General features: G+C 35.0%; 1 protein-coding gene across 4 annotated transcripts; it reads left to right on the top strand.

Annotated features, from left to right (window-relative positions):
- Window positions 1–11540: 11540 nt before the first annotated feature.
- Window positions 11541–53854, top strand: LOC126831747 (carbohydrate sulfotransferase 11). 4 transcript variants are annotated; one of them, XM_050562400.2, is made up of 6 exons: window positions 46226–46278; window positions 47274–47373; window positions 47843–47927; window positions 48231–48261; window positions 48426–48523; window positions 49617–53854. In XM_050562400.2, coding segments are annotated over exons 4-6 (1329 nt in total). In that variant the 5' UTR covers window positions 46226–46278; window positions 47274–47373; window positions 47843–47927; window positions 48231–48259; the 3' UTR covers window positions 50846–53854. The 4 variants fall into 4 exon arrangements, with proteins under 4 accessions (XP_050418355.2, XP_050418357.2, XP_050418356.2 ...); XM_050562398.2 differs by lacking the exons at window positions 46226–46278; window positions 47274–47373 and adding an exon at window positions 11541–11595; XM_050562399.2 differs by lacking the exon at window positions 47274–47373 and having other exon boundaries at window positions 46234–46278.
- Window positions 53855–71594: the final 17740 nt, after the last annotated feature.

Genomic DNA, 71594 nt, shown 5'->3' with positions numbered 1-71594 from the left:
TAAGATGTTTCATAGTATAGGCATAATTTATAGGGGAAGATTCCCGGTATTGTTTTTATATGCCCACATTTTCCCGTGGACGTATACTGTACGAAAAATAGTTTCGAATCCCCGGTTGTACGTGACAAGGAGTAGGGTCGCCTGTCCAACCTCGTGGGTTTTCTCCGGGTCCCCCGGTTTCCCCCCAATGCTAAAGGTTCCTACGCGCAAGCGAATTATTGAAATAAAATTAAACCATATGTACGAAAAATCACGTTTTTATCCGATTTGATGAAATTTAAAATGTATGTTAACAACCCAAAGATCTCGGTTCCTCTCGATATTCGCACATATCGGATTATAACTTCATGGATTATGGCCCCTGATTGTACAAGAAAATCACGTTTTTGGCTTGTGGACACTCTAGAGGTCACAATTTTTATCCGATTTTACAATCAGTTCAAATATACCACCGTTATACCATAATAATGGTTGAGTTTAAACTTCTTGAAAATCTGACCGAAATTGCCTGATACAATGGCCTCTCCTCGAGTACGCTAATAGTGTAAAGGCATGTTATACCAAGATTGTTGACCCTCTAAAGGAGACAATAAATTTTGATTCAATTATCGACATTCGCGTTAGTTACCCCTTACCCCACTGTAGTGTTCGGATAATCGAACAAAACACTATAATATTCGACGAGTCTTGAAATTTGTATTCGAATAGTATTCGAATATTTTCAACTTCTAACCACTGAAAGGAATGAGTAGCTGAGACCTGATATTTCAAAGGTAGTCGACCACATCGTATTCACACACATAAACTAAACGCATGAAATAAATAAGAAGAGCAACAACTAAGGCTACAACACATATGAACTTAAACTAGATAAGAAGCAAATATGAAACGAACATATGTTAAACCGTAATGAAACTATATGCATGTAGGTAAATATATGCAAGTCATTCTACTGATTCTTTGCCAAAAAACGTAGTATGAGCACGGTACAAGGTTTGATCCGATTTCTCTTGTCAATCAAGATTAATTGAGCAGTTAGTTATTATTGTAACTAAAGTGATACGGTGAGCAAACGTGATCCAGCGAATTAGGGGCCTGAGCGCAATATTAGTGAAAATAATCCAGGCAATTATCCTGGGCAGCTGCTGCAATAGAAATGCCGAACACGGTTTATGGTCGGTGTAGACGTATAATATTATCATCATAAAAGCCCCAGTTCAAAATCCGTGTCTCAATTGGTCGAAATGCCAAAACCAAAAATGGCTGCCAGTTTGGGCTGGAAAATGTCAATTTTACAAATTATCATAATATTACCGAGTTTGGATAGATTAAACCGTTTGGTGATTAGTTATACCGCATGGTCAATATTGGTGAATAATTCAAGATGGCAGTCAGTTTTACCGGGAAAATTCTAATTTTACAAAATCATCAAATTTGGTGTCCAAATATACGTTTTGAGGTAGCTGATTTTGGTGGTTAATTGGTTCCCCTGGGTCAATCTAGGAGGACACCCACTTAGAGAATGGGGGATTAAAGATACTGGCCTCTGCGTCAGAACTAATAAATTTGATTTGGACTTTCTGGCCTACCACTGAACGCAATAATAGCTCAATGCGGAGGCAGTGAAAAGGGCTACTCGCAGCTCACGGCGAACGTGGGCCCTTTCTATGTTAGTCACCAACCTCGAAAATTTAGTCAAGATGGTCAAACCCATTGAAGCACGCGGGAATATATCGAAACAAATAAATCAGATTGGAGTGGAATTGTTCTAAAGATGATTATATACACCCGCTTTAAAGGACAATATTGGCGTCAGTCATTATCACATGTGACAGAACTGGTTAAACACGTTCCAAATATACTTTTAACTCACATATCATTGCTACGATAGATGTTTTATGAAAATTTCAAGAAAGGGAAGTGACGAACGCAAAAGGAAAACACGAGTTATATTTCTATATAAGTGACGAGTGATATCAGATACAGATACTATCACACTCGTGCAATACTTAATGTCTCGCCCCCAACAATTAAACCACACATAGTTTTCCTTGGTCTTTATTTGTGCTATATAATTTTTATTTCACTGCATGACAAATTAATCCTTATATTGAGAATATGTTTCTTATCATGTTAATCAATTTTCATATCACAGCATTTCAAATTAATCTTTATATTGAAAATATTGTTCTTATCATTTTCATTAATTTTTATATCTCTGCATATAAAATTAATCTTTATATTGTAACATAATGTTCTTATCTATTTAAATAAATGTTATTACCTTTTTAATGAATTTTCTCATCGCGTAGTGAATTAATTTCACAAAATGATTCAAACGATGAGACAACGATGGATTCCGATGTGCACTGAAAAGTCAGATACTGAACTGTCAGATACTGAACTGCCCACCGTCATCCAGAAAATAACGGGTATTGAAGGCCTTTTAAGTTTCTCAGCTTAGCTGCGTTATTAAAATAACGCAGCTAAGCTGAGAAATAACGTTCGTGTTTTCCAGCTCGGTGATGTGGAATGTCGCAAAAACTGCTGCCATCGAACTAATATTTTTAAAAGTTGTAAAGCTATAGGGATGGAGCCTGTACAGACTTCTAGAAGGTCACTTAATAACCAAAATATGTACGAAACTGGATTCAGCTACATTGAAAACGTATATTGTAAACACCAGATTTCCCGCTCAAACAGTCCGTCATCTTGAATTAACTCCCAATATTGACTCAATGGTATCACTATCTCAAAAATTTGTAAGAGCATGGATTCAGCTACCCAGAAAAACGTATATTTTGATATGAAAATCGATTATATTACGATAATTGGGTGACAATTGGAATGTTTGAACCCAGTTTGACCCATTTGAGACTTGTTTTGGTGATAATATACATATAGAATTTTTGAGGCAAATTTGACCTATTTGGACACGCATTAGGACTGGGACATGTTTTGGTGATAATATACATACAGACCGACCATACACCGTGGTCCGCATTTTTATTACATCAACTGCCCGCACTAATATTATCTTGACTGGCCCACTTACTGGTTATAAAATAGGTAACAAGTCACTACCGAATAACTGTCTCTGAAGACGATCCATCTCTGAAGACGGTAGGCCTATATAGGGGTAGCACTCTCTCAAGCTAATAAGTAAGCTTCGAAAGTAAATGTGGCAAGAAAAGTCGTCTTTACTGTCCGTGTGACAGACCTCGGATTTTGGAGCATCATTACCAGTTTGATGAATAAATTCAACCATGGTGCTTGAAGTGTTCAAATTTGGTTGATGGACTTCCGAGTCACTTTGGTAAATTCCATTTTGGCGATTATCTTTAAAAATGGTCGCCGTTATTTCATTGAAATTGCGCGCGTCAGGGAAACCTTCATAACTTCTGAACAGATTGACCTATGGATATGTTCGCAAGAAAATTCTACATCTGCTGCTATATGATACTTGTTGTTAAATGAATCATATATTTTCCAAATCAATAGATTATTCTGGAAAAAAAACCAACGTTTTGGCATTTTTTTTCAGAATTTATTTATAAATTTACTAACGAATCATGTTCAGAGTAATTTTAGCCTAATTATGTACGAGGTCTTCTTAAATTATGCATTTGGCATAAATAAATACTCTCAGTGGTCCCCTCTGTACAGCTACGGTGAGGAATTTTAATATATCTTTGCATATTTACCTATTCTGTTTGTTAAGAAGTAGGCCAAAACAGTGACTTAGTGAGTAAGGCTCGAGGTCCGGAGTTCGATCCCTGTGTTTGCCGATAAAGTACCTCAGGATTTTCCAGCGTGGTTTCCCTTTGTCAGGGTGCAGTACGGAGGGTCTCGAATGAAATTGTCTAGTTCTTCGGATGGTAGTTGGAATTTGAAATAACAGTAGGTCGTAGAGCCACTGCATGGCGAATAGCCATCTTCATGGTAATGTGACCTCTTTTTACTTTGGATACTATATATTCCGTCTTCATTAGCCTAGTCGGAGCAAAACAGTAGGGCGCTAAACCCCATTTCTTTTCATTTTATTTGAACACTTTGTCTGGCAACCTTTTAACAATTATGAGAGTTCAAAGTGTAATATGTATTTCACAACAAGTTCTAAGTTTAATGATAATAATTACAGAGATAATTTTTAATACATTTTCGACTAGGTATCCCAAAAGTCATGTCTCACGATTACCTCTTTGCTAATGCAATGTCACAACCATCCACCTCATTGGAATTACTGTGACAATCTCAAATACTGCTTTTCATCAGCAATTGACACTAGCCAAAGTACAAGAAGAAACAGACCTCAACAGCGACAATGACGATGCCATTAAATCCCAGGACTGCCTAAAGCGAAAAAGGAAATTGGTCGACATGACTTTTAGGCGGGGCAAGTTAGCCTTAGAAGTGGAGGGACCCCAAACAAATTGCAAAAGAAACCAGTGCAGTTTGGTTCAATTATATTTATATTAGACAACATCATACACAAATTCGACCAAAGTCTACCAAGGCGAAATGACGCAACTAACATAATTCAATATGGCGGTCTCAAGGAAGTTTCTGAGAGTGATATCTTTAACTAGTGCGTTTCAGTAGTGGGACAATAAATAGATTTTCTTTTATTAACATCTTACAATACAAAGTCGTAATAGAGGCGTAATGTTCCGAAGATAACCAATCTGACCAAATCAATTTTTAAAAAATTATCCCCATATATAACCAGCCACTATCTCTTAAGATATGACTGTTATTATGTCTTTTAAATGGTTTTTGATTTAAAAATCAAACATGGTAGAAATTCAAAATGGCTGCCAAAATGGCGAATTTTAATTGAATCGTCATTTTTCCCTTTGGGATACGACTTGTAACATGTCTTTCACATGGTTTTAGATGTCATTTGGTTAAATTCGGATCTCAAAAAATTAATTTCAAAATCCAAATTGGCCACTAAAATGATTCTTTTTTACCATATCTATATATATGACAAAAGTGGCCGGGCATAGAGGGTTTGATGTAAAAACGGATAACATTACCATTTGATAACGAAAAGGAGAACTCAAATTCTTAACAACTGGATATATCATAAATAATTCTCAATGCCGCTAAAATTGGTGCAAAGGCATAGGACATGAAATTAAAATGCCTCACTAATTAGGTGGAATGTTTTGTGATCTGTGAGATACAGTATAATCAATTCCAGATACCCCATTGTATTGTTTATGTGGTGGGGTTGGAGGGTCGGATAAGCCATGCTTCATTTTTAGCATTATCATTAGCATCATTTGCAGTATTCATTTTTGAGTTTTCTTTCAAGTTTGGTGTCTCTGAAAACCTTACAAAAGAGATATTACAAGTTATATGAAACAGAAAATTGACGATTATCGCCATCTTGGATTTTTCGAACTCTTTATTTAGGTTAATTAATTGTAAGTTCAGCAACACTGAGAACCCTTTCAATTGGATTTACTTGTCCTATCAAACAGTGGAATGACTATTATCTGACAAATTGGCCATTTTAACAAATTTGGTCGCCATTTTGAATTTTCGCCATCTTGGATTTGGGAATTTCATATAAGAGATTATTTTTTGTGATCAATGTTTCTGATATCTAGTAAATCACTTTAGTTGACTAAATAGATAGTTTGGCTTATATGGGTCTGAACAAGAATTGTTAGTAAACTTATGAACAGATATCATAAAAAAAACAACATTGAAAATGTTGCTTTTTACAGATTAATCTTTTATTTTGAAACTGATTGTATTGATTAAATAACATGTTTTATATACCAGTAGATGCAGAAACTATAAATTTGTCTCTTTGATGACGTCAACTGATCAAAAACTTATTATATCTACAGCTTAATTTATATATTTCGCTTTTGCTCAACGTACATTGTTACCTTTCTAAACTTGAAAGTTAATTTTATTGTATATATAGTATTTAATGTTTGTGAATAACTATTATTATCTTTGTTTTTTTCTTTTTTCATTTTCTTTTTAATTATTTTTTATTATTATTATTATTATTATTGATATTATAATAGGATTTTATCAACCTTAGAAAAGTGACTAGCTGGGGGGGCGGGGAGTCTGGGTGAGGGTTCAATATCCTGGCTTTCGAGGTCATTGCAATTTTTTTTGATCGAGAGGATCAGAAATTGGAGCCACTGTGACATAATCTTGAGATCTACTTGTCAATTCCGCCTGTTTTGTGAGAGTTAACAGAAAACATGTAGTCTGTCGCCGCACGCACTAGTGGTACTGGACGAAACGTGTATTTGGATTCGAATTATTTTCTTTTTGGGGGGGGGGGGGCGGACGGGCAGAGAACTGGGAAAAACGATAATATAATTATATGAATCAAATTATATCCATGAATCAAATGTCCATATGATAAATGCATGCAGCATAAAAAAAAAGCCGTCGCGCCATAGTAGCTCATTTAGCTATGGCATTTTCTTCTGATATTTGATGCTGTTTTTAAAAGAAATCCTAAACTTACCAGCGCTGGACACACTGAGTATGTTCAACTATTAGAAAAGACCATATCCCATAATGTTTTGCGGCTAAACGTCAAAATCTATTTTTTAGCATCTCTAGAAAGCGATATTATAGCAAGAAGAGTGTATCTAAATCTTACATAATACATGTTACCCTGCTTAGTTGGTCATTTCTCGACAGTGCAATAAGTTAAAAAAAACAAAAAACTATTTATTAATGTCTATAGTATTGATTCAGTCTATTATGTTTAATTGGGTTGATATGCCAATTAGTGACATTGGGCATCAAAAAGTAATTTTCTTTTACGTCAATTGGATAATAATCAAACCAGTTAAAGACAAAAGGATCGAAACCTTGCCGTTGGCTATTTCTCAGCTACGGAACAATTTAGAAACTAATTTTTGATAACTATATATATGACGGTATATATACTATTCAAAAAAAGTAGGGGATATTTGATTTTTAAGTGTTATTAAAGTCACCTAATGAAACTGACGAAGAAACAAATGACAAAATGAAATGAAGTTCACATTCATCGATTTATTCCAAATGATCGTTAGACTAAGTAAGGCACAGACTGACCATTATAAGGGTAAAATGATACCCGGGGTCAAACAGCAAAGTTACCACAGCATCACAACCAAGTCAGTAACGGGTAAATCCTCCTCTGTTTGCCAAACAAGCATTGATCCGACGTGGCATACTCCTAATGAGACGTCTAAGGTCATTTTGGTCCAGATTGTCCCATTCCTGTTGCAACGCAGCAGCAAGTTCTTGGACATTGGCAGGACGTTGTTGACGTTGACGTAACCTCTGTCCAAGCATGTCCCAGACATGCTCGATGGGGGAGAGGTCGGGACTCAGAGCTGGCCAAGGTAATGTGGTGATGTTCTGTTGTTGGAGGTAACCTGTAACGATCCTGGCCCTGTGACATCTTGCGTTGTCATCCTGGAAGATGAAACGGCGGCCATGACGTCGTGCGAACGGCACAACATGGACTGCCAAGATGTTGTCCCGGTAGTACTGGCCTGTAACACGCCCTGCAACAACATGTAAAGCCGTTCTTCCAGCAACAGTGATGCCTCCCCACACCATAACAGAACCACCCCCAAATCGATCATGTCTGATGACGTTAACGTCTTGGAAGCGCTCGTTTCGACGACGCCACACCCTCCTACGTCTGTCCAAAAAATCAACAGTGAACCTTGACTCATCTGAAAACATCACATTGCTTCAGCGTCGATTATCCCAGTGTTGACGATCCCTACACCAACGACGTCTTGCCTGAATGTGATGATCTCTCAAACAAGGGATCACGCGAGGACGTCGGGCGCGAAGGTGGCCCCTATGCAGTCGATTCCGAATCGTCTGGCCACTCACTCTCACACCAGTGTCTGTTTGAAGACGAACGCTGATCTGATTTGCTGTGATGACACGATTTCTCAAGGCCAAGGTACGGATAAATCGATCCTGGGCTTGAGTTGTCGCCCTTGGTCGACCTGAGCGTGGTCTGTCCTGTACAGATTGTGTATCACGGTATCTGGACCATAGCCTGCTTATGACAGACTGAGAAACATTCATCGTCCGCGCCACAACCGCCTGTGTTGTGCCGATCTGTAGCATGTCAAGGGCACGTAACCTTTCATTTTGGGTAAGCCGACGCATGGTCACTAAAACAATTAAACTGATGTTTCCACCCTGGAATTCAATGCCACAATGACTGTAACATTCAAAGTCAGAGTCGTGCAAATCTTGGGTTGGACCCCCATGATGATCCCAAGCATCACCTGCATTCCATGCGGTAGCTATTGGTGCGTTTGGGCGTCACATGTAACTGGAAATGTTTCTTCTGTTAGGTTCTATAGTGACTTTTTTCGTAGTCATTTGCATATTTTAGTATTATGCCCCCAAAATCAAATATCCCCTACTTTTTTTGAATAGTATATGTATAATATCCGTAGATATCCAATAACTTCAATTTCCTCGCATCGAATACAATAAATAAAAATAACTAAAATCTTTTACTGGAAAGGCCAAATCCAGATTCAGACCGACAGATATCGCACATTCGCTCGAAGTTCCTACCATACGAAATAATAAGACCGACAGTGCTTACAATTACAATCTTTGTAATCGAAATAAAAAATAAATAGTCGGTAACATACCTTTTACACATTATAATTTAATAGTAAACTATCTCGGTTTTAATTTCCCACGTGTCTGTGGGATAGAAATATCACCCATTGAGGATATTCTATCATATCAATCCCGATGCAGTTTCCTTTACGCTGATAATTCTGATATTCATTTCCCAGTTTCGTCAATTATAATGTATGCGAAACGGTAGTCTAACGCACACAGGAAAATTGAATTGAAACATTACACCATTACACTATTTAGTCAGGCTTTGGTGTTGCGTTAAGAGAAATTTCTAACAAAATGGCAAAAGGCGCGTGAGGGGATGAGTCCAACGTGTGGTCGGGTGGGAAGATATACTGGTATGTCATGCATAAATTTGCGGGACTGCGTTTTCTATCGCTCATGAATAAATATGATTTCTGCATATACTGGACCGATTACTTGCATCACACCGAAGAGCTCAAAATCCAGCCATTTGTAGTAAGATTTTATAACCCCCTAATTTCTTTACCATTATAGACTGGTCTTGGTGTTAATTTCCTTCTCACATGTGGAATAAACATCCCCCATACCCCGATGATCGGGAGGAGAACATTACTTTATTTGGTCTACCAATGACATTTCATAGTATTTCATGAACATGAACTCAAGATGGCGATCTGTTCGGGCGGGAAATTTGAATTTTACATTAGAATCAAGTTTAGTGTCAAAATATACGTTTTCAAGGTAGCTGAATCCATTTTCGTACATATTTTGGTGATTAAGTGGTTGCCCTTTGTCAATATAGGAGAAAATCCAAACTCAAACACGACCCACTACGCTGCGTCCGAAGTGAGCTGCCTGCCACACTGCGTCCGCAGTGAGCAGTTAATGAGGCCAGTGGTAGGCCAGAGAGTCCAAATAAAATTTAGTAGATACTTGATGAATGCCATATCGTACTATTAGAACTGATGCAGACTCGAGTATCTTTTTTTTCCCAATCTCTAATTGGATTTCCTCATAGATGAACCCTGGTGAACCAATTAATCACTATCATGAGAAAATGGAATCAGCTACAGCAAAAACATACATTTTGACACCAAATTTGATCATTTTGTAAAATTCGAATTTTCCTGCCCAAACTAGCCACGATCTTGAATTATTCCCAATATTAACTAATCACCAACATTTGTATGAAGCGGATTCACCTACCCTGAAGACTTTTATTTTGACACCAAACTCGGTCATATTATGATAATTCGGTAAAAATTGGCATTTTGCCGCCAAAACTGGTGGCCACTTTTGGACAATGATTTCGCACTGGCACATATTTAAATGCCCATGTTTTCACGTGGGCGTATATTGTCGTCGCCGCTGTCCGTCCGTCCTTCCACAATTTTTTGTGGACACTACACAGATCACAATTTTTATCCAATATTGACGGAACTTGACATATAGGGGTATATCCGAAAGATCTCGTTTCCTTTCGATATTGGCATGTACATGTATAAGACCGTAACTTTATGGATTATAGCCTCTAATAGTACGGAAAATCATGTTTTAGCTTGTGGACACACTAAAGGTAACAATTTTTATCCGGTTCCTAATGACAAGATGACATCCTAGCGGGGGTCGCGGTGTCTCTTATTCCGAGTTGAGGGGGTCCCCCCAAAAGAAGTTTTTAGAAATTTCGACCTGAACAGATGGTCTATGGTGTATATCCCGGGTGGGAAGTTGTATATGTATAGTTCTAAGCAGTTAGTGTCGATCTAGAATAGTAATATGAATGAAGTTGTTGCACATCATATTTCCGAATAGTGCAGAACTTGTTTCGTCAGGAATATACTCGGAGAAATTATCCAAGATTTTTCTAACGGTTCGCGGTTCGCGATTATAGGGGACCCAACGGAAATATTGGACAATTAACGAGACTGCTACCTGTCAGCCAGAAATAATATTTCGGGTTTCGGGTTATGGAAATATTCCTCATATCAACTTTCCGCTGCCAGCCCACCCAACATGAAATCGTTGATATCAGTTTTTTTTTCTGACTATTCCCCCTGGGGTCCCCCCTACCTAATAATTTCAAAACTCTTCGAAAAAAGGCCACTTTGTTTCGCGATTTTTTCGAAATGGATCTTCATTATTTTTTTTTTACAAGATATAAACAAAATGTCACAAAATCGCTGGACCCTGGTCAGAGGCATTTGCGTCTGTTGCCCTCGCTATGATTCGTCAATGATTCTGAATAGAATTCCAAGATGTCGTCTTTTGAGCCAAAAATAGGAGTCATAATAAGTATGGTGGTTCAGAGTTAGAGATGCAATTCAGCATCGTGATTGACGATAAAAACTGTCCATTTTGAGTCCATGTGGCATTGATGGATTTAATCATCAATTGTGCGTGTCTATCATGCATACTTTAATGTACATAGGGTGTGAGCTGTAGTTCATAACTGCATAATTGAATGCATCATAATGGCATATCCATGCACTTAATCCTTCCTTTAACTACCCCACCTAGATGACTAATATTTGGGATAACTTAGTCAAAGACTAATTACAAGTCAACGCTCAAGAATATCACATTTTATGGTATTCTAGAACAAGGATTAACTCAATGATTAGGCTAATCAAAGTTTATAAAAATCTTAATTTAAAATTTAGTCGGCTTTTTAGAATATAACTGGTCAGAAAATCGGAGATTTAATCTATGATTAGCACTAATCTACCTTCGAAAATATAGGCCTTAGTTTACATAGAATTTTACCATTTGTTATATTCTGACTGGACGATTGTCTAACTGGTCAATCAGAATATAACAAATAGTTAAGTTCTATGTAAACTTTAAATGATTGCACGAAAACATATGTTCACAAATCGATAAAATGCACAGGTTGTTCATCGCATATAACCCGACAATCCATAATCCAGGTATTCATTACAGAAGGAGAACAAGATAATTTAAATGGTAAGTTTACTACTGTAAATTTTGAACGCGTGGAAAAAAAATATTTTGCAGATGTTTAATTTATATTTATAGCTCTGTGCATGTTGTGTGACCATTGAGTATATTCGTAAGTATTCAGAAAGTAAAAGATATTAAAGGAGCTAAATCGCTAACATTTGGGACCTAGAAATTCACAAAAGTGAGTCGCAACGCATATAATACTGTAATATGAATGTATATAAACTGATTTAATGGTTTCCGTTTTTACTCCAATTTCAAATCAGTTATGTTCGGCGAAATAAGTCAGCAATCTCAATCGAGTGCAAATTTCTAGCGTCTAGTTATTCTAGTCTACATAACTCCATTTGATTTGGTGCAATGTGTCTAGCCTCGTCCCTCGAGTCTCTCAATACAACTGGGCTGAAGCGCATTATGGTACACGATTCGTGTACCAATGTTAAAAAAAATATTTTATCTTAAATATCGGATATCAGAAGCTCATCTTTTCCCGGTAAGTTTACATCATCAATGTTGATTTAAATTGACCAATAATTCGTGTTTTCGATGTCGAAGATTTTGGAGGATTTTGAGTTACGGACTTAGGTCCTTTAAAACAAAACAAGCTGAAATAAATTTAAATATTTAAGAATGTTGGACTATCATTAGTTGTGCTATGTTGTGTGCATTTTAATACTAATATTTTGTAATTCACTTAAATATGGCTTAACCATTTAATCCCTATGTAGCTCACTACTCCTCTGATGTTTTCGTTACATGTATGGCTTCACTTTTGTTTGGTTTAATGGTATGTTTACCCCTATTATCAGTCCTTTATTATTCCCTTGATGTACCCTCACCTAGCCAATCACATAATGTATGGTTTCTCATTTGTCATGATTGGTTGTCCAATTAAAATTATTTACCCCTATAATCCGTCATATGTATATTGCCTTTGATCATGTTGTTTTTTAATCCTTTGATCTTGTTGTTGTCATGCATGGTTTCTGAATTGTTGTTATTGCTTGTCTATATATAATTTCTCTACACACTTGTTACTGTACTTGCTTGAAAACGTTGAGAGAATACTCTTCGAAACGTCGCCCAAATAAATCAGTAATTGTTCTTCCATAAGTATGTGTTATAGTTTATTTAAGAATTACTGGAAAAATTTACAGCCACGCGCACGTTCTACGGCTTCCATCACTGAAACAGTACATCCATATATACTCTTCAAAAAAAGTAGGGGATATTCAGAAACAATACAAGACTGCGGAAATGAACTGCTGTTTTCATTAGAGGTAACCAGTGCATGTTAATAACGGGAAAATTGTCTACACATGAACATAAACAGTTCATATGGGCGGCTTATCTGACGGCACCATTTCACTCGCAAAGAGATACACCGTCAAAAGTGAAAATTGACGTTTTTGATTTTTGTCTTAATAATGAGTAATTGCTCCACCAATCCTCAGACATTCAGCAATTCGTCGTGGCATGCTCCTAATCAACCGTCCAATCACGATTTGGTTCAATCTGACCCACTCCTCTTGCAGTGCCACGGCCAATTCTTGCAGTGATGTTGGTTGACGTTGACGTGGACGAACACGTCTTCCGATCAAATTAAACGTAACACACTAAAGCAAAGATACGCTTAACAGTAAATATTATGCAAGAACCGATAGGAAAGCAAACATGGGTAGATAAACCATCACGCGACGGTTTTCATCAACCCTTCCTTGAAGTGTCAAATTTGACAAAAAAAAACTCCCACGTGTATGGCGCTATTGCGTGTCGCATGTGCAGCTCAGTGGTTCTGTTGGGTCGATAAGTTCTTCATCTGTGAACATGACTATTTATCATATCACAAACCGCATAGGTATTTGCATTGCAATATCCCCTACATTCTTTTTATTTAAATACCTTATATATTTTAACATTTAAATATTTTATATTTTTTTATCCTTTAAATTTTTTTAAAAAACGGATTTTTTTTATTATTATTTTCTGAAAAAGATTTTTATTTTTATTTTTTCTAAAAAAATTTTTTTTTTTATGTCCCGAGCTTTGACAGTGCCCCGGTTATCCAGCTCTGAATGGTAACTGATTGCGAGACGTGTCCCTTAATTTTGTGCTGCAGTCAATGTAAACAATATGGAGGACTCTACCTGCTGCTAAGACTGGTATTCGTGGACCACATAGTTTCGCTTTCGGACTTTTTTTTTTTAAATAAAAAGGCCATAGACCATATTTATTTTGAAGTAGTTTTAATTGGTCGCTTGTGATCAGTCCACTTGTTTTTGCTTGATTTCGCCTTATTCGTCCATTGTAGTTGTAACTTTGATGCATCCCCACCCCCCCACCCCCCAAAAAAAAGAAAAAAAAGGGAAGCCGGAAATAAAACACAGATGCGGTGAATCCAAATCGACTAGACACGTTGTGTTCGGCATTCAACTTTCGGCGCTTTACCGTAAATGAAAGAAAGGTTTGATCGCATTGACCATAATCTTCAACTAAGCGGTTAGTAGTGGCGGACTGGGTCTAAAAAAATATTGGTTGTCAGGAGACAAAAGGGCCCACCCATCAATACAATTCTATCATTTAATTTTTAAAATGAATAAATTAAATTTTCAAAAAATTTGTAAATGGAAACAAAAAGATGTAATTAGAATTTTCCCGAATTTTTTTTTCTTTAGTAATTACAGTTTACATGTACTTTTAAAATTAGCTGGCAGTACACAGTAGAATACATTTTAAGATTTATATTCTAGACAATATTAATTATCATAATCATGTAATGGAATTGTAGATATAATAGAACTTTTATAATATTTTCATATTAATAAAAAAAAATTCTAATATTTATATATTTTTTGATAATTTATATTTTGAATATATTGTCTAATATCTAAGGGGGCCCACTTCCTCCGGGGCCTACGTACCATTGGGCAAGCTGACAACCTGGCCAGTCCGCCACTGGCGGTTAAAAACTGTACAAATCTGATAAAAATGCTTTGTATGATATAAATCGATAAAATGTGAACAAGAAGATTTTAAGGAATTTAAAGTAGCTAAGTCTCTAACTCTGTAACGCCCAAAGCCTTGGACTTTGAAAACATGAATTATTTGTCAGTTTAAATCAACATTGATGTCGTGATCGTACCGGGAAAAGATGGGCTTCTGACATCCAATATTTAATACAAAATAAACACTTTACCATTGGTACACGAATCGTGTACCATAATGCGTTTCAGTGCTATTTGTAATAAGGGACTCGAAGAACGAGGCTAGATATATTCGACAAGTCATATCAAACAATCGCGCCATGTTCTTATCTGGAGAGCATGCGCAATAAATACTATCGGTGTAGACTGGAATAACCAGACGCTAGAGAGCGCCATTCGATTGAGACTTCTGGCGTCGCCGAACATTAGAAATTACAGTAAAAACAGAAACGATTGAATGTAAATCAGTTTATATACATTCATTTTACATTATTAGATGCGTTGTGACCCATTTGTGTCAATTTCTAGGTCCCAAATATTAGCGATTTAGCTCCATTAAAGTTCTGTGGGATATGGGGACCGGGGATCCCCCCTCCCCTCGACATATGTTGGGGAACTTTTATGATGTGAACGCCCTGTGCTTAATAATGTATTACAAGTGTGATTTTTATGCTAAACAGGTTTTCCATCTCTCAAACAGATGTTAGCGGTACTGGCATACCGCTTGTTTATAATTATTACTTTTTTTTACAAGGAAGTGAATCACCCCAGCCAATCCCAATTACTGATTGTACTACTGACAGAATACGGTTGCCATAGATAATAGCTTAGATTACGTGTAAAAATCCATTGAAACATATGAAGTGACAGAGAGATACGAACACCGCGTTGATAATATATAATAATAATTCATTGTATGCTATATTGGTCTATCTGCTCTAAGTACATTAAATTAATTTATGATGATAATTTAGAATCAATACAAATATTTTGCTATAATATACATGGATATTTGTACTTATTGCATACTGCGTAGTAGATATATGTCGACAAATTATTGTTTTATTTCATCAATGTTCTACAATGATCAATTGAATTGAGCATATAAGCATGAATGGTTTTATATGATATCAAATTATATCAGATCATGTTCGAGGTGGTCAGATTAATCTGGGCAGATTAATTTGATTGTGTGTGAGACTATCCTGAGATCTCGTCTTCTTATTTCTTGAACATCAACATGGACTTCAATATTTTGACTTCAATACGGACTTCGCATTGTGTTTTCAAATAGTTGAATCTCGCTTTAACCGTATTGTGTAAATCCTTGTTTATATATCAGTATTTAAAAAACTATAATCTATAGTTTGAGTTCTACGAGCCCTGAGCTCAGACATAGCATCTAAAACGTTACCCCTTATGATGTTGCTAATGATGGGTACCAAAGGCTGGCCAAATTCGTACTACCAGATATTTATCGATGACACCTGTTTGCAACCCAGACCGACCTCCAAATGCATAAAGGCAACGTTATGGTATTTATAATATTATTATATTTATTCTATTTGACGACACTTCCCACGACAAAGTTAGTGTTAGAGTTTGTGTTAGTAAAAGAGTTAACCTGAGCCTCTTAATTTGATGTTCAGGTTAGAAAAAAGGTTACACTTTGGAAAATATATTAAATTTTAAAATTGAAACCTATTCTCATTTTCCATAATCAGCTTGTTCTATTTACCTCTAAGTACATTATTAATGGATAATTATATAATGCATCTGAGACAAGCAGATATAAATTTATTTAATACAAAATCGAATAGATTTTTGGCTCATATCGGAAAACCTCCAAGACTATATAAAATCATGTACAATAAAACCAACTTCCTTTACCGACCATTCATCAATTCACCTACATATCAAAATAACTAATTACCCTCGCGGTCCAATGTTTAACGCCTTGTTAATTAAAGACAACACATATACCAGTCTAATAAAATCATCTATACCAATATGGAAAAGTAAAAATCTTGACAAACATTTTATGGGACTTCAGTGAATTTAAGATAAAATAATTCTCAATAGAATATTCCAAAAAGAAACAAAAAATTTAAAAGATCTGTTAAAACCAGACTTGTTGCTGAACTGATCCAACTTGAAATCCTTATAAATAAACAAGTACCTAGAGACATTGAAATTATCGAAAAACTTTATGATCAATATACTGAGGTTAAACAATCAATAGACAAAATTTATACCGAGGAGTCACAGGGAGCAAACTTTTTTGAACTTGGAAAAAGAAAGAATGAGTGCCACTGCAATAAAGAAGCTTAAAAATAAGACGGCTCTTTGATATTTAACCTCATTGAAATATAGGATGAGATATTTCTTTTTTATAAAAATTTATATCCTTTGTGAGATTCGTGTATTAAAAATGAAAAATAATTGTATAACAAACTTGATACCCGTAGAAAAGCTAAATGAATATCAGAAAGATTTATTTGAATTCAAAATTGACTACTTCGAACAATAGAAGGTCTTGATGTCGTTAAACATAAATAAATCTCCAGGAAATGATAACATCACAATTGAATTTTATAGACATTTTTGACCTGATATTTATGTATTATTATGAAACTCATACAACTGTAGCTTTGAAGAAGAATGAATCTTTATCCGTAACACAGCGCCAATCAATTATCAAACTTATCCGTGAGGGTGATAAATATAAAACATGTACAACTACAACTAACACCGGAGACCCATCACGCTATGTTAAGATGATGAGCAAAGTTTTGTCTAACAGATTCAAACTTTATTTGGACCAATTAAGACACCCTAATCAAACCGCATTTATACCAGGTCGCTATATTCACGAGAATACCCGTATTATCACAGACTGCTTTGAACTTGCAAATCAAAATAGATTAACAGGTTTTCGTTTGGCTATAGATTTCCAAAAAGTCTTTGATAGCATAAATCATAACTTTTTAATACAAGATTTATCGCCGTACGGTTTCGGGCGTAATTTTATTAGATGGATAAAAGCCCTTTACAAGAATATCACCTGTTGTAGATTAAAAAAAACCAATGGCCTTACTACACCTTATTTTCATGTAAATAGAGGCGTTCGACAAGGCGACCCAATGTCCTCCAATATTTTTAATGTTATGATAATTGAATTCATGTTATACGCTATTAGAGATAATTTAAATATGAATGGAATAAAATTTAGTGGTAAATCTATAAAAAGTGATAGTATTTTCTGACGAAATAACTGTATTATTAAATGATTTTAACTCCGAGCGACATTTATTTGAAATATTGAGACTCTTTGGTTTATTTTCGGGAATTATAATTAATGTTAATAAGATTGGGGCGATAGATCTGAATAGCAATGAAACTAATGTAATACATCATTTAACATCAAATGGAATAACTTTATTAAAAAAATTCATAAAAATTCTTGAGATATATTTTTCCAAAGACACTCTTATTACCGATGAATTAAATTTTAGAAATAAAATAATTGAAATAGAAAAGATATTAAAAGTATGGGATAAGCATAAATTAACTTTAATTGGAAAAATACAAAAGAAATTAAAACATTTTGTATCTCAAAATTATTTACCCGTCAGCTATAAACCCAGTGTCTGATTCTACTATTCAAAAACTAAATACAATATTTTACAAATTTATATGGAACCATTTTGAATTAAGACCATGTTGGATTTTTGAAATTATCTTTGAATACAGAGACATCGAAAACCATATAAAAGACACAGTAAAAGTCACATCTTACGAGATTCTTGCTGGTTATATGGAAAAAAGGCCATCAAATTTGGCTGCCATTAGCCGTCCATGTGAAAAAATACATCTTTTGTTGTTTTGTTTTTTTCAAATTTGTTTTTTCGGCACATTTCGCCTCTATAACTACTTTTGGTTTGAAGAATTTAAAAACAAAATAGTTATTCTCCCACCACTAAAACATACTGGTTACGAGATATCATTCTCCGAAACTTCCTAAAGACCGCCATATTGAGTTACGTTAATTACGTTATTTGTCCCTGGCCGAAGTCGGTCGAATTCGGCCGAATTTGAGTGTGATGTTGTCTAATGTATTATTTAACCGAACTGCATTGGTTTCTTTTGCAATTTGTTTTGCGTTAAACATTATCCTTCTCCCCGGCTATATATATCGACTTCCAACTGTCAATAGTTCTTTTACGTCCATGTCAATGTATACAAGGGACCTCAGTTTTTCGTCACACCCACACGTTGTTCCTTGTCAGGTCATTTGTCCTGCATCACTGACGAGGGGGGGGGGGCAGTAGCGGATTATCAGTGAGGCTGATGAGGCTGCAGCCTCAGGCCCAAAGATTTTGTAAAAAAATTTTTTTTAGACTTGTTTGATACGATTAAAAACGCATAGACAATGAATGTTAGTGGGTGGGGTTTAGGCCCAACGGGAATCAACAAAGGCCCTCACCCGAAATTAATTAGGCCCACGCCATTTTAAATAGGCCCTATTGTTTGGAGATCTGATCTTATTTTTTTAAACGTTAAATCCTTGTAAGTTTTCGGTTATGTCTTGCTTAATATGTTATATCCACGTGACGTCATTTATGGGCATATAAAGTTACATTACCAATATCAAACGACTTTGGCTTAAGAAAAAATATCTAGCAAAAGATCTTGCGCTAGTTTCGATGTAAACACCCCATCATGAGGAAATATTATCCTTGAAAATAGGTGTATGTACAGTTGGTTTCCGGTGACGTTTCTGCTGTCAAAGCATTTTGTACGACAAATTTCAATAGTTATAACTAATATTTTAATAATATTATAACCTCAGTAACGAATCCCGTTTTCAATGTTAGCAACTGCCTTGGCTCTAACTTTAAAAACTAAATAGGCCCTCCAGCAACTGCCGCCTCAGGCCTTGGTGGAGCTTAATCCGCCACTGGGGGGGGGGGGCACACCGGCAAACCCAGATGAACTTTCGCGGTGAACATATGGATCTAACACATAACATAAAGGATGGCGAACCAATGTCTTACTCGCTGAACCACCGCCCCAACCCCCACCCCCGTCTCTCTCTCTAGAAAGAGGGTGTTAAGATACATAATATAGAGTCCCGATTCAGATAAAATACTCACTCTGAGTTCTACAGTGGCATTGATATGACAATGCGACAAAACGCTTCTAGACAAATTTTGAAAATGGGTTGAAGTTAATTCAAATGAAAAACAGATAATGTGTTCAAATGTTTGATATAACAACAAAGAATCAAGCCCCTTACATTTACCATTACTTATTGGCCTTACTGTAACAAAACCAGATTGCCCATAAATTGTATATAATGGAATAATAACTGTATAATTGTTGATGTAGGATACTTAACATAGTGTGATTTGTTACTGTAGTAATTATCAACAATCTTAATCATTAAGGAAAGCCAGTTTAAGAACATATCACATGTCAATCATGTAACAAAATGTGTCCATCCAGTAACAAAATTAGCCGTTACAAAATGGACTGTTACAGGACTGACATTATTTTACAGACAATAAATCCTTGATTAAATAAGTAATTATTCCACTATGCTGTTAATGTCTTTCATCTAGGCAAGGTCACTCAAATTTATATTTGCTAAGAACAAAAAAACTTATACCCTGAATATATAAAGATGTCAAAAGGTTGTTACTGGAAAGATGCTTTTAAAAAATACTCATTGATTTTAGTTACCAAATGCTGTTTAGGGTTTGGTTTTGGGGGGGGGGGGGTTGTTATAAAATATTTAATCTAGGCAGATCAACCGTTTGTTGTCATTTAACCCAGAAGGCGGGGGAAATTTAGACAAGAAATTACATCAATCGTCAACAAAAAGGTCCTTTATTATTTTATGATTTACTACTCTGTTACAGGGTGGACATAATTTCCAGGGACAGAAACTCTTTTAAAAACAACGTTGAATAAAACGTATTTGTAGCCATTACAAAAATACGTAATTGTTTTTAAACAAGAGTTTACTTTTATATTATTAAATCATTCAAGTTGTTTTTGGTAAAAAGGGACAACAAATTTTGTCATTTTTGAGCTCTAAATCTAATATTTTTGAAATATTGATTATGTATCTAATATTTTTTCTGTTTTAATATAAGCAAATACATTATAATATATTTAGTGGATACTCAAAGCTGTGTGTTTTTTCAGTTAGGTTTTAAAAAAGGGCAGAGAGACAGGAATTTACATCAATATTGATAATGACCCATATATCGCTTAAAAAAAGAAAATCTAAACCAGCAATTACATCATCAGAAACATCATTTGTCTGTCTGGAATTATCTTGGAAAAGAAAGACCGATGGTCATTACCACTGAAAGGATGTAGGCCGAGATATTCTCGACACTTTCCATACTAATCTTGATTGGATCAAAAAATATTTCAAGATTAGTATTGAAAGTGTCGAGAATATCCTAGAACTGAAAACAAACCACGGGGACACCAAAATAGCTTACCTACTCCATTTAGCGTTGCAAAATAATGGAGGCGCTGAAATAAACTGTATTTTGCGTTCTTGCTCGGGCGAAATAGACATCCCAAGCATTATGGAGTCGAATCGTTATCATATTAATTTCAAATATAATTGTTAAAATTGCAAAATTATCATAGTCAAAATGGTAAAATTGTCCACTTTCGAGATTTTTCTCTTGTAAATATCACATAACACAAATTCACTATAGTAGTATCCAAACAAAACAAAAAATAACAATCTAGTTTCTCTTTTTCACTTTCTATTTTTCGCCTTTGCAAATTCACTTTAAACTTTTCCAATCGGCCGAAGTTGACGTCATAAGACGTCAGTATCTAACATCTCGGTTAATATTACTGCCTCATTGGGTTATTCATAACTGTTAAGAATTGTTCTATTTTATTTATGACGTCGTGTCCCAGGGAGCATTAATTTTAGTCAACTTCGGCCGAACTCGGAAACACGCCCATTTCCTTGTATGATCAGTTAGATTGGAGAAATTGTGATAGTCGAAAATGCAATGGAGAAAATCTGATAGTTGAAAATGCAAAGATGAAAATTTTACAGTGAATTTGCAAAGGCAAAAAGTAGAGAGGGAAAAAACATAACTATATTTATACATTTTTAATTTTTGTCTATCAATTTTTGTTTTGATACTAATAGTGATTTTCATGATGTTAAATATCCAATAAATGTATTAAGTGTTATGTGATATTTACAAGTGAAAAATCGCGAAAATGGCCATTTATTTTTACCATTTTGACTATGATAAATTTGCATTTTTAACGATGATATTTTTTCTTAATATGACAACGATTCGGCTCCATAAAGCATATCCATAGGATATAGACGAGCTGTTGAACAGCAACTAAGAAGATATTTATCCCGCTCATAATTTTGAACATTGATTTTGAATCTTCTGATGAACTCTAAGAATACACTGATATCTAAACCTGTCTCTGATTTACGGTGTTTTTGATTTACATTTCCAGACCTCTTGCAAAGTACCATTATAATTTAATATTTTGATTGACGAAATTAGTGCTAAACGAAAAAGCTAACGAGAAGCTACTTTTAAGGTCAATTTTGAACCACATGATTTCTGTCCCCAAAATTACATGCTCCCCCACCATCCCGGCACCCAACCCCACACAATGGCAATCTTATACACATATTTAGAGATGTTTCATCAAGTTCTAAGAAAATCACCATTTAAATCAACGTGATTTCATTTCCGACCAATTCCCTGCAACCCCTACCCACAAATCAAAACAGTTGTCCAGTGGCATCATAAACATTTATTTACAGATCGGCAGTCCTGGAAATATATGTTTTATTAAAGATACATTATGGAAGATTATATAAAGAGATAGAGAGAGAAATGGGGTTTAACGTCCACTCGACACAAACTAGGTCATTTCGGGACTAACACATGGTTCAGTTTTATTTCAATAATTCGCTTGCGCGTAGGTGTCTTAGCAGTGGTAGGAAACCGGAGGACCCTGAGAAATCCCACGAGGTTGGACAGGCGATCCTATTTATTGTCACGTACAACCGGGGAATCGAAACCACGCCAGTTGACTCAATGACAGACTTTATGATACAGCGTGCACGTGTTAACCATTCGGCCACCAGCCCCCCTAACTATAACAGTTAAAAACTAGATACTGTAAAGAGAATATGCTGAAAATGTCAGTCAAATTGCTCCATTCTGAACCAAGTTAGCAGCGATTGAATATTAGGCCTAGCCTCGATCATCATTATTAAAGTCGGTACGATAAAAAAACATAGTCTCGATTATCAATTTTTGAATTTAATCATCAATGAGCGTTGAGCAGCAGATCGGATTCAAATCCAGTAAAAATCCGACACATAAGATGTTATCGAATGTTGATTAAGGTCTCTTCATGTTAATAAATGTCCAATTAATAGTTTATATAACATTTTAGGCCTAAAAAAAGACCTGCAATAGGCAGATTTAGCTCTTGCATAATGTATGTTTAACGTGTAACATGATCATCATTTATGTCGACATAGTCATACACATTTAATAATACATACTACACATTGCCTGATTGTAGACATTGACTGTCACATATATACATGTAAAAGAACTCTTGACAGTTGGAATAATAGTAAATCGTAGCCATGCAAAATTCCTACATAGCACACGGTATATATTATGTCCGTCTTCATTATACCGGTTGATGCAGAAAAGTACGACGTTAAACTTAAACCCTATTTCATTTGTTTTATTCGCATCCCCGACAAAGGGCAACACATTGATTTTACGTAAATCACCTGATATTTTTGCTCTGGATAAAATATATACAAAGGTAAAACACGTGATAATATGAATATGGGAAGCTTATTCAAATCACATAGTTTCTTTGACAAGACTTTACTGAACTCATCACGTTTACTGAGCAACATGCATTTTTGCGCAAAAAGAGTATTTTCGATATAGATGGAGGATTATACCCCGAAAACATATTTTCATACCAATCGATCATATTATGATAATTGGGTGGCATTTGGAATATTCAAGCATTTTAGACAATTTGACCTATTTCGACACGGATTTTGGACCGGCACTTTTTGGGGTAATCACACATCTAGACAGATCATAAACCGTGGTCCACATTTATTAAATAACATTAAATAGCTTACACATATAAAAATATATTGATTTTAACAAATTTAATATTTATTAAATAACATTAAATGATTTACACATATAAAAATGCATTACAATTTACACATTTAACTTTTATTAAATAGCATTATATAATTTATAAATAAATGCCTTACAACATAACAATCAAACATAACAATTTTGGACCGGCACTTTTTTGGGTAATCACACATCTAGACAGATCATAAACCGTGGTCCATATTTCGATTGTAGCAGCTGTCCGCACTAAACGCTTTCGATAAATAAGGTACCTTGTAGGGGTGTTCCCACTTACCCGGCAGGCTTTGATGTCAAATTTTGCCGCTAATCCAGAGTTAATCCTAGAACAATGGTGTTATAAACTATAGTCCATATCTTTTTTAAGACTAAAACTGTATTGATATTAACAAATTTAACTTTTATTAAATAACATTAAATAGCTTACACATATAAAAATATATTGATTTTAACAAATTTAATATTTATTAAATAACATTAAATGATTTACACATATAAAAATGCATTACAATTTACATATTTAACTTTTATTAAATAGCATTATATAATTTATAAATAAATGCCTTACAACATAACAATCATTTTACAGCCCCACTAAATAGGAAATATTTGTTCCATACCTATTTATATTAATATAGTGAATTGAATTCCAGTTTGAAATCATAACGCCGGCATGAACAGTGTTCAAAATGTCATTAATTAGTTGGTTAATAAATTATATTAAGAGGGATTAAGAGCTCATTAACGCTAAACACTAGTGAACGGTTCGTTCGTTCGTTTCTGGAGTTTTACGTCCACTTCCACCTAAGGTGATATCGTAGACAAGTGAACGGTTCTTGAGTGACTACCTTTAAACAGACTATAGTTTTAAGATCAGTCAAAGGATTAACAGTCTGCCGGCTAAGTGGGAACACACCAATTTGTAGGTGATAGTGATTAATGTTAAACGGTCTTAACTACATGATTGCTTGCTTGCTAGATTGATTGACTGATCAATGTAAATATGTAAAATATACTTTTGGAATTTGTAAATATTAGTAATTGTATTGAAATGTATAATTTACATGGAGATGAATCTATATTAGCTTCAGCTTGTTCTCAAATCCATTATATCAATATTGTAAATACTCATGTCGTACTCGAAATAAAATATTGTTTAAACCAGGATTTTCATTTAAAAAATAACATATACTTCATTCAACCTACGCTCATCCGAACTAGGCCAACATATGGGACGTACCTAAGATATTGTTACTGATACATATATATAAAGTAGACAGAGTAAACAAAATATCGATTGTCGTTATGCCTTTCTTAATACGAATACGAAATATTACACATGTGGGGCCGATTCTTATCCTGAAAGCTGGTTCTAAGTACATCCAGTAGTCACATGGTTGATGTCAATGTTCTTTTTATTCACGATTATTATATTTTCTGTTTTGTTATCGTTCAATTTAAAAAATAAATGCAGTGCATCCAGATTCTAATTCGTTCATGCATGCTTCAAGTTCTAATGTAGTGGTATCTGGGAGATGATGGTTTCGACAAAGGTTTGTTCTTGTTCAGACTGTCATTAATTATTAAGCATTGAGGATTAAGGATCAAGCTCATTAACACTGAACAGTCCTCACTGTGACAAGTTTTAAACAAAGTATAGATTTATGACTTAATTAACGGCATTCCGGGAACAAACCGTTGAAACATCAACATTCAACTGGACTAATGCCATGTAATGGGTTAATTGTTGAAACACAATAACTTTATTATATAGTGAATGAACATAAACATACATTATGCAAGAGCTAAATCTGCCTATTGTAAGTCTTTATTTAGGCTTCAGATGTTATAGAAATTATTAATTAGACCTTTATTTACAAGACAAGCTTAAAATCAACTCTGTAGACCCAAGGATGGCTTGGATACAGTTTGGATTTAAACAGCCTCGTCCATTTAAAATTAAATCAATAAATGGCGGACCAAGCTAACGTTTACAGTTACTCGCTGATGTGACAACCGGAAACTGGTGATGAAAAGCCTGTCAAGCGAGGCTACCATCGCCATTGAGCATGTTAAGTGATAATCGAGAATATGTGGGTGTAGTTGTCGTTTGTCAATCAAACGATCGCCAATTCTCATAGACGATGAAGACACAATTGATGCCTATTTCTAGACCTCTACCATTCACCTACATATAAAGGAAGAACAATACATATATCTTATACCTTCCCAAAGAATAGTAAAAACTCACATATACATTTATTATAATTCGTAGACAATCGATTCAACGGTGATCTGATTATCTAGAAAGTATCGTACTACTTGACACCCCTGCTATACTATTGTTGTTCTTAGTGTTTAACGTCCGATTCCACCGACGGTGATATCGCAGACAAGCCTTATTTTTTTATTATCTTAGCGTACGCGTAGGGGTCTTTCCTGGGGGAGGAAACCGGAGTACACGGAGTAAACCCACGAGGTAGAGAAGGCGCCCCTATCTCCAAGCCACATACACTATCACCAGGGATCGAAACCACAGCCGCAAGCCAGAGGTAACCGGCCAGCTACGGTCGAGCCGCCATATATGACAACCATATGTTATAAATATCTTAATGGTAAAGTCCCTAACTAGATATAATCTAATAAAATAAACGAACCCACGTTTCACATAAAACTAACTAAGTGATGGATAATGGCCGAAGACTGTCTATTATGTAAATATACTCTTTAAAAAAAGTAGGGGATATTGAAATGAAAATATCTATGCAGGTTGTCATATGATAAATAGTCATGGACACTTGACATGCTTTGAGAGTATGTTCACAGATGAAGAACGTATCGCCCAAACAGAACCACTGAGCTGCGCATGCGACACGCAATAGCGCCATACACGTGGGAGGGATTCATTGTCAAATTTCACACTTCAAGGAAGGGTTGATGAAAACTGCCGCTTTCTGGTTTATCCTATCCATGTTTGCTTTCCTATCCGTTCTTGCATAAGATTTACTATTTAGTGTATCTTTGCTTTAATGTGTTACGTTTAATTTGATCGGTAGACGTGTTTGTCGATGTCAACGTCAACCGACAACACTGCAGGAATTGCCGTGGCACTGCAAGAGGAGTGGGTCAGATTACCCCGAAACGTGATTGGACGGTAGATTAGGAGCATGCCACGACGAATTGCTGAATGTCTGAGAAATGGTGGAGCAATTACTCATTATTCAGACAAAAAACAAAAACGTCCATTTTCACTTTTGTCAGTGTATCTCTTTGCGAGTGAACTGGGGCCGTCAGATAAGCCGCCCATATGAACTGTTTATGTTCACGTGTAGGCAATTGGCCTGTTATTAGCATACACTGGTTACCTCTAATAAAAACAGCAGTGCATTTCCGAAGTTTTCTATTGTTTCTGAATATCCCCTACTTTTTTTGAAGAGTATAGAAAGAACAACTGAGGGGCGATTTTCTTTTTATTTACATAATTGACAGTCTGAGTCTATTATCAAACATAAAACATAGCACCATAGAGATACAAAGAATGAATAGTTTTCTAAAAGAACAAGCCACAAAATAATGGATATATTCTTAAAACAATATGCACATGCTCATGACTACATGTGACAAAACACCCCAGTCATACAAATACTCCAGTCATACACAGACAGTCCAAAATATTCGACATGGAGACATGTTTATAACACAGTCGAAAACAAATATTAATAATGAGAATATATGTGATAAGCATTTGGATACTGATTACATTTGGTAATGTACTCGATATGGAAGATAATAACCGTAAAAATTGTGATGTTCTTGATATGGGGGATAATAGCCGTCAAAGTTGTGATGGAAAGGCTGCTCACGAAAATGATTTAGATATTGATAATATTCTTAGTACGGTGGTTAATATGGAGGGTACTAGCCGTCCAAATTTTGATTTGAAATTTAATATATACTTTGATATAAGTAATAGGACACAGGATCAAAGGCACACACCAATTCACGAAATTCGAACTCAACTGTCATTATGGTGTAACGGTGATACATGTATATTTAAACGGTTTTTTAAATCGGATAAAAATTGTAACCTCTTTAGGTTCCAAAGGCTCAAAACACGTTTTTATGTTCAATCGGGGGCCATAATCCAGGAAGTACGGTCCGATATGCGCCAATATCGCAACATATTCCTGAAGCAATGGCCCGAGAAATCCCCCTCTGGCCATTGCTAGATTGGCTTCTGATACCTGAGCTTTTAAGGGAGTGTGTCTATTCTTCAAATATATCCCAAGTCTTCCTTAAAATTTTGGACAGTAATTTAAGGTATTAAAAACGGTGAAAGTCTCGTTCATCTGCATACAGTATTATATTCGTGTTGATAGCTTCGTTTGTCACGCAATTAGTTTTTCTGCAATATTCTGCTATGCACTTATAATTAGACATAATTTTAATATAAGTTGTTTTTTATAATTTTCACCCAAGTCAATTTTAATATAATTTGTTTTTTATAATTTTCACCCAAGTCAATTTTAATTTCCACCCAAGTCAATTTTAATATAATTTGTTTTTTATAATTTTCACCCAAGTCAATTTTAATATAAGTTATTTTTTATAATTTTCACCCAAGTCAATTTTAATATAATTTGTTTTTTATAATTTTCACCCAAGTGAATTTTAATTTCCACCCAAGTCAATTTTAATATAATTTGTTTTTTATAATTTTCACCCAAGTCAATTTTAATATAAGTTGTTTTTTATAATTTTCACCCAAGTCAATTTTAATATAATTTGTTTGTTATAATTTTCACCCAAGTCAATTTTAATTTCCACCCAAGTCAATTTTAATATAATTTGTTTTTTATAATTTTCACCCAAGTCAATTTTAATATAAGTTGTTTTTTATAATTTTCACCCAAGTCAATTTTAATATAATTTGTTTTTTATAATTTTCACCCAAGTCAATTTTGATTTCCACCCAAGTCAATTTTAATATAATTTGTTTTTTATAATTTTCACCCAAGTCAATTTTAATATAATTTGTTTTTTATAATTTTCACCCACGTCAATTTTAATATAATTTGATTGTTATAATTTTCACCCAAGAATTTCCACCCAGCGCATGATCACCGATCTAGTGCCGAACGTACTATTAAACGGACAAGTGACATATAACGGACCGATTTAAGTGGAATTCTTTATGTAGACAAACACGTGAAATCAACATACGGTCATGTGACTTTTCGGTAACTATAAGGTTTTAAACTAATTTCATGTCCCAGAATACATGTTCATTTTTCAGATAAGTGTCTATTATTGGTAAACCTTCCATTATTTTCAATAAATAATGGACAGTTTTATAAATAATAGACGACTGTTTAAGAAAAGCGTACATTCTCCTATATACTGGTTAAACACATCAAAGGATGACGTCATATCTATGTTTTAAGCATAGTTAAATCATATAAAATTAAAGATTCTGAAACATAAATAATATCAATATATATTTATTCAAATAAGTAATAAGTAAAAATCGACTCTAATCATGAAATAGAGGTAATTCACCTTGATGATTACCCTACTTGACATTAAAATTGACTCCCTCTCCCAAAAACTACTAAATTATTTCAGGCACATACAAAATATGATCAAGGCAGTGTAAGGCATGTTTCCCGTACAAATAATAACATTGCCTATAACATACGACACCGTGCCTTTGTATGCAACGCTATCAAAGTAAGTATACTGAGACGAGAGTAAAAGCGGTTAATACAAATTTAGGAATGTTAAACGTGTGGCGAAATGCAAATTTGTCACATTACTGCTGAGCAGTGGCAGACTGGCCAGGTTGTCAGCTTGCCCAATGGCAAATGGGCCCCTGAGGAAGTGTGCCCTTTAGACATTAGACACTACATTTAAAATATAAATATTATCAAAAGATATAAAGAAAACAAAATCGGGAAACATTCTAATTACATTCTTTAGTTTCCACTTACATATTTTTTGAAAATTTAATTTATTCATTTTAAAAAATAAATGATAGAATTGTATTGGTGGGTGGGCCCCCTTTGTCTCCTGGCAGCCAATATTTTCAGACCCAGTCCGCCACTGCTGCTGAGAAATTGCTTGTTATTTTGAAAGACAGTAACTGGTCTTTAGTAATTGCCTGAGTGACCTCGATAAAACTCGAAATCAACTTACTTGATATCGGTTTCCGACATAAATTTGAACACCAATTGCATCTGCACAAAGTGAATTGAATTACCACCGCAACTATGAATATATCTTATAAACAAGTCTATAACCAAAGTTTATATATGTCAATGCAATCTGCATATTTTTAATTAATCTACTGCGATCTAATTAATAAACGTAGCTCCATTTTGCATTCACAGTAATCTATTTTGCCTATGCAAGTTCGCCAACAATATACAGTGCACGGGACCACAACTGACTAGAGAAGGCGGGCATGTATTGTACACTGCCAGCGTGTATACGGGTCCTCTGTTTTCGCCCCATTCATACGAACAACTAGACGCTGTTCCTTGCACCAATGACAAAGAGTAACAACGCCTAAAAAAAAAAAAACGACAAAATTTCTTGACCAACACCTGTCACGTCCTGGTTAGCAAGCCAACACCTTACTCACCGAGTTAACGCGGTTACCGAGATCAATTACTACCAATAATATAAGCATTTGATAACGTTATTCTCACTTCCAATTTATTTTGCAGATGGTTTGTCATTAGCGTTTGTGACTAGTCTGTTCAGACCATTATCCCAGTTTGTCTCGTGTTCTCGTGAGTCACTCGTGTGAAACATTATCTGTTGCGTACGTATCTGTTACAAGGAAATAACATTTATGAAAGATACGAATACAGGATTTATCATTGCTTTCAAGGGAATCACATGAAAACAAATCGTGCTAGATCAAGGTATTCATATGAGAATACATGTTAGAATGTTGTATACCAAGGAAACAATTCTAAGAAATACAATTACTGTCTGTGACCTGTGTTTTTCCAAGTCAATTACTAAATTTTATTGAAACAATGGTCTTACTAATGGTATTTTGACAAACTCTAATGATCAATGTTATATTAAAAATATTGTATTGAGTAGAACATCTGTCACCAGGGTTCAAAAGAAAAAATCGTATTTCTAAAACGATAAAAACATAATGGTTGTGTGATAAAGTATAACTCTACATGTACATACAACATTAATTGTGTAATATTATGTATTTAAAGTTTTATATATATTTTATTATTACTACACATGTTCATTTCGTATATACATATATTTTATTATTACACATTTCTTATAGACGTTACTCAACCCTTAGTCTTGATAGATTAGTTGTAAATTAATCTAATTGTTTTAATTACCAAAATGTCTAGAGATATATAACTTAAGCTCATTCAAACTGTATTCTTATAATTAAATCTATTGTGCTAATTGTTTAATGAGATAATCCTAGGACGCTCTAAATCAGACCTGGTTACCAACATGTATATAAACTCAAGCAGATTGCAACATATATATCTTGTCTACGATATCACCTTAGGTGGAAGTGGACGTAAAACTCCAGAAACGAACGAACGAACGAACGCAACATATATATTCACTCTGGAAATAAACATGCAAGTGGAACAACCTCATCTGATTTAGAGACTAATTTATTTTTAGGATAATTGAGAACGAAACAGCCAAGCGAGTAAACAACCACCCCCAACCCTTACGTATTGTAGTAGAATCTTGCGCATTTTGACTATGATAAATTTGCATTTTTAACGATGATATTTTTTCTTAATATGACAACGATTCGGCTCCATAAAGCATATCCATAGGATATAGACGAGCTGTTGAACAGCAACTAAGAAGATATTTATCCCGCTCATAATTTTGAACATTGATTTTGAATCTTCTGATGAACTCTAAGAATACACTGATATCTAAACCTGTCTCTGATTTACGGTGTTTTTGATTTACATTTCCAGACCTCTTGCAAAGTACCATTATAATTTAATATTTTGATTGACGAAATTAGTGCTAAACGAAAAAGCTAACGAGAAGCCACTTTTAAGGTCAATTTTGAACCACATGATTTCTGTCCCCAAAATTACATGCTCCCCCACCATCCCGGCACCCAACCCCACACAATGGCAATCTTATACACATATTTAGAGATGTTTCATCAAGCTCTAAGAAAATCACCATTTAAATCAACGTGATTCCATTTCCGACCAATTCCCTGCAACCCCTACCCAAAAATCAAAACAGTTGTCCAGTGGCATCATAAACATTTATTTACAGATCGGCAGTCCTGGAAATATATGTTTTATTAAAGATACATTATGGAAGATTATATAAAGAGATAGAGCGAGAAATGGGGTTTAACGTCCACTCGATACAAACTAGGTCATTTCGGGACTTACACATAGTTCAGTTTTATTTCAATAATTCGCTTGCGCGTAGGTGTCTTAGCAGTGGTAGGAAACCGGAGGACCGTGAGAAATCCCACGAGGTTGGACAGGCGATCCTATTTATTGTCACGTACAACCGGGGAATCGAAACCACGCCAGTTGACTCAATGACAGGCTTTATGATACAGCGTGCACGTGTTAACCATTCGGCCACCAGCCCCCCTAACTATAACAGTCAAAAATAGATACTGTAAAGAGAATATGCTGAAAATGTCAGTCAAATTGCTCCATTCTGAACCAAGTTAGCAGCGATTGAATATTAGGCCTAGCCTCGATCATCATTATTAAAGTCGGTACGATAAAAAAACATAGTCTCGATTATCAATTTTTGAATTTAATCATCAATGAGCGTTGAGCAGCAGATCGGATTCAAATCCAGTAAAAATCCGACACATAAGATGTTATCGAATGTTGATTAAGGTCTTTTCATGTTAATAAATGTCCAATTAATAGTTTATATAACATTTTAGGCCTAAAAAAAAGATAGGCAGATTTAGCTCTTGCATAATGTATGTTTAACGTGTAACATGATCATCATTTATGTCGACATAGTCATACACATTTAATAATACATACTACATAGACAACACATACATGAACGCACAAGTAATGCATTCAATCAAACAGTATAGTACATATATGTACAATGCCTTTGTAACCCTAACCCTAGCCCTCACCCCAACCCTAACCCTAAACCTAGCCCTAGCCCTAACCCCGCAATGTACACATTGTAATATATTTATTTCGTACTAAATTGAGTACACAATACACAAATACTTACAAAACTATGAGAAAAGTAATAAATATACAAAAAATATACATTCTCATAGTTAAATGTCTAATATGTGGACAAGTGATGAATAATTTCATTTAAATTGTTTTTATCCGTTTTACAAAACGTTTGATCCCTTGATAAAATCATATCATTTATTGCACTTACAGTTTGCATAGTAACATCATCAACATTATCGATTGATGTTAGTTTCTGTCGTATAGTATGGACACACAATTTACCTATGTCGTACTTATTGATATTATATCTATATGAAATTAAATTCAAGTTATTACATGCAGACGACAAACTACCATTTAAAGCTAACTGACCACATATAAAAGTAGCCTGATTCTTGCTACAAAGTACTGTGTGAATAAATTTAACAAAACGTTTCAATAACTGAACTTTTATAGGATAATCCGAACATATCAGATTTAATAAGTTACTGTGTGCATGTTGAGGTAAATTCCATAATCGTCGAATGCACTGCTATATTTCAGGGATTGTACACATTGCCTGATTGTAGACATTGACTGTCACATATATACCTGTAAAAGAACTCTTGACAGTTGGAATAAAAGTAAATCGTAGCCATGCAAAATTCCTACATAGCACACGTTATATATTATGTCCGTCTTCATTATTCCGGTTGATGCAGAAAAGTACGACGTTAAACTTAAACCCTATTTCATTTGTTTTATTCGCATCCCAGACAAAGGGCAACACATTGATTTTACGTAAACCACCTGATATTTTTGCTCTGGATAAAATATATACAAAGGTAAAACACGTGATAATATGAATATGGGAAGCTTATTCAAATCACATAGTTTCTTTGACAAGACTTTACTGAACTCATCACGTTTACTGAGCAACATGCATTTTTGCGCAAAAAGAGTATTTTCGATATAGATGGAGGATTATACCCCGAAAACATATTTTTATACCAATCGATCATATTATGATAATTGGGTGGCATTTGGAATATTCAAGCATTTTAGACAATTTGACCTATTTCGACACGGATTTTGGACCGGCACTTTTTTTGGTAATCACACATCTAGACCGACCATAAACCGTGGTCCACATTTCGATTGTAGCAGCTGTCCGCACTAAACGCTTTCGATAAATAAGGTACCTTGTAGGGGTGTTCCCACTTACCCGGCAGGCTTTGATGTCAAATTTTGCCGCTAATCCAGAGTTAATCCTAGAACAATGGTGTTATAAACTATAGTCCATATCTTTTTTAAGACTAAAACTGTATTGATTTTAACAAATTTAACTTTTATTAAATAACATTAAATAGCTTACACATATAAAAATATATTGATTTTAACAAATTTAATATTTATTAAATAACATTAAATGATTTACACATATAAAAATGCATTACAATTTACACATTTACCTTTTATTAAATAGCATTATATAATTTATAAATAAATGCCTTACAACATAACAATCATTTTACAGCCCCACTAAATAGGAAATATTTATTCCATACCGATTTACACTTAAAGAGTCATTTAATAACTGTGTTTTCAAATGTTCAATTCTTGTATCAAGTTGTCGATATTTCTTAACGCGAGGCCTATTTATATTAATATAGAGAATTGAATTCATGTTTGAAATCATAACGCCGGCATGAACAGTGTTCAAAATGTCATTAATTAGTTGGTTAATAAATTATATTAAGAGGGATTAAGAGCTCATTAACGCTGAACACTAGTGAACAGTTCTTGAGTGACTACCTTTAAACAGACTATAGTTTTAAGATCAATCAAAGGATTAACAGTCTGCCGGCTAAGTGGGAACACACCAATTTGTAGGTGATAGTGATTAATGTTAAACGGTCTTAACTACATGATTGCTTGCTTGCTAGATTGATTGACTGATCAATGTAAATATGTAAAATATACTTTTGAAATTTGTAAATATTAGTAATTGTATTGAAATGTATAATTTACATGGAGATGAATCTATATTAGCTTCAGCTTGTTCTCAAATCCATTATATCAATATTGTAAATACTCATGTCGTACTCGAAATAAAATATTGTTTAAACCAGGATTTTCATTTAAAAAATAACATATACTTCATTCAACCTACGTTCATCCGAACCAGGCCAACATATGGGACGTACCTAAGATATTGTTACTGATACATATAATAAAGTAGACAAAGTAAACAAAATATCGATTGTCGTTATGCCTTTCTTAATACGAAATATTACACACGTGGGATCGATTTTTATCCTGAAAGCTGATTCTAAGTACTTCCAGTAGTCACATTGTTGATGTCAATGTTCTTTTTATTCACGATTATTATATTTTCTGTTTTGTTATCGTTCAATTTAAAACAAAATGCAGTGCATCCAGATTCTAATTCGTTCCTTGTATGCTTCAAGTTCTAATGTAGTGGTATCTGGGAGATGATGATTTCGACAAAGGATTGTTCTTGTTCAGACTGTCATTAATTATTAAGCATTGAGGATTAAGGATCAAGCTCATTAACACTGAACAGTCCTCACTGTGACAAGTTTTAAACAAAGTATAGATTTATGACTTAATTAACGGATTAACAGTCTGCCGGCATTCCGGGAACAAGCCGTTGAAACATCAACATTCAACTGGACTAATGCCATGTAATGGGTTAATTGTTAAAACACAATAACTTTATTATATAGTGAATGAACATAAACATACATTATGCAAGAGCTAAATCTGCCTATTGTAAGTCTTTATTTAGGCTTCAGATGTTATAGAAATTATTAATTAGACCTTTATTTACACGACAAGCTTAAAATCAACTCTGTAGACCCAAGGATGGCTTGGATACAGTTTGGATTTAAACAGCCTCGTCCATTTAGAATTAAATCAATAAACGGCGGACAAAGCTAAACATTTCAAGTTACTCGCTGATGTGACAACCGGAAACTGGTGATGAAAAGCCTGCCAAGCGAGGCTACCATAGCCATTGAGCATGTTAAGTGATAATCGAGAATATGTGGGTGAAGTTGTCGTTTGTCAATCAAACGATCGCCAATTCTCATAGACGGTGAAGACACAATTGATGCCTATTTCTAGACCTCTACCATTCACCTACATATAAAGGAAGAACAATACTGTACATATATCTTATACCTTCCCAAAGAATAGTAAAAACTCACATATACATTTATTATAATTCGTAGACAATCGATTCAACGGTGATATGATTATCTAGAAAGTATCGTACTACTTGACACCCCTGCTATACAATTGTTGTTCTTAGTGTTTAACGTCCGATTGTACCGACGGTGATATCGCAGACAAGCCTTATTTTCTTTTATTATCTTAGCGTACGCGAAGGGACCTTTCCTGGGGGAGGAAACCGGAGTACACGGAGTAAACCCTCGAGGTAGAGAAGGCGCCCCTATGTCCAAGCCACATACACTAACACCAGGGATCGAAACCACAGCCGCAAGCCAGAGGTAACCGGCCTGCTACGGTCGAAGCGTCATATATGACAACCATATGTTATAAATATCTTAATGGTAAAGTCCCTAACTAGATATAATCTAATAAAATAAATGAACCCACGTTTCACATAAAACTAACTAAGTGATGGATAATGGCCGAAGACTGCCCAAAACAGTAGGGGGTATTGAAATGCAAATACTTATGCAGGTTGTCATATGTTAACTAGTCATGGAAACTTGACATGCTTTGAGAGTATGTTCACAGATGAAGAACTTATCGCCCCAACAGAACCACTGAGCTGCACATGCGACACGCAATAGCGCCATACACGTGGGAGGGGTTCATTGTCAAATTTCACACTTCAAGGAAGGGTTGATGAAAACTGCCGCTTGCTGGTTTATCCTACACTGAAAAAAAACTTGTGTTGGAACAAAACAAAACTTTTGTTAAATGTTGAAACAACACAAAACTTGTGTTAAAATTTATGAAACAACACAAAGTTGTGTTGAAACTTGTGTAAAAATCTACACAATACTTGTGTTAAAAATTCTTAAACTTGTGTTGAATTTTCTGAAACTTGTATTGAAATTTCTGAAACTTGTGTTGAAATTTCTGAAGCTTGTGGTAATTCATACAAACTTGTGTATAACCACCAACAAACACTTGTTTTGTATTTTACGATTTATATCCAGTATAGCAACCTTTTTCCATGCAACCCCCTCCTTTTGTTCTGTTTAAACTGTAATGTTTGATAAATAACATAAACATAATTGTTTGTTAAATTAATATCTATTCAATAATTGAAATGAAAAATTAAATTAATACCAAATCAATACTAAACAGACATCTCGAGAGTTAATAAACAAAGTTATACAATGAAAAAAATACCGCCCTGTCCCATCCCACCCCAATCATAAAATAGAAAATAGCCATTGAAAAAAAAACAAGCATTGACACATTTGGTATATCAATAAATAAAGTTAATTCCAATACTAATAAAATTGTGTTCATATCCCACTCCCTAATCACAAAATTTACAATTAACCTTAAAAGGAACTGATAATATAATAGATATGTACAAAATATCCCTAGATCCCATGCCCCCAAAACATACATTTTAACTATAGCAAAATTTAATAACAACCAAACCAAACACTAAATACATTAATTATGCACTTAATTGAAATAATCATAGATAGATAAAATAATTATAGAATATAAATCAAATAAAATGGAGAATTTTAAAAATTTGTAAAGAAAATATTGATGAATAAAATCATTTCATATAAATGAGGCATTAACGATCGAAATGTTCACTAATTGTTTGAAAATAAAGGTTGATTTCATCATACAATAATACATTTTTATAATTATCGGCTGTTACTATTAGTTATTGATAATTCCTCTTTAATATTTCAATTTTTAGACCAAATTTTTAGTGTTACGGATTGCACTGCAGTCAATATAATGAAACAATATTTAGAGATAGTTTGGTATTTGACATTAAAAACCAGAAAAAAAACGATAAAAAAGTAATGATGACAAATAACGTTTGGGTTTCCACAATAAGATCTATAAAAGAATTTGATGGCTTTATATTCAGAATTTGTTTTCTTTCTTTGGTATTGATATTTACTAAATACATGTACTTCTCCAGGAATGTTCAAGTCTCTGAAAAATATAAAAGTGATGATTATAAATACACTTAGAAACAAATTGGGTTTCGATTTTGTTTTTACTTGGCATACCAGTCATTGGTACAGAGTTATTTAGATGGCAGAATAATAAAAGTAAAATAACTTATTGAGTCGTTGTGGGCGGGGGGCGGGGAGCGGGGGTGAATTTTAAGACTCATATGTATGGCTACATGTCAATGCAAGGGGAAGTATTTTAGTCAGGCAGGATTATTGCTTACTCCTCTTTCAAACTCAAATTACATGCATCACCAAGTTGCGCATTGAACCAAATGGCCAGTTTGGTGGCATTATATCTAGAACCACACCAAGCAATTACCCAAATATCTAGGGTTATTTGAAGTTTACATCTGTTTCTGATGATTAGACACCCGCCTCTCTGTGAGCAAAATAACCTAACAGCAAGTGTATAAATGTGTTTGTACAGTCTGTACACCGGAACATATCTGAGACCCATATTAAACCTATTAAGATTAATATAGGTATTTAAAAAGTCTTACCTTTTGTTTTCATTTCTGCTCAAGGCTCCCTATGCCTTATAGTTTGCAGTGATACAAGGCAATTACCAATTTTCCATGTTCTTGGCCTGAAGAAAAAAAATAAAAAAAGACAAGTTTTTATTATTATGCAATTGGATAAATATGATTTGAATAAATGCAGCATATCATGAATATAACTGATTTGAAGTCTGAATTTGTTTGCTTACTCCTCTTTCAAACTCAAATTGCATGCATTACCAAGTTGCACATTGAACCAAATGGCCAATTTGGTGGCATTATATGAGTCTAGAACCACGCAAAGCAATTATCCAAATATCTAGGGTCATTTGAAGTTTACATCTGTTTCTGATGACTACACACCCGCTTCTTTGTGAGCAAAATAACCTCACAGCAGGTGTATAAATGTGTTTGTACAGTCTGTACACAGAAACATATCTGAGAACCATATTAAACCTATTAAGTTTAATATAGGTATTTAAAAAGTCCTACCTTTTGTTATCATTCTGCTCAAGACTCCCTATGCCTTATAGTTTGCAGTGAAACAAGGCAATTACCAATTTTCCATGTTCTTGGCCTGAAGAAATAAAATAATGAAAGTCAAGTTTTATTATTATGCAATTGGATAAATATGATTTGAATAAATGCGGCTATCATGAATATAACTGATTTGAAGTCTGAATTATTATTTCTCTAAGACAACTGGCATTTATAAATTGAAGTAGCTACTTTTCATAAAGAAAATACATGAATGATTTCCCTAATTCACCTGGATTTTATTGTAGGTCTTTGTACAAATTCAGATTCCCTTTTAAAGCAATTAGACTGCACTATCGCTGGATTGTGTTGCTAAATCTACTGCAATTTGAAAAATGGTACGCAATCAGTTGTAGTATGAATGTAGGTGAAATCTGTTTTCAAAATGGCGCCCAGAACACAAAACAACCATTGCAATTCAGGATTGAATGAATGATTTTTTGAATATCTAATTACACAGAAACACAATTATGCACATGCGGTTATGATTTAATATTGAATTAGCTCACCTCAAATACCTCGAAATATATATACTGTTTGTTCAGTTTGTCCGCCCGCCATGTTACTATTAACCACACGTCCTTCGACCAATTAAAATGGTGCGCGGAAAAAAAGTCACAGTAAAAAAGTCACAAATTTGCCTAGGTAAAAAAACCACGGGAAAAAAGCCACAGTTTTTTTTATTACATCTCAAATTCAATAACAATATAAACAATAACATACATATTTAACCTTTCATTACACATATGTTCAATACACAGATGTAACCAGACTGTTTTAGTCTTTAGAAATCAGCACATTTTGATATCATAGCACATTTGACGTATTAGCACATATGGCATATCAGCACATCTGACATTTTAATACATTATAGCACATTTGACATATCAGTACATCAGACATTTTAGCACATTCTAGCTCATTCAACATTCTAGCACATCAATACACTTTGTTAATTCTAATGTTCCATCCAAATCCATGTAAGAATTCTGGGATGGATTTGGCACCGCTGACACGATCTCTGCAAAGATTTCGTAGTTGTGTCTGCATCTTTACAAATTTCTTCTTGACCTTCCCGACAGGTGGATTTCCGATGGCATCCTGGGCGAGGACAGTCTGGACTGTGGCTGATTCCTTCTGGAACCACTCCACCACTCTCCAGATGGATGGATGGTGTTGGCCGACAAGATTGTAGAACTTGTTGTTCCAAGTTTTCCACAGAACAGTCGGAACTGATCAAAGAGCCAATCTGTTTGTATAGTGTTTGCAGCAAGGTAATGTAGAGTAACCACTCTATAACCAAACCTAATTAACTCAAAGACAAATAACTTAAAGGGTCAAAGATATACTCACTCTACAATACAATATATATATAAGTTGTGACTTTTTTACCTGTGTTTTTTTTACTGTGTTTTTTTTACTGTGACTTTTTTACTGTGACTTTTTTCCTAGATTCATTAAAATAGGCGTATAGTTTGGTTTAACCGAAACGAAAAATTTGCGTTATAAATACATTGTATTCAAAAATACAAAATAATAAACCTGATATTCTTGTTTTCTGAACATACTTTTTCACAACAATATTACTTTTTGAGGTGGTTCTAACATCGGTTTATGTTATTAATCGATAATAATCCACGAAGGAATAACACTGCTTAAGAATAACGCAATAAATATGTCTTCCCTTTTTAGAGTACAGTGGACTCTGTCACATCCGACATCGTACGGGAACCTTACAATAATTCGGATCACACAGTGTTTCGGAATACCGAGCTTTCTCCAAAACCGGAAAGTATTTTTATATTGTAGCTTCGAATCACCAGAATGATATTCCCTTCATAAATAATAAATTTTTCTGTACTTTCAAAATTTTATTATATGAAATAATTAACAATAACAATGCATGCGTACAATATATTCATAAAATCGTTTACATGTAATATCAATGCATGCGTACAATATATTTATAAATATCAATGCATGTAATCGTTTAAAGTAGTTTGCTTAAGATTACCGGAAGCATATCGTAAGGCGGAGTCCTGGGCAACATTTTCTAACAAATGAATTGTTGCGATCATATTTTCGTCCTTAATCTGTGCGAAGTGTTTAATGTCGTTGAGCATGCGTAGGAATTTTGAATAGGTCAAGTCTGTCGTTAATGTATATTCTTCATCGTCCCCGTCTTCAGCCAATTGTGCCACTCTGTTACGTGTTCATTTATAATCTGTCGTTCTATGTCCAGTTTTTCAAGCCAATCAAAGTAAACGGCACCTGTCATCCAAGCTTTGCGATTGGCCGACCAATTGACTGGCAGATTGATCTTGTCCACTCCCCTAAAACATCTCGGGTTAACTGCTTTACCAATCAAAGTAATCAACACACCGATAATCTCACCGATAATTGATTGGTGATTACTTGTTAATCTTTTCTGGCTTCACACCCATTGAGTTTTAATCTCACCGATAATTGGATGCTTCACACCCACCGTTTGAAGTACGGATTATACGGTGTCGATTCAATGGAAATTATGTGACGGGACGGCTGATTGATTTCGGAATCCGGAACATACAGAATTCGGATTTACCAGCGATTTTTTGGCTGGAGTAATAAGGAAATAAATCGGGACATGAAAATCATACCGGATGTCACAGCAATCCGGAGTGATCAGAGATCGGATGTGACAGAGTCCACTGTAATTCATTTTAATTGGTCAAATTTCGGTTAAAGAACCAATTAAATTAAATAAAAAGATTAACTCGGCTATTTCCACGCCCATTTAAACATTTTATACAACGTAGATATAACACCATTGTTGTAATTTCACATACCACGACCATTTTCTTTGATGTGTCAAGTTTATTGGGGCAATATCAATCAGACTCTTCCAAATGCAGACATTGTAATAACCTGTCTCTGTCTATTGTCTGAGACAACACGTGAAAATAAACAAAGAGTAGAATCAAAATGATCTTTTATTATGTTTAATCAAATAAATAGTTAATAATTAGACAATGATTGACTAAAACTTCGATCTCTTTATATCCGTATACTGTTATAAAATACGTTGTTTTAAAAGAGATATTAAATGTATCTTACTATACATACATATCGATTTCTACTTAATGTTTGTAATAATTAATATAAGGTTTTAGATTATTAGAGATATTAAAACAAAAAAGAAATCAAGTGAATACCTCGACATTCAAAATATACTATTCAAAAAAAGTAGGGGATATTTGATTTTGGGGGCATAATACTAAAATATGCAAATGACTACTATAGAACCTAACAGAAGAAACATTTCCAGTTACATGTGACGCCCAAACGCACCAATAGCTACCGCATGGAATGCAGGTGATGCTTGGGATCATCATGGGGGTCCAACCCAAGATTTGCACGACTCTGACTTTGAATGTTACAGTCATTGTGGCATTGAATTCCAGGGTGGAAACATCAGTTTAATTGTTTTAGTGGCCAGAAAACAAATTTTGATGTGCGTCGGCTTACCCAAAATGAAAGGTTACGTGCCCTTGGCATGCTACAGATCGGCACAACACAGGCGGTTGTGGCGCGGACGATGAATGTTTCTCAGTCTGTCATAAGCAGGCTATGGTCCAGATACCGTGATACACAATCTGTACAGGACAGACCACGCTCAGGTCGACCAAGGGCGACAACTCAAGCCCAGGATCGATTTATCCATACCTTGGCCTTGAGAAATCGTGTCATCACAGCAAATCAGATCAGCGCTCGTCTTCAAACAGACACTGGTGTGACAGTGAGTGGCCAGACGATTCGGAATCGACTGCATAGGGGTCACCTTCGCGCCCGACGTCCTCGCGTGATCCCTTGTTTGAGAGATCATCACATTCAGGCAAGACGTCGTTGGTGTAGGGATCGTCAACACTGGGATAATCGACACTGGAGCAATGTGATGTTTTCAGATGAGTCAAGGTTCACTGTTGATTTTTTGGACAGACGTAGGAGGGTGTGGCGTCGTTGAAACGAGCGCTTCCAAGACGTTAACGTCATCAGACATGATCGATTTGGGGGTGGTTCTGTTATGGTGTGGGGAGGCATCACTGTTGCTGGAAGAACGGCTTTACATGTTGTTGCAGGGCGTGTTACAGGCCAGTACTACCGGGACAACATCTTGGCAGTCCATGTTGTGCCGTTCGCACGACGTCATGGCCGCCGTTTCATCTTCCAGGATGACAACGCAAGATGTCACAGGGCCAGGATTGTTACAGGTTACCTCCAACAACCACATTACCTTGGCCAGCACTGAGTCCCGACCTCTCCCCCATCGAGCATGTCTGGGACATGCTTGGACAGAGGTTACGTCAACGTCAACAACGTCCTGCCAATGTCCAAGAACTTGCTGCTGCGTTGCAACAGGAATGGGACAATCTAGACCAAAATGACCTTAGACGTCTCATTAGGAGTATGCCACGTCGGATCAATGCTTGTTTGGCAAACAGAGGAGGATTTACCCGTTACTGACTTGGTTGTGATGCTGTGGTAACTTTGCTGTTTGACCCCGGGTATCATTTTACCCTTATAATGGTCAGTCTGTGCCTTACTTAGTCTAACGATCATTTGGAATAAATCGATGAATGTGAACTTCATTTCATTTTGTCATTTGTTTCTTCGTCAGTTTCATTAGGTGACTTTAATAACACTTAAAAATCAAATATCCCCTACTTTTTTTGAATAGTATAATTCAGGAAGAGTGGTTTTACATATAGGCTAAGCCAGATCCCCAAGCCAGTTTCCCAATTGCATTCAGATTTTCTCAATAAATAAAAATAGTAATATGAAAAGTAACATAATAAATGTTATCTTAAAATTCGAGGTAATAAATAATATAGAAAGAAAACACACAAGATTTTATAAATGCACTCAAGGTTTGTGTTAAGACACTAAAAAGAACACAAACTTGTGTTGAATACTTTTAACACAAGTCCTTGTGTTGAGATCCAACACAAGAGTTATTTCAGTGTATCCATGTTTGCTTTCCTATCGGTTCTTGCATAAGATTTACTATTTAGCGTATCTTTGCTTTAATGTGTTAGTTTAATTTGATCGGTAGACGTGTTTGTCGATGTCAACGTCAACCGACAAAACTGCAAGAATTGGCCGTGGCACTGCAAGAGGAGTGGGTCAGATTGCCCCAAATCGTGATTGGACGGTAGATTAGGAGCATGCCACGACGAATTGCTGAATGTCTGAGAAATGGTGGAGCAATTACTCATTATTAAGACAAAAAACAAAAACGTCCATTTTCACTTTTGACAGTGTATCTCTTTTCGAGTGAAATGGGGCCGTCAGATAAGCCACCCATATGAACTGTTTATGTACATGTGTAGACAATTGGCTCTAATAAAAACAGCAGTTTTGTATTGTTTCTGAATATCCCCTACTTTTTTGAAGAGTATAGAAAGAGCAACTGGGGGGCGTTTTTCTTTTTATTTACATAATTGACAGTTTGAGGCTATTATCAAACTTAAAACATAGCACCATAGAGATACAAAGAATGGATAGTTTTCTAAAAGAACAAGCCACAAAATAATGGATATATTCTTAAAACAATATGCACATGCTCATGACTACATGTGACAAAACACTCCAGTCATACAAATACTCGGGGGTTTGGGTTGCACGTGCGTGCTGTATCATAAAGTCTGTCATTGAGTCAACTGGCGTGGTTTCGATTCCCCGGTTGTACGTGACAAGGACTAGGGTCGCCTGTCCAACCTCGTGGGTTTTCTCCGGGTCCTCCGGTGTCCTCCCACTGCTAAAGACCCCTACGCGCAAGCGAATTATTGAAATAAAATTAAACCATATGTTAATCCCGAAATGACCTAGTTTGTGTCGAGTGAACGTTAAACCCCATTTCTCTCTCTCTCATACAAATACTCCAATCATACACAGACAGTCCAAAATATTCGACATGGAGACATGTTTATAACACAGTCGAAAACAAATATTAATAATGAGAATATATTTGATAAGCATTTGGATACTGATTACATTTGGTAATGGGGATCACGTGGCTAAGTGGGTAAGATGCTAGCTCGCTAGCCTGGAGGTGGGGGTGTTCGATCCCTGCATTGGCCGAGAAAGTTCATCCAGATTTTCCGGCGTGGTTCTCCCTTGTCAGTGATGCAGAACGGAGGGGCTGACAAGGAAAGCTGCCTAGTCGTTCGGATGGGACGAAAAACCGAGATCCCGCGTACACATTGGCGTGCACGTAAAAGATCCCTTGGCAGTTGGAATTCGATATAAGAGTAGGCCGTAGTGCCGCTGTCCGTGCAAAATTTCCCTCATAGCACACAGTATGGCGTATGCCCGTCTTCATTAGCCCAGGTTAGGAGCAGAACAGTAGGACGTTAAACTCCATTTCATTTCATTTCATTTCATTTCATTTCACATTTGGTAATGTACTCGATATGGAAGATAATAACCGTAAAAATTGTGATGTTCTTGATATGGGGAATAATAGCCGTCAAAGTTGTGATGGAAAGGCTGTTCACGAAAATGATTTAGATATTGATAATATTCTTAGTACTGTGGTTAATATGGAGGGTACTAGCCGTCCAAATTTTGATTTGAAATTTAATATATAATCTGATATAAGTGACGGGACACAGGATCAAAGGCACAAACCAATTCACGAAATTCGAACTCAACTGTCATTATGGTGTAACGGTGATATACTTAAACGGTTTTAAGCATAGTTAAATCATATAAAATTAAAGATTCTGAAACATAAATAATATCAATATATACTTATTCAAATAAGTAATAAGTAAAAATCGACTCTAATCATGAAATAGAGTTAATTCACCTTGATGATTACCCTACTTGACATTAAAATTGACTCCCTCTCCCAAAAACTACTAAATTATTTCAGGCACATACAAAATATGATCAAGGCAGTGTAAGGCGAGTAAAATTGAATGTTTCCCCTACAAATAAATAGCATTGCCTATAACATACGACACCGTGCCTTTGTATGCAACGATATCAAAGTAAGTATACTGAGACGAGAGTAAAAGCTGTTAATACAAATTTAGGAATGTTAAATATGTGGCGAAATGCAAATTTGTCACATTACTGCTGAGCAGTGGCAGACTGGTCAGGTTGTCAGCTTGCCCAGTAACAAATGGGACCCTGAGGAAGTGGACCCCCTTAGACATTAGACAATATATTCAAAATATAAATTATCAAAAAATATAAAGAAAACAAAACCGGGAAACTTCTAATTACATCCTTTTAAGTTTCCACTTACATATTTTTTGAAAATTTAATTTATTCATTTTAAAAATTAAATGATAGAATTGTATTGGTGGGTGGGCCCCCTTTGTCTCCTGGCAGCCAATATTTTCAGACCCAGCCCGCCACTGCTGCTGAGAGATTGCTTGTTATTTTGAAAGACAGTAACTGATCTTTAGTAATTGCCTGAGTGACCTCGATAAAACTCGAAATCAACTTACTTGATATCGGTTTCCGACATAAATTTGAACACCAATTGCATCTGCACAAATTGAATTGAATTACCACCGCAACTATGAATATATCTTATAAACGAGTCTATAACCAAAGTTTATATATTCCAATGCACTCTGCATATTTTTAATTAATCTACTGCGATCTAATTAATAAACGTAGCCCCATTTTGTATTCACTGTAATCTATTTTGCCTATGCAAGTTCGCCAATAAAATACCGTGCACGGGACCACAACTGACTAGAGAAGGCGGACATGTATTGTACACTGCCAACGTGTATACGGGTCCTCTGTTTTCGCCCCACCCATACGAACAACTAGACGCTGTTCCTTGCACCAATGACAAAGAGTAACAACGCCTAAAAAAAACCCGACAAAATTTCTTGACCAACACCTGTCACGTCCTGGTTAGCAAGCCAACACCTTACTCACCGAGTCAACGCGGCTTCCGAGATCAATTACTACCAATAATATAAGCATTTGATAACGTTATTCTCACTTCCAATTTATTTTGCAGATGGTTTGTCATTAGCGTTTGTGACTAGTCTGTTCAGACCAGTTTCCCGGTTTGTCTCGTGTTCTCGCGAGTCAGACTCGTGTCAAACATTATTTGTTACGTACGTATCTGTTCCAAGGAAATAACAGTTTATTAAAGTTACGAATACAGGATTTATCATTGCTTTCAAGGGAATCAAATGAAAACCAATCGTGCTAGATCAAGGTATTCATATGAAAATACATGTTAGAATGTTGAAACAATTCTAAGAAATACAATTACTGTCTGTGGCCCGTGTTTTTCCAGGTCAATTACTAAATTTTATTGAAACAATGGTCTTACTAATAAAATAAAACCAAGTACGTGGTATTTTGACAAACTCTAATGATCAATGTTATATCAAAAATATTGTATTGACTCAAGTAGAACATATGTCACCAGGGCTCTAAGAGAAAATCATTTTTCTAAAACGATAAAAACATCATGGTTGCATAAACCTTCGCAATGACAAGAATTCTTTACATTCATCGGGCAATTTAATGCAGCAAACTCTCAACATCGACTAATATCCTTTGTTTTTTATTTTTTAGGGCAAATCCTCAGTGGATATAACGAGATAATTCTGCGCAATTGACCCTAGGAAGTTTTATCCCAGACCAGTTGTAGATATAGAAGGTAAGATTTCATGCATCATTGGTATCTCAGCTGAAAAACGCTCTAGTAGTGTCTTGATAACTATATTCATAAGCTAATCGTAGCCTGATAGCGGAGTTTATCAGCCCACTCATTACATATGAGCAATAGACTAAAATTTAAATCAGAATTCATCAGGTTTTGCTTTTAAGTCAATAATAAAATATAACAAAGCCATAAACTATTCTAGGGAGTTGTGGGGGTGTCAGAAAATAACGGATAATTTGTGTTCTCTTATCGTTTCTCTTTAAACTATAACTCATTATTTTTAATTATTTACTATAGCTTGCAAAATCGTCTTAGGAATCATAACAATGTAAGTATATATTTACAACATAAACACATGTTTATGGCTTTAAATTTTACAAAAAGTTAGAAATAAATATAGATGAATTTGCAAGGAAAGGTGACATCGTGTTTTTTTGTGGTTTTTTTTTGTCATTTTTGAATATGAATTTTCATTTCGTTTTTCTATTGTAGGATAAGACTTGCGTCCAAATCGGCGAGTTTTGTAATAGTAACCGCAGTGGTAGCTGTATGGATTATCTGTGGTTTTAAGAAGGGTAGTATCACACAATGTAAATGGCATTATTTAAATTCAATTAATTTGTTTTATATATAGTCACGATTTTCAGACGATTTGAAGACTGATTTGTATTTGTCGCAACCACCCTGTTCGATGACTCGTAATCTCCACTACAAAAATCTATTGAATAACTAAATGAAAAAAGACCGAACTAACTGATACGTGAAACGTCGAGTAAAAAGAAAACAGAACAAAAACCCATACACTGCTTGGAATTTACAAACACCGATCGAAGTCTTTGTGACAAAGGACGATAGTGTCACAAGGCCTCCAAAAGACTATTCTGGTCCTTTGGCCCCGTGGACATTAGTATGGCTTCCATATCTCGAATTTCACGTTACTGTTATCTATATGATTTTATATACCAGTAACACAGCAAACCACATACATGGTTTAAAAACATTTATTATAAGTCTGAATCTACAAGATAGTCTCCAGGAACCCAGGCTGATGTAGTTCTACAATGTGTGCTGATTTGTGGTTTGGGCAGATGTTTGACAGGCTATCCCTACCCAAATATTGATTCTGGTGGAAAGGGACGAATGATGGGTGCGATATTTGTATGACAATATATTCCGATGTTTATTTGTAGAATACCTAGCTAATTAACCCAAATCTAGCTGTACAAATATACCGCAACTCATTGTAAATAGTACGTGCAATTCACTCCTTTCAGTCAAGTTAGTTTCGACAAATAAGTCAACGTGTTAGTGGTCTATTGCTGTTGGGGCGGTAGAGGCATGCCTTGGACAAATTTTAATATTTTAGCAATATTTATGGGTTATCTCAGAAGACTTTGCGTGTGTGTGTGTGTGGGGGGGGGGGTCAACTACAACCCATAGAATCGTTGCAAGATAATGGGTTGAGTTTGGTATTTATGTACAGACAGGCCCTAAAACACTCAATTTAGCCGCTGTTATAGGAGTCCAAAATGCTTTACCAAATATATGACCAAGCAAGATGAAGACTACACATCCTCCCTATTCCCATATTCTAATTTTACGAGCTATTTAATCATGTCAACAACACATATTCACGTTTATATTTGATAAATTGTTTTCACCCATTTTACTCAAATTTTACAGATGTTTTCAGCAATGGACGCAAGAATTTCCAAGAGCCGATACACCACTTTAGTTCAGAGAGTAGACTGAGTTTGGATAAACCCCTCGAATCCACAGTCACTAAGAATCTAACTAGCGGAAGTGCGTTTCGAGATAAACATAGCTGGACCACAAAAGGCAAAATGTTTGAATCCGACTCGGAATCTGCTTATCAGACAGAATCCATTTACAGGGATAGACTGATACTGGTGAACAGAACGTGTCGTAACAGTGCGAAAGTCTCAACCCATTATACCTTTTTTAGTTCAAGTAAGCACGGTCTCTCGTATTGCCAAAGCCCAAAGGTAGGCTGTACTCACTGGATTAACATTTTTCGCTTTCTCGCAAACGCAACTGGGGATGTGTTGTATAAGAGTCCATTTGACATTCCTAGAATGGTAACGCATTATGGTAGTAAAAGAAGAATGGAATACAATATAACATTAGATAAAACAATTAATAGCAACTTTAAATTTATGTTCGTCAGAGAGCCCTACGCGCGCTTGTGGTCAGCCTTTCTGGATAAATTTTTTTTGCCAGATTTTTGGAGAAGTCAAGGTATTATCATTCAAACATATTTGAAAAAGCGTAGGGACAGTTGTGCTAAGGGTATAAGCTTTGAAGAATTCTTAGAATATATCGTGTCCAAACCCCCATCCCAACTAAATGCGCACTGGGCTCCTTTTAGATACATCTGTGATCCCTGTGACTTCCATCCAGATTTTATTGGAAATATGGAAACCTTTATACAGGATAATAAGTATATTCTGGAAAAGTTTGGACTTGCTTGGATAGCAGATGATATTGTTTCACGCGATCATGCCATGCAGGAAATCAGGATGTTGAGTGAATACAATTTCAATTTACTGAAAGTCTATAAAACAGAATGTTTAAACGCCACCTCATTGTCAAAACTTCTATGGAAAACATTCCAAATAAATGGTTACATTGGTTTTAATTCTATATTAGAGGAAAGTAAAAACTCAAACTGGAACTGTGAGACATTCACCAACAAAGTCCTACAACAACACAAAGCGGACAAATTAAGTTCCCAAAAGGCCAAAGAGCAAAAACTCGTTTATATGACAGCCGCTTATAGACGTGTTCCTAATTCTGTTTTGATCAAGTTACGAAAACTATATAAAGACGATTTTGAAATGTTTGGCTACGACCCCGAGTTTATCCCGTTGAACAGTCCATCTCTATTATAGACTATTCCTGAATTAAGAATAAATTGCATAACTATTATTATGTATATAAAAAGAGAAAAGTTTGTTTGTTTGTGGGATGGCTAGGAAACCAAACGGTTGACGTTATAAATTTTAAAATAAATTGCACAACTATTATTATGTATATAAAAAGAGAAAAGTTTGTTTGTTTGTGGGATGGCTAGGAAACCAAACGGTTGACGTTATAAATTTTAAAATAAGCCATAACAATAGGATTTAAAGGTGCTTTTTATTTTGTATTTGAAGCAGTAGTTAAGGATGAAACTGACAATTAATGTTATGGGGATTAATAATAACATATCACACCTTTCTGCAACCGCGGTGTAAAAGAACCATTGTCTGTATGGTCATGTTCAGTATCCCGGTTGGTGCAGAAAAGTGTGACGTTAAAACCCATTTCATCTATTTCCATAACTTTCTAGACTGGCTCATTACCTTAACCGAAAACTCTTTATTTTTCTGACAAAGTCTTTACTCAAAGTTAAGGTTAGTAAATATAGTGAGATGAAATGTACTATTTCTTTAAATAGATTATTGTAAATCTCGTTTAAATATAATCTATATTCTGAATGATGCGACGATATCCTGTGGAAACGATGTGTTCAGTATCGCGTACCGCCGATCTATTTTCTTATACATCAACAATTGAAATCGAGATGTTCGATGAACACTTGAAATAAGCCTTTGCAGTTGGAATTCGAGGAAGTGTGTGCGAGGAAATACCTCTTTCCGTGGTAGCGGGAATGTATAAGTGACCTTTGGATACGTAGAATATAACTTTTATATGTAGAAAATAGTCGAGTATACGTAAATCTTAAATCTATATCTCCATACGTATATCGACATCATTGCGGGCTGAAGAAATGTATAAGTCAGTAGATATAGCTGTGACTAATAATGCATATCATTTTCAGGTCGATATCTAAACTATTTCCAATAAATACTAAAAAATCTTTTACCGAACTAGCCCTCTTTCCTCGTAATATGTTTAGTGATTTGGCCCGGGTTGGCCTTATTTTAGAGATCTAAAAAAAAAACTACATGGTTAATCTTGCATGACGCGACCAAGAAATGCACATAACTTTCGTTTTCCCCCAACTGGCGGAATTATCTCACACCGGTTCCAGAAGTGGAGGTGCTCGATCGTAGATTTTGGTTTGTCTAACAGTAAGTCGTTGGGCGGCCAAACCATACTTTCGCAGCGTTAACTTCATTTCGGCCAACTTATGAGAAAACACTATTACCCCCGGGACAGTAGTAACCAGAGAAAATTAAAAATCCTCCTAACAACACATCCAACATCATTCTCGTTTTTATATTTCCTGACAGACAGACCAATGGACAATATCTTGCTATACTTATTCTTTTACTTAAACATACATTATGCAAGAGCTGAATCTGCATATTGCAGGTCTTTCTTAAGGCCTGAAATGTCATCTAAATTATTAATTAACTTATCCAGACCATAATCAACTCTCGATGTTTGCGATGGTTATTGGATTATTCATGATTTAGTCATGAATTGGATAATCGAGACTATGTTTTTTTTATTGGTTCAGTGTCGATCAATTTGACTGAAATTTTCAGCAAATTCAATTTACATTACCTAATTTATAACTATTATAGTGAGAACTGCCAGTTCTTTATCTAATCTCCCATAATGTATCTTTAAAGGAAAATGAGGGGGATCAATTTTTCTATTATTTATAATGCTATACACTCCCAAGCATACAACGCCTAAATCACGCTTAGTACATTTGCCTCTGTATAGATTTAGATAAACAAACAAAAACACCTGCGAAAATATTTAATTGCGTGATGACAGATTTGGTAGAAAAATGTATTTTAAGATGAATTGAGCGCTTTAAAAGATTTTTGGCTTGTGCGTCAAATCTTGTTCGCCAGGTTAGTTGAAATTAAAGAGTTCATCGCTATATAAGATATAGACGTTTTAAAGAAATGAAATGGGGTTTAACGTCCTACTGTTCTGCTCCAAACAGTGAGTTATAATGGAAATTTACATGCACGCCAATGTGTACCCGGGAACTAGACAGCTTTCTTGTCAGGAACTCCGTCCTGCATCACTGGAAAGGCGGAACCACGCCTGAAAATCTGGATGAACTTTCTCGGCCAATGCAGGGATCGAACATCCGACGACCAGGCTAGCGAACCAGCGTCTAACCCACTTAGCCACCGTGACCCCGTGTGTTAAAAAATTCGTCCCAAATACATAATACAACGTAATCGTCAATTATATCAGATCACTCACACAACTGCAGAATGAGTTACGTAACTGAACGGCAGGCCGGTAGGCAGCCCGGGGGAGGGGGCAAGAGGGCAATGCCCCCCGAAAATATTTTGCCCCCCTCCCCCCCAAAAAAAGTTTCCGGTCATAGCTCTAAATTACCTACTGTAGACTGTGCCCCCACCCTAAAAACGTCACTGTCCCCCGCCGAATGGTTCACCATTTGGGGGCCTCGGCGCCTCGGTGAGTAAGTTTACTATAAGGCATTCAATCTATTTCATATAGAACTTTGCAATGTTGTTTTATCCTTCGCAAGACAAGCTATTTATAAGCGCCGCATGTTTATTTTAGATGAAGAAAATTGTAGATTAAATATTATTAACTTGTTTAAAAATATTTTAAAAGAGAATTTATACAATATTAGTAATATTTTAAAGAATAATATGTCAAATTTTATTGATAAGTTCATTAAGCCGTCATTCCTTATAATATATGAAAACAATGGAAGTATTAAATTAGATTTTTGAAAAAGTTGGTATATACACTCGACTTTTACTTTGTAAATTACCCCTTTTAATTACTTTTAATGTAAACACTGTAAATATTCATGTGTACAGCTATAAACCCAACAAAAATATGTTTTAAACCTTACCTATTAACTCTGTCACATGTATAAGTATGTTTAGTATATTTTTGTTTATTCATGTATGACATGTCTGTATATATTTTAATATCTGAATAAATATATTTACAAGAAAAAAAAAAGTCGCTGGCTCACTAACAAAAAGGTCCGGAGTTCGACCCCGGTATTATCCGAGAAATTTGCCTTGAATTTGTCAAGCGTAGTTGTCGCCTGTCAGTGATGCAGGACGGCTCCGTCTGGTGAAGAATAGTGTCTAGTTGTTAAATACAGAAAGTGGAACAACGAAGTTTTCAAATTGCAGAGGGCTTATTCTATCGGGAAATTCTAGCTCGTACGATTCCAGATGTGAATATTTGGAAACATAAGTCTGAAATTTTCTAAACAGCATTAACCATAACATTACAGCAAATAATATTTATATCGAATGTTAATCCATAACTTTATTTGTTATCAAGACCAAGTTGTTCAAAGCAGTAATCTCAAATCCCACAATTATGTAAGTGGTGAGTGTTATTGTTTAAAGCAATTTTGCACTGAATTTTCATTGGGATAATTCAAGTAATCTTTTTATCACGCTGAAAGAGATTTGGTTTGGTAGATGTAAAATACATCCAACGCCGTCCATGATGTTTATAAAGTAGTCCGCTACATTAGAAATTATATGAAGATGCGCCGTGCATTTTGGGTATAGCAATTTCTGCGAAGAATTTTTTTTACAAAGATACACCCACTTTCCGCTGAAATTGGCAAATTTAATTACACCAGCCAAATATTTTGCATATATCCTGTTTTTAATGCTATGCATTGATTTTGGCCTAAACATTTATTCCATTTTCTGAAAATTACTACCGTCCAGGTAGGTATTGTTTCGTTTCATTTTATTTCGAGGTTAGCGCTGATTATCTATCATATATTTACTGACACAGCATGGTACTGACACGGCATAACATGAAATAAAACATTGTTTAAAGTAAGTTAGAGCTGGTTATTCTGCATGTTTTATGACACCACTAGAAACCGACAGGTACACAGCTTGTTAACTGTTCCACATACAAAATATATACAATATCCAGTAATGACATTAATTTCATTCCAATATAATATACACTTGTTGTAAGTACGTGTGTTTAAACATTTACAAGGTGGTAGTAATAGCTATTATTAGCCGTATTCCTTTAACTACATTAGCTATACTGTTAAAAGTTGGATTTATTCAGGCAGTGACATTGTTTAAGGAATAGGGATGCAGATTATACAGGAAACATCCCACTAATTTCTTCCGCTGTCTCGATAGTCTCCAATGTAGTTCCTTCAATCGAAAGTCTTTGGACTAGAACCAAAGAAGTTTGTTTGAATTATCATTTTCTGTCGGGTTTTGGTGAATATTCATGATAACAAAGGCGGAAGGATAAGAAAACTAAGACATTATATGTACGTCGGATAGTTAATCTTTACCAGTAGGCTACTTCAAATTTGTGTAAATTGGAGCCGGAAAAAGAGACAAGAATTAACATTAAAGATAATTGGTGACCGGCATCCATATAGTTCGTCTATAGTACCCCCCACCCCCTCTCTCTCTCTCTCTCTCTCTCTCTCTCTCTCTCTCTCTCTCTCTTTTCTCCCCTTTTGCATGCCCATTTTTGTTGATTCTTTGGTCTAGAATGGACGAAGAGGGGTTGAATTAACATTTTCTGCCAGGTTAGTTACAATTTTTTTAGTATGCTACTTCAAGGTTGTGCATCTCAAAATTTGGTGGTTATTCTCATACAAATTTTGGTGCAAAGACGTTACCATTTGATTCTCTGTCTGTATTGAAAAGCATTCAGCCCATGGGAAACGTTGAAGTCGGGCAAAGAGACGAGAGTTAACATTGATGTCAATGGGGAAATTAATGGTGGTCTGCCTGCATAACTAAATCGAGTTATTTCCCCTTGATTTGCGGTGTGTTAGTGCTAAATGATAAGGCCAGCTCAATTTTTCGTCACAGGACTAGCGCTAATCCCCAACCCTAACCCTAACCCAAGGTTTTGTGAGAATTCAACATAAAATCGAGAAACATTTTATCCAATTATCTTTAAAACTGAAAAATCGGGCAATTTGTATATTAACTTTAGAAGTAACAATTATTTCCTTTTAACATCATACCATTAGTATATTAGTTTTGGCAGTGCAATAGTTTTCAAAATCCGCAGTTACTTTTTTTTAACATTCAGCATTTTTTCTACAATTTCTAATCTAGTTTTTTTTTTAATTCCTAATTTTTGTTGTGGTTTAATTAACAAATAAATATCGGCAATGGTAGTCCTAAAGACAAATATTTTAATAGGTAATTATCAAGGTGAATAATGGTGTACACTTGACCATTGGCATTGTCTACATATCTACTCCAGCGATGTCAACAAACCTATTGTTGAAATTCAACCACCATTATCTTACAGTTCTGAACAACAACCAGTAGGATTATCTGTAGTAATATGGTCGTTGCGACATTGTTTTAAATTTATACACAAGGAATAGAGAAAGGAATAGATGGTTTAAACAACATTTTTATCTATACAAATTATTCTCTACTGTCAGTATAGTAGCTATGGTATGGGTTTATCTAAAACGCAAATTACTTGTTTATGAAAAAAATGTGAGAATAACAGGAAAGAGGTTCTAAGTTCAAGGATAGATTGTGTCAAAAAACATGTGACGGAAAATTACGATTGCATCATTTGGCTTGTTTGACCAACCAATCTCTATACTTATTTACATGATATTTGACCAATTAGATAATTGAAAGTCAAATCCTAAAGCAACAAAACGATCATATTGGTGTTCGATTGCCAGACAGCAGCTTGATTCCAGAAGGGGAAAGATGTAGTAATTTCTATCAGCAGACTCGCCCATATTGAGTCTGGCTGGCTAGGGTTTGAGAATGACTTTAGTATTGTAATATATACTGTAATTCTAGACGATCACAAGGCTACTAAGATATGTTGTAAGAAAATATGCATGGGTCGTACGTAGGATGTGGCGACCGTTTTAGTACATGCCCGCTCTTCACGCCAGACAGAAGACCCATGGTGCTACCTATCCTATATTGCCTCATGAAACATATGTTACTCTATCCCAACTATTTGAATATCCCCATATACGGGATTTCAATTATTTACTCAATAGACCAATCAGACATCTGTTAACCAAACTTGGGTTTAGAAAAAAAAACATACTTTGGTTTAGAAAAAAAAAACCCACATTCACTTAATAGCCCATTGACGAACCAAACTTTCTCTCAAATAAGAATGCAAACATTTATTTATAAATCAACCACCGAGACACATATCCTTTCCTGAGATTGTTGGATCCGAACGTATCATAAACATATAATGTAAATAATTGTTAACAATAAAGAACCAGCATATAAATCAAATTGTAGCACTAATTAGAAATTTCCTCGTTTGTGATTGGTCGAAAAGTGTGGTCGAATGGACAATAAACCCCCTCTAAATTATCAAGGCGAATTACTGCGTATAAATATAACAGTGTACTTTTTTTCATTTTTGTGCTCAATGATCTTCCTCAACTCAAATCTTTATTGGCAAATATCTTCAAGGAATTCTGCACACATGACTATCACACCATTTTCAAACATCATCTTTTTATGAAATCACATCTCTGAAATACATAAAACAGTAGAAAATCAGTCATAAATTAATTAAAACCGTTTTCAGGTATCCAAATATATTCGTAACTAGGCAGTGACAGTGTCAGTAGGCCTCTGTTTTCTTTTTTCATTTTGGTAGGCGAGCTTCACTCACCAATTTTTATTAATCAGGTGGTGGATTTTTTTAAAAAATCATGCTTTCAAAATCTGACTTACATGATCTACCTAATAATAAGTCATTAGTCACAAGGAATCGCTTGAGAATACAATGAGGGAGTCGAATTTACAGCAAAATAATTTTTACAGGTAATTGCTAATTTACAGCAAAATAAATACATTAGTGTTTAACTCAACCATATCTGATTTGCCTATATTTATATAGCCTAAAGAAAACACGGTGGCGAAGTGGGTAAGACGCTGGCTCGCTAGCCTGGAGGTCGGGTGTTCGATCCCTGCATGGGCCGAGAAAGTTCATCTAGATTTCCCGGCGTGCTTCCCTTTTGTCAGTGATGCATGACGGAGGGCCTGACAAGAACAGCTGTCTAGTCGTTCGGATGGGACTGAAAACCAAGGTCCAATGTACACATTGGCGTGCAGGTAAAAGATCCCTTGACAGTTGGAATTCGATATAAGAGTAGGCCGTAGTGCCGCTGTCCGGGCAAAATTTCCCTCATAGCACAATGTATGGCGTATGCCCGTCTTCATTAGCCCAGTTCGGAGCAGAACAGTAGGACTTTAAACCCCATTTCATTTCATTTTGATAGCCTAAAGGCGGATTGCGTCCATTATTATTATTATTTTAATTAAAGATAATCGACGCATTAGCTTCTGCTTTCATTCAGCTACCTGAGTACAATCTACAAACGAGTCTACATGAAGGTCACAGTAATACCTTCCCAAAAGCTCAATTATATAACCTATCCGACCGATTTATTTGGATACTTTTTATTCTAATCTAGCCATATCCAAGCCCATCAGCCACTTTTCCACCCTTACGGTGGGTGTTTAAAGTGCAGTTATTTTCTTTTTGTTGAATGTAATCCTAATCCAAGATGTTTTCTGCGCCTTTAAAGGGCACACACTTTCAGCCATACCAGAACTGAAAAAAATAATATTTCGTTCCAAAAAGTGGTACCGAACTGTCAAAATTGTAGTTTTTGCTAAATTTATGTCAATAAAAATGAAAATGACATTTTGGACCATGGAGCATATGAACTTTGTTTTATACAAATCGGACAATAAATAATCAATCTAGGAGCGAAAAACTGAATTAGCCAATGGCGGCGAAGCAAAATTATCTAGACAAAAATTGTTGACATTTTTGTTCAAATCAGACGGCCCCTTTAATCCTTTGAAAAATACCATCAAAAAATATTCATAAATAAAAAAGTGTTTTTGTAAAAATTTAAATTTTCAAAATTTGGCGCCTAATATTTTCGAAGATTCGTCGAAATCGAAAAACAAAAGTAGCATAGCTATGTTCCCTGTCTACGGCTATGTAAAAATGCACCATAAAGTAAAATCCGATGATTATTGTTAATATTACGGCAATATTTAAAAAAAAAAACTTCGGTGATTTCGGACATTTCGCATTGTCGCAGAACTTTAGAAATAGCTTTAAAATTTAAGTCAAACCCACTTTCCCAGTAAATTCGAAGTCATCTAATCGATCCGACAAGTAGTTTCTGAGATATTCTCAAATGGAAAACTAATAATAATAATAAGAAGAAGAAGAAGAATCCGAACAAAAACAATATTGTTTCACGCAAACTAAGCAGTATGAAACCGTAATAATAATCCGAAAAAAAACCGATAGTGTTTCACACAAGCTACGCAGTAATGACAGGTTTCACCGGTGCCACGTTACTCTTGAACTGACATCACTTCCCTAACAACGAAAACGTTAAACAGATTTCCACATTTGCATTGCACATGTGTTTTAAAATGAAATGGGCGCAGAATTAGCCAATAAATCCAGCAATATCAGTTCCATTTATTCAACGAAGACTCGGCACGATGACATCACTTCCATTTTCGACAAAATATTTAAATTGGATTACAGAAAAAAACACTCTGATTGTCCTTTGCATGACAGACATTTGATTAAAATTTGAACAGAATTAATCCTTTATTGAAATGCGAATAATCTTAAAAAGTGATACTGACAAAATTGGTTATTTCTCGGCACGAGAAGACATTAGAATCACTTTTTTGATATCTGTATGATCATATTGATTCATATTATTTGTCCATTGAAATGGTTGAAATTTGGTTAATTTGAGGCTATATGAAACAGATATTTTAAAATCAATACTGAGATTATTAGTTTTGTAGTAGATCCGCCACTGTTTGTGCAGTTTATAAAACAATAACGTGACATATTTATGGCTATACAGTTTGGGATCGGGTTTCTTCGCAGTTCTTTTTAAATGCCTACAAGTATAATGTCGAATTTCTGTTAAAAGTGAACGTTAGCCGTAAATCAATTTTGTCGTCCCATCCGTACGACGGTGCTGCTTTTGCAAGCATCTCCTCGGAACTTTCTCGAGATCAAACCCGGGAACTTCTGGTTGGTTGCTCTTCAGATAAAAATTCTTGCTGTCAGAAAGTCACAATCCTTAAATTTAGACGGACGAACGGTCCCGTGTCATATACTACGGCACATTTTTAAAACAATACAAACTGGGCTTGTGAATTGTATCATTAATTTTCACTTGTCTGGAATTGATGAAATAAAGCTAGAATGTATTTAAGTCTGTATAATTTGGCTCAATGACTATAGTTGTACCTGGTGTTAGCTATCTGAGAAGCATTATAGTAGGGTGACCCACCATAAATAAATATCTCCAAATATCTCGACAATTACGCCACAATATTTATATATATGCCAAGCCTCAAATCAGTTTCACACAATTATAGTCACTAAATAAACGATCATGTTGTACTTAATAAGCTATGACCATTAATCATCTATAAATAATAGACTGAAAACTGGTTCCAAGTTGCGTCCATAACATCCAGACACTTTTGAGTAAAAGATAGGTTACGTGCCCTTGTTTTGAAATTAGTCTCGCTTAACCAGTCTATCGACCATTCTACGTCTGATTGACAGGTCGGGATAATCAAGACTACTTTTTTACGAAACATAACAGAAAGCTAGAACAAGAAATTGAATTTAGAAATAAGCACTTTAGACAACTCAACAATTGTTTTAAGAAACTTGTAAAAGTAAAATGAAACTACTGCTAGTATCATGTTCCTGCTAAAGAAAGTGATTCAGAGATAGTATTTGTACTAAACCAAAAGATGCCGCTCTTAACGGTACAGTTAATGATAAAGCAATTTAAAAAATAAAACAAACGTAATTACTAAAGCTGCTGTAATAACCAAGAAGCTAAATTTTACTGCTATTCAAAATCGTCAACAATAGATTTTTTACGGCTGTAATAGTTGATATATTTGTAGAGAATTGCACGTGCCATGGCTATTTATCGACTCAAAGCGAGTGCGGGGTAGTCAGAAATCAGTTCGAGACACGCAACTGAAGCGTGCACATTTAGCCGTGTCGAGACCAACTTTCTGTAAAGTGCACGGGTCATCCTAATTATAGCCACATTATCTTTAATGTACAATATTTGCTGTGTCTTGTTCCCTTCGACAGATCCCTATCCAGGAAAACTCCAACATTTTTGGCTGAATCGGAGAAAGCTATATCTGAGTCTCCGATCGTTATGAATTGTTCATGTATGTATGATCGCTGATGTTTAGTGCCTATTAAAACCGCCTCAGTTTTATAGTATCAAACCCTGCTGATAGGTCGAGCAAAACTATGGCTACACATCTTCCATTATCTACCGCTACTCGAAAATCATTTGCTACCCTTATTAAGGCGGTCGCTATAGAATGTTTTTGCCTATAGGCTGATTGCAATTTGTCCAACAGTCCGCTTAATTAATAAGTCGCTTATTTATGGCTTTCTCATTTTTTTTTGGAGTTGAAAGGAAGGTTCGAGAATGGTCGATAATTCTTTAACGTGTTAGGATCGAGCTAATCTTTCATCAGTAAGGAAATGTAGAGGTTTCGAGGCTAAGGTTGACTATTGAAGTGATCACAGGAAGTAGAATATCAATATGTTGAATAACAATACTCGCTGGCACAGGGTCCAAGAGACAGAACTATTTTCCCGATTTCATCATTCGTGAGAGGTTCAAATAGACTCGCAATTCTCATTATTATAACCCGACTGTGTTCCCAGCAAGCCAGAATGTATTTTTTGTATCTTCTTATTGAAGAGGGTATTGAAGGAGGACGCTAAACAGTCGTCATCTGGTCCTTTTGGTACAATGGAAACTTTTGTTTTTCCAAGGAGTGAGTTGATTAAAGTGTGCGTGAATCCTCCTTGGGTAGCTCAAGTTGTTCCTAGTAACATCTGCGCTTAGCATCAGATATGGCATTGACGTTTTTCGCGATAGATCTGCCTGTGAATCTCGAGTCCTGATTTCCGCAATGTTCGCTCAGCTTTAGAGCCCCGCAATTTGTTTCTGGAGCGTACGTCATGAACCGTGCGTTAAAGATAGCTTTATTAAACTTTGTACGACCTATATGGTAGAGATCAGTTGTGACTCACGGGAGCCACACTTCCTGAAACCATGCTGACTATCACCCAAGATGCTGTTCTTGTCGAAGTGCTGCATTATGCTGCTATGCAATATATGCTCCTGTATCTTGCATTTGATGTCGGTAAGTGATACTGGCCTGTAGTTGCCTGGCTGATGTCTGTCCCTCTTCTTGAATATTGACACTACCAAAGCTTCCTCATGGGGACTATGCCTGAGTCGAATGACATCCGGAAGAGTTGTGTAAGGGCAGGCCCGGTTGCATAATAGGGCTTCAGATTCATTAGAAGTTTCAAGTGTGTGTACACCTTTCCAATTAAGTTGATGGGTGCCATGGTGGGAACACTGCTTGGTCCTATGTCTGGGATGGTTGTTTTATTCTCTGCAGTGAAAGCTGATTCAAACAGTGAATTCAGTATCTTGGCTCTTGACTGTGTGTCACTCTGTATGTATGAATCCACCCTCCTTTGTGAGTGGTGCTACTCCAGAGGCTTCTCATGGCTTTTACTCTTGGTGGAAGTCCTGATTTCTTGGAGTTTTCCTTACAGTCGCTGCTGACTGTGATTTCAAGGTAATTCCTGTTTGCTCATCTGACCTCAAATGTACCTCTTTCTGTAGCTTTTTGTAAAGGTCCTTGTCTTGTTTCTTCTAAGTAACGCGTGAATTCTTGTAAGACCTCTGTTACCGTCTGATTGCTGTATTAATATCTGTGTTTATTCAGGGATTTGTGTAACGAGAAGTCGTCAACTTGGAGAGGACTCTTTTAGCGATGGTCTCAACGATCTGTCCTTTGAGGTTCTCCAATGTTATGTCAACTGAATCGGTAAGGTCGGTGAGATCCTCTTTGATTCCCTGTATGTCTGCTCGTTTCCAGAAATAGAGCTTTCTGCAAATAGGTTTTGGGTGCTTAGCCGTAGACTACATGTCTAGAAGGACTACTGTAGTACTACCGGACTTCTTTATTTGTTGTGTTCCTTGTGATCGTAAATAATACTACAGCAACAATGATTTCACAGCTTCATTAGTAAACTGGAAATAACTTTGCAGGTTCCTCGTTCTCAAATATATAATGACTGGTAAGAATTTCTGGGTGAGCTCTTTTTTATGTGTCAACTGTCAATTACAGACTAAGTTGATTTAGTGCACACTATATATGTGAATATGTTTGAAATTACTAACTTGCCAAAGATATTACTTAATGAAATATAAAGGCATCTTATTTCAAGAGCAAAAATTCTAGCAATATTATTACATTCGTCCCTTCCTTTAAGACTTTTTGCTCGGTATTGGGTAAAGATCCCTTGAATCCTTTACAATAACCATACCAACATCTGTAGAATTATATAACTATTCATAAATGTAGCAGAAATCTAGAAAATCAACATATATCACCTCCCCCACTTGAAAGATTTATGCGAAATGAACAGGTAGGAGACTCTTAAAAACTTCTATGTGCTAAACCCTATAATTATTCATGCATCAGGCAAATATCAACGATACTTAGGAGATAAACACTTCCTGTTACGTATTTAGAGGGGGTTTATTGTCCATTTAACCATGCTTGAATTATCCATTAGGACAATAAACACCCGATAAATACGTAACAGGAATGTGTTTATCGATATTGTAGCACAAATATTTGGAGATTTTCTTCGGAACTATTTAGAAAACATTTTTACACACATTTTAAAAAGTCGTTATTTGGTCACGCGCTTGCGTTCATTTTTCAAAATATTTTCAATAGACGGTCTCTTTTCAAAATATTTTCAATAGACGGTCTCTTGCTTACCTGCAAATCTAAAATTTTTGAGTCTCGAGTTGCTGGTAAATGAATTATGAAAGAAAATGTTATTCGGATATCGAAAACAAAAAAATATTTTTAACGTTTGAAGATCTTTAAAAGAACGAGAAATTAGTATTTTTTATTGCGGTATTTCGAGACGAGTGTCAGCGTGATTGAAATACTTCCGCCCTGCTATCCGAGACTAAAAGAGGAGTAACTCTTGGCAACAAAAATGACTTCGCTTCGGGAGTTTCATGGACTCAGACTAGCAATTATTTGCCCATTGACTTCAATGTTAAATGGCTGTAACATCACAGGCTGTAGCTTTTTTCTCAACATTCCGTTGGTTCCAATCTTTATAGGCACAATGGGGACAACATTTGGCAATCTCCTCATCATAATTTTGTAGGGGGTTGACCATTTAGATTTTTTGCTACACGGATTTGAAGTTGACTGGGGTGAAAATCTCACTTCCGACACAATGACTGCTCTGCAGAAAGACACTTTACACCCCCTATCCCTCCGCTGTAATATCATCAGTATTACCCAAAACTGCTATGAAATTGCAAATTTGATCCCTTTTCTCCAATTCTAGACCAAAAAGTCAACCCAAAAATGCAGGAAGAGGGGAGAAAAAAATTAAGGGAAAAATTGTCTATTTATAACTCGCACTACATTCGTCCATCATGAAATAAGGGGAAATAATTACTAGTCTTAGTCCTCATGTAAGTTTCCAGCATTTATTATTTTATTTTGCAGACTGTTATCACAATTTTGTAACTAGTTCATCTTTACACAATTGCAGTTCATACTTACATCCTCTAAAATACCGTATAAACCATGACAATGATGTCTAGTCTAAGATGCCAGTGGTTGCTATGTAGCTATTCTGACGTGTTGTCAACAAATGACAATTTTGGCATAAATGATAATAATTAGGCCTATATTTCAGCTGCTGTATTCTACTCCCTCATTGTATTTTCAAGCGATTTCTTGTGACTAATGACTTATTATTAGGTAGATCATGCTAGTCAGATTTTGAAAGCATGATTTTTTTTTTTAAAAATCCACCTGATTAATAAAAATTGGTGAGTGAAGCTAGCCTACCAAAAAAGAAAACATAGGCTACTGACACTGTCACTGCCTAGTTACGAATATATTTGGATACCTGAAAACGGTTTTAATTAATTTATGACTGATTTTCTACTGTTTTATGTATTTCAGAAATGTGATTTCATAAAAGATGATGTTTGAAACTGGTGTGATAGTCATGTGTGCAGAATTCCTTGAAGATATTTGCCAATAAAGATTTGAGTTGAGGAAGATCATTGGCACAAAAATGAAAAAAAGTACACTGTTATATCATAGAACTAGAACACTAACGGGAACGCCCACTCGGTGACGTATAACGGTGATGACATAATTATGTTGTACATCGCATGCGCGAAGTCAATAAGGCACAAGTAACTTCCGGCCGTATGTCAACATGGCAGAAGCGTACGACGTCCTGGAATTTCAAGAACTTGACGGTGTAATAGATGTAAGTTATTCATAATTTTAATGAGTTTTTTTTAAATTAGTTATATAACATACCATCGGGAGTATAAACCATTTATTTTCGGACATTAAATTATCCGAACACACGTTTGTGTATCATTTTCTACTACATATTATAAAATTATTATTAATAAATTATGATGACATTCACATTTTATTTTTTTTATTTATTGTTTTGTGTATATTGTTGTTAGCCTTTGGCATGTCCGTGCCAGTTTTGGCTGGTTTCCCAGTGCCCTTTTCTTGTTTATAACAAGGGGTTTTACATAGGCTAAGCCTGTTCCCCAATCCCATTCAGACATCTTGAATAAAAATATTGTTTATAAAAAAAAAAATGTGTATTCTTTACTACAGCTTTTCTTTGCTAAAGATTTGTTTGAGACATCTCAACCTGTCGTTCCAGTAGCATCCGTAAGTTTTCTACATATACAACATACATGCATATAGTCACATAGTGTTCGTAGCAAATGGGCAAGTTATGAAACTCATTATAGTCTCGACCATGTCTATATATTTTTTTTCTTCTCAAACGATCAAATTGCTTTGGAAATGAAATGAAATGGGGTTTAACGTCCTACTGTTCTGCTCCTATGCTGGGCTAATGAAGACGGGCATACGCCATAAGGTGTGATTTAAGGGAAATTTTGCCCGGGCAGCGGCTCTATCACCTATTCTTATATCGAATTCCAACTGCCACGGGATCTTTTACGTGCATTCCAATGTATACAGGTGACCTCGGGTTTTCGTATCATCCGAAGGATTAGACAGCTGTCCTTGTCAGGCCCTCCGTACTGCATCACTGAAAAGGGGGAACCACGCCGGAAAATCTCGGCCAATGCAGGGATCGAACACCCGACCTCCAGGCTAGCGAGCCAGCGTCTTACCCACTTAGCCACGTGATCCCAAATTGCTTTGGAACAGTTTCTTTTATTTTGTATAATATTTACTTTAAAGGGACAATAACACTCTTGCTGGCTTGAAAGCTCCAGAAAATAAATAATATCTCTATCTAAGTACTAGATGTTTAAGTGTCCCACCTGTTGTGTAAATTATCCATTACATCCTATTTTACTTGTCCAGAGGGTTCGAAAATATTTTTAAATCGAAGTTTCATTTGAAAAGGTTTACGTTAGACGTTTCAAAGCATTATGTTGAATTGTTTATATAAGGTGTGTTAAGATGAAATTTGTATCATCAATTAATTGAAATATTCTAAAATAGCCTTCAAAGGCTAATATCTTCGCTCGCAATAGAGTAATTTGAATGAAATTTTCAAATTAGTCATTTTACATTTTTTATCTTCGAACTATTATAGCAAGAATGGCTAGCTCTTTATCAAAATCTTACATAATGTATATTTAAGAATAATTTAATACATTTATAAAGCTCACACATTACAAGTTGTGCACCTGTATAAAATTTATATAAATTTTGTTATCATTGTTAATATTTTATACTGAGATGCAATAAAAATAATACATCACTTTTATAAATGGATGAATGTAAATCTTGTTTGAAATGAATCCAGGTTTAACGCCCTACTTAGTACTTTTCAGCTCAATTTTGTTTTAAAGATTTGCTTTAATCTTGCAATTAAGGATGTAACAACATCATATTACGATGATAACATGTGAGAATGTTTTGAAGATTGCGTAAACGCACCCCGAACAATTCTCAATCAAAAAAATTAAACCCAACAGAATCAGTATGTTGATTTTTCTGGTACACACGTGGGGTATATAATGCAGCTTTTAAAAAGCTAGGTTTTGTGGAAGGTGCAAAGTTATGCCACGTCATCTCAGAGGTGCTATTTCATTGCGTCTCGATATATTTTGTTTACTATTATCAACCTGGCCCCAAGTTCACAAAGCATTCCCAGACTCAAGAATTTGCTCAACCTTCAATCACTGTTTTTGAGAAATATCTTTGATCCAGAAACACAAAACTTTGCACAGTTTCTTATTGATATATTTACATTAAAACAACAATAGTTAGTAAAGTGCTATATTTGAGTTAAAATAAGACAAACAATTTTGAGTAAAACCTTAACTTAAGACTGAGAATGCTTTGTGAACTTGGGGCCTTGTTTTCTTTTCATTACTTATTAACTACAATACAGTAATAACAAGAAATACAAAATCTGTAGAACACTGCTGATTAAGTTCTAGATTTAATCCTAGATTCAATCACATTTATATTTTTATACTTCCAATATTGATATTAATTCCAATAGAGCCAGGAAATGTTTAGTTTAATTATACACTTTCTATTTTGTTGTATGAAATTATCTGTATAATCTGTGTTTTTGTTACTTTCATTGTGTGAAATGCTTGCAGCAAAGTGCTGTAAATAAAATACCTGACATCACTGATCACAGTTTAACTCTATAACTTCTCATTTGACCTCAAATCTATGTGGAGTCGAGTTAGTTGGAAGAAATAAATCAAAATGGAGTGAAATCTACATTTTAATCAAATTCATACCACATGATTATATTATATCACTGTTTGCTCGTTTATATGGCAACTATATATTATTGCTAAGCTATTTTTGAATTGTAAATTACATTTACAAGTATGTAAATATTGATTCTTTGAATTATATATTGTCAATCAAAATCTGAATATGCAATGTGCTATGTAGCCATATATGTGAAATAAACTATTATTATTACTATTTACTTTCTCTGTAAATCTCTGTTAATCTGTCGACAACTTAAACAAATTTCTTTTTGAGTGTCCTCAACAAAACTATTACATACAGAAGCAAGTACACAGCTTTCGTAATTTCTATGTTGACTTATTTGTGTTCATGAAAATATCAACCTGTCTGATATATCTTACAGTTGTAGTCTGACATTGAGAATAAGACTGTAAATGTTTTGATGTTATGCCCCCACATATCTTCATATTCTCAACAGTTCTTATAAGTAAATCTATAGATGTAACTTTAATTTGAACAGGAAACAAAAATTATTATATTGTACTTCACAATTCAAGTCCTTGTCAATGGTTAAATGGTATGTTACACTTTTATCTTCAGTTTTAAACAGATAGATATAATCACTTGAAGACTGACATAGCCACAAAGCAGACATTTGACATAAAAATGATTTCTGCAACATCTGAAAGGTTACTTCGTTCATATGTAAACATTGAGTTTCCTCGGTTTTCCTTGGACTCTGAATAAAATAGACAAATTCATAAAATTCAATTAAAACAAGAAGAATTGGATTCTGATACATGTATTCATAATTTTCTCGGTTTCTGAATAAAATCGAAAAAATTACAAAAGTAAATATAAAGAAGAATCGGATATTCATACAAGTATTTATAAATAAAATTATGGGAGATTACAGAAAGAGCTAGCAGTTCTCATTATAATAGTTAAAAAATAGATAATGTAAAGGGAATTTGCTGAAAATTTCAGTCAAATTCATCCACCCTGAACCAAGTATTTAATGATTAAATTTTGGGCCTAGCCTCGATCAGCATTACTATAGTCGGTACGATAAAAAAAAACCATGGTCTCGATTATCGATTTTTTGATTTAATCAGAAGTAGCAGACTGGGCTCTAATTCAGTATATATCACAGGCTAGCGATGCCATCGAGCGTTGATTATGGTCTGGATAAGTTAATTAATGTCTAATTAATAATTTAGATAACATTCCAGGCCTAAAGAAAGACCTGCAATTGACAGATTTAGCTCTTGCATAATGTCTGTTTAATATTGATGAATTAAATGTTCATATACTGATCTTTTATAAGGAAACATCGAATGTTCATATTCATAATTAAGTTAACAGAAATTTAAGTTACCGGTGACTTCCTTGGATTCAATTTCTTTGTTGTTACGCTTTTCTGTAGAAGAATTAAGGTTGATAGTCTCCCTAACCCTTCTTTTAATCTTCGATATGTGGACCCAGAATTTTTGTAAACATCTGAAATATTCATAAAATCAAAATAAAAAGGTTCCTACATACAAAACAAAAGGTTCAGATATAATTAATTTTTTTTCCATGCTTGTTGATTATTCATACCGGGAACAAGATTATTTCGGAATTTAAAAGTAAAAGGATTTGACAGGTCAAGGTCAGTCATAAATAAATATACAATTTTAATTTTTATGGAGCTGCTCAGTTAAAACTTTGACCTTTAAAAAAAAATAATAATTAGTAATTCATAAAATTAAAGTAAAAGAAGATTGTTGAGAGAGAATCGTCATGCTGTCACACACTCATCGGGTGTAGTATTCGTCAATTTCATAACAAATTGCAAGTAGACTAGGCCTAGCTACGGCACTAATGTAAACAAACCTATATGCATACAACTTTGATGAGAGAAAGGGTAAAATCTAACGGGCAAACATGAAAATACAGACATTCAGCTAGTATGGGTTTAACTTAACTTCATTGTAGGTTGTCAGGGTGGACTGCCAACTAGAATCTACATAATTAATTTCTTTTGATTTGAGTTTTCACTTACTTTTTCAACGAAATAATCCGGCTCAACGTGTCTTGAACATATTGTCAAGGTCTTGTCATTTATCGGGTCTGATCTGGTAGACTGTATGATACGTAATGATTCTCTCTCCACTCTATGTTGTTTTTGGGTAAGCGATAGAATGATCAACCCCGATTTCTTTTATTGCAGGCGGAACATCCGAACAAAACACAATTCGCGCCAGGCATTTTGTTAGTGCGAGCAGAAACCGGAAGTAAGCTGTGCCCGATATCAGCGTCAGAGGCCCGCCGTCACATAAGGTAGTGACGTCACACGGTGGGCGTTCCCGTTAGTATTCTAGTTCTATGGTTATATTTATACGCAGTAATTCGCCTTGAAAATTTAGAGGGGGTTTATTGTCCATTCGACCACACTTTTCGACCAATCAGAATCGAGGAAATTTCTAATTTGTGCTACAATATACTATATAACAAAACTATGAAATAAAAACACAAATAATCAAAAATCAAAAGTTGCATGCAAAAGTTCTCCAAAAAGTTCATCACTGTAAAATCCTATGAAAATCCACTAAGCCTAAACACAGAAAACACAAATTGTCTTTTTTAAATCTTCAAGTGTCCTAATTTCAAAACACTATAACACATCACGTAACATTTATAAAGTTCAGGTTTCGCTTTAAATTCTGTCTCGGGAAATGTCAATTTGGTAAACTGGTAAACCATTTCTTCTTCTTGAAGTTGTATTGGTCTGTTTCAGCTACCATAGTATCAAGTTGTAACTTTCTTTTTTTCTTCTAAGTATGATTGGTTTGTACAATTTTATCCGTCAATCAAACATGTCATTGCCATCAGACCAAGAACTAACTGTTCCTAAATTATTAAAACTTTATGTTGCTATTAGTCTAACATTATTATTAATATATTATTTCGAAAACGTATTAGCAAATCTTACTGTAATGAAAATTAAACTTTATTTAAGTATTAATAAACTTTGATGTGTCCCTTTAATTAGAAATTTTCAAACTAAGTTTGACTTCTTGACCTGAACTGAGTAATGGACAATTTTAGAATTACGTTTATGTTTTATAATTTCCGTTTGTGTTTTAGAATTCCTACACTGTTATTTTATATTTCACCGTCAGTAATGTGACCTTTTTGACCTAATCATTTACAATTTTGTATTTCGTTTTTTTTTAATAAACCTTCCTATCAGACTGACACTGACACAAGCTGAGCTCACACTTATGACAATACCAGACTTTAATTTATCTAGGATAGAACTGTCAATCAAATATGGCCAGTATATGAATGACATTCCATTTTATCCTACAGTACCTATTCCATTATTAGTATTATATAAACATTATTTAGAATCATGTTCAAAGCAAGTGACGTGCACTTCACTCCCTCGGATTACCAGTCTATATTCTATAAACAAAACAATTAGAACATACCTAACTTTTAATAACACATACAGTAAACTACATCCTATATATTATATTAATGCAATCCGTGACTTTTACACACGTCAAATTTAACACAGTATGAATACTATTGTTTATTATAATTCGAACTAATGTCAAATTACACATTCTCATCATCTCATGTCGACAGCTTAAAGCAATTAGCAGTATATATTAAACGTTAATATTACGTTTCTAAAGCAAAAATTTAATTACATAAAATTATATACGGACAAAATCTACCGTATAACTTTAACCTCCTATAAAACTCGTATTAATGACTTTGTGATAATCTCACAATTTAACGAGCC

This window comes from Patella vulgata, chromosome 9, assembly GCF_932274485.2.
Source record: "Patella vulgata chromosome 9, xgPatVulg1.2, whole genome shotgun sequence".
In the NCBI taxonomy this organism is placed as follows: domain Eukaryota; kingdom Metazoa; phylum Mollusca; class Gastropoda; family Patellidae; genus Patella; species Patella vulgata.
The sequence above is the reverse complement of the archived record's forward strand: the minus strand, read 5'-3'. Positions and strand labels throughout refer to the sequence as shown.

Bases quoted from the DNA above. Each gene is read 5' to 3' on its own strand.
- LOC126831747 (XM_050562398.2), top strand. The intron at 48,524-49,616 runs GTAAATGGCATT...CAAATTTTACAG, and splicing joins GAAGGGTAGTATCACACAAT to ATGTTTTCAGCAATGGACGC.